Source organism: Gymnodraco acuticeps, unplaced genomic scaffold (genome assembly GCF_902827175.1).
Source record: "Gymnodraco acuticeps unplaced genomic scaffold, fGymAcu1.1, whole genome shotgun sequence".
Classification (NCBI taxonomy): Eukaryota; Metazoa; Chordata; class Actinopteri; order Perciformes; family Bathydraconidae; genus Gymnodraco; species Gymnodraco acuticeps.
The window spans coordinates 503435-565558 of NW_022990879.1; the positions used below are offsets into that span (position 1 = coordinate 503435).

Here is a 62124-nt window from a genome sequence, read left to right on the forward strand (position 1 = left end):
CTTTCTCTCTCAGGACAACAGGGCATGTTTGGTTTCTCTTTGAGGGAATAGTTTTGTTGAAGCTGTTGTTGGCCTGTGGGAAAATGTACTCATAAGAAATGACTCTGGAAAAGCTGCAGATAGAGCCATAAGAAATGAATGCAGCTGATTATTTAATGTTTAATGTTGTTTTTAAATAGGCAATAATTTAAGCTTTGTTAGTTCCATGTTTAATATGTGCAATAAGTTCATTTCAATAAGTTCTGCAATAAACATTGAACCAGTCCGGCCCTCCACTAGTACCCATTTTCTAATGTTGGCCCACTGTGTATTTGAGTTTGACCCCCCTGTCCTAACCCTTTGTTTCATAAACATGGACACTCCTCTCAAATCACATTGAGCTGGTTCTCTGCTTATCTTTGCCTTTTATATAATAATAATAAACAGGAAGTTGTTTCTGGATAACCAGATTCTAAAGCTCTCATTAAGTTTGATACCTTTTACGAGTTGGATTAGTTTCAAATGTATTTCCTTATACTTCTACACACAATAAGTCCTGTTTCGCAGTAGTAAACAATATAACGTGTGTAGTGTTTGATTTTACATTTCCTCCAATTATTACAGTAATGCAGTACATGTACATGTTTTACAGCATACTTGATTATATTTGATCATTACCTAACACCTTTATGTATACAGAATTTGACAAACACACATATTTTTCGACACTTTCAGCTTCAAAATCTCTAATATAGGTTTGCTTTGTAAATGTAATACATGATTACAGAGGCAAACAAACATAATACAGAATGTAAGCCTATGCATAGAATATTTGAAACTCATTTTATTGAACTAGAGGATGTTGAAAGTCAATAAAAAACACATCGATCGACACATTTTTTTATTTAACCCAATGTATGTCTTGTTTTTCATCTGTACCTTTAATTGCCTGTGCAAACAAATAACGCAAGATACAAAATAAATAATAATAGATGTCTAGTGAGCTGCTGTAGTGACTTTAACTATTTAGTGAAATACACTTCTAAAATGTCAATATTTATCGTTTCTTCTCAGATTTGACAGCTGTCACAGGATAGCATTAGCATTAGCTTACATTCTTGCTGACTGGCTGAATGCGAAACATTAAGTTAGCTAACATCCTTAACAGACTTTAGAAACACACACACATCATGAACAAGTTAGCGAGTATTTAATAAAGTTACTTACTCATTTCTTTGTGTCGTTTTGCCCCAAAACGGAGGACTATTTACACTCCTGCTATCTCTGCTGTTGTGCTAGGAGGCTAGCTGCATGTTAGCGAAGGTCATGTGACCAAATCAGCTGATTGTCGAACCCCGATTGGTCAAAGGTTGGCACGAGGTGGGCGTTTTCTTCTGCTCCTGCTGCTTTTAGGGACTGTCGGAAACACCGCGATCCAAACAGGAGGACACAAAACAAACGGTGTATAACATCTGAGTTGTATTTAATTTGACAAACAGATGTCGGTAGGAGTATAAAAAATGCACTGTATTTCGAAGAATATATTTTACATTTTATTTATTTGTTAAATGTTATAGAATTAGGTACAAATTGTAATGCCAAAATCACGGATATAAATTCCTTCATTCAAATCTTACTTAAGCAGAGATGGAAGTACATTTACTCAAGTACAGTACTTAAGTACCATTCTGATGTACTTGTACTTTACTTGAGTATTTCCATGTTAAGCTACTTTGTACTTCTACTCCACTACAGTTCAGAGGTAAACGGTGTATACATTTAGTTACTTTACAGATCTGGATGAATGATGTGAAATATAATCAAGTGTTAAATCAGACTTTAGTTCCACCTGGAGTAAATTCACAAGCTACCCTGCAGTATACAAACTCATTCAAACTAGCTGCACCTTTACCAGCTTTGAGAACACTTTCATGATCAATCTTTATAAAACACATCATATATATTATTCTGAAATGGACCAATCTGCACAATGACTACTTTTACTGTCGCTACTTTCACTATATTTTGATGATAATACTTTTCTACTTTTACTTGAGGAACATTTTGAATGCAGGACTTTGACTGTAACAGAGTATTCCTACACTCTGGTACTTCTACTTTTACTCAAGTACAAGATCTGAGTACTTCTACTTTTACTCAAGTACAAATATTTGAGTACTTCTACTTTTATTTAAGGAGGAGAAAAATACAGTAATCTACTGGCAGGGTCAAATTGTACTTTCTGAAGTAATATTAAGGTACCAGTTTACGAGGTTTACTGTGACCAGTGAAGGCAGCATCAGGTGAAGGTTACGGTGTACGATACAACATGTGAAGCACGCTCACTGCAGACTGAAAGCAGCAACGAAGTAGCATTAACATGCAGAAAAATGATGAACCCACTCATGCACATCAGTGTTTAAAATCATCTTTAGCCCACTTTCCATCCACATAATCATAATTGAATTGGCACATCATGCATTTGCAGCCTGTAATATATCCCCCTTCCTGTCTCCCCTCCATTATCAATGCCAATTTGGGAGCCAGTCTCTATGACAACGTGGAGCAGGCGGGGTCTATTATCCAGAGTCTCAGTTGGCATCACGGCTGCAAACCTCCACACTGCATCACGCCCTGAGTGGAATGGAAGAACAGGACAAGAAAGAAAATGTACGTATTTAGCTCAGTATCATGCGTGTTATAACATGTCTGCAAAAAGTATTTATTGAATGTAGGATATGTGACTTACTGGAGGAAATACAGGCAGTTTAGTGCAGCTGAGTCACTGTTAAAGATGTGCATCAATGGAGCTTTTGTTCCCATCGGTGGCTGTGCTTTATTCTGCAGATTAAAACACCAGCATGCTGCATGATGAAGCAACAGCATGCGATATTAAAAGTGATTTTGATCGGTGGGCCTCTCCCTGTGTGAGATGTCTTTCTAACATCTCTTTTGTTTGGCAGGGGGAGTACAGCGGAGAGATAAAGGGAGGCATGCGGCCTTCAATGAAGCTGGTCGTTATGGGAATTATTAACTGTAAACCCAAGAGGTGAGTGCACACACCTGTTTTCCTTTTTGCAACAAAAAAAACCGGATTCTGCATTATTGATATGGCCTACTGTTGCATGACGTGGCAGCAGATTCAAGTGGTGGAAAGTACATGTACTCAAGTTTTGTGATTAATTACGTATAATTACACTTGAGGTGTTTGAGTATTTCGATGTATTCCTGTTATAATACATGCATTTACTTGGTATGTCCCCTCTGGATTTATTACACAGTATTAAAAAAGTAATATAGAATTAGCTCCAAATTGACAAACATTAAAATGTTCTTACATGATGTACCTATGTATTTGACAATAACAGAATAGTATAATATTCAATAATAATGTAATAGCATTCTGTGAAAAGAGCCATTCTGCATACTGAGTACTTTTTTATTTAGTTGATAATACTTATGTACTTTTAAATAAATAACTTTGACTTGTAATGGAGATTTGTTGACTGCAGTATTTCATTTTTTACTTTCTTGAAAGGTGAAGTAAGTTACTGACTTTCTATTCAATCTGAATTGTACAGCGCTGTCAGCTGTGTTTTAGTTGCATGTGCCAACCACCAGATATATGTCCCGTTTGGAAAAGACTCTCTGTAGTGCCAGTGTGTTTCCTAATTATAGTTAAGTATGTGGATGTGGTGGGAAATCTGCAAAATCCCATGAAACCTAAAGAGTCACACTGGGATATATTTAGTTGATAACATCAGTCGGCTCATTACTCATTCAGTCATCAGTCAAAGAATCCAGTAAATGATGGCAGTGAGGCTGCACAAAATAAACAGTCCTAAAATGAACTCTGATGCAGAACTTTTTCTATGTCAAGACACTTATTTATAGCTGCAGAAACATCAGGAGGGTTTTAAGGACAAGTAGTCTTCAGGCCATTTCCCTGAACACTTTATTTAACATGACAAGCATTTCATCTGCATTGTATTTCTCTTTCTAATAAGAGATTATTTAATCATGTGTTGCAAAAAACTTGTGCTTTATCATCTTGGTACTCGGATCAAGTTCAAATCAGATGCATCTGACCAACAATTTACCCAGAATTACACGATCTTCTGCGAAAAAAAAGATTTAAAATGCTTTTTTATTAAACAGTCATTTTGTTATTTTGTCTTCTACTTTAAAGAGTCCTCTCCTGCTGATGTTCAGGTGTATATCAGTATGCAGTGTCTCTACTTTAAAGAGTCCTCTCCTGCTGATGTTCAGGTGTATATCAGTATGTAGTGTCTCTACTTTAAAGAGTCCTCTCCTGCTGATGTTCAGGTGTATATCAGTATGTAGTGTCTCTACTTTAAAGAGTCCTCTCCTGCTGATGTTCAGGTGTATATCAGTATGTAGTGTCTCTACTTTAAAGAGTCCTCTCCTGCTGATGTTCAGGTGTATATCAGTATGCAGTGTCTCTACTTTAAAGAGTGCTCTCCTGCTGATGTTCAGGTGTATATCAGCATGTAGTGTCTCTACTTTAAAGAGTCCTCTCCTGCTGATGTTCAGGTGTATATCAGTATGTTGTGTCTCTACTTTAAAGAGTCCTCTCCTGCTGATGTTCAGGTGTATATCAGTATGTAGTGTCTCTACTTTAAAGAGTCCTCTCCTGCTGATGTTCAGGTGTATATCAGTATGTAGTGTCTCTACTTTAAAGAGTCCTCTCCTGCTGATGTTCAGGTGTATATCAGTATGCATGTGTCTCTACTTTAAAGAGTGCTCTCCTGCTGATGTTCAGGTGTATATCAGTATGTAGTGTCTCTACTTTAAAGAGTCCTCTCCTGCTGATGTTCAGGTGTATATCAGTATGCAGTGTCTCTACTTTAAAGAGTGCTCTCCTGCTGATGTTCAGGTGTATATCAGTATGTAGTGTCTCTACTTTAAAGAGTCCTCTCCTGCTGATGTTCAGGTGTATATCAGTATGTAGTGTCTCTACTTTAAAGAGTCCTCTCCTGCTGATGTTCAGGTGTATATCCGTATGCAGTGTCTCTACTTTAAAGAGTGCTCTCCTGCTGATGTTCAGGTGTATATCAGTATGTAGTGTCTCTACTTTAAAGAGTCCTCTCCTGCTGATGTTCAGGTGTATATCAGTATGCAGTGTCTCTACTTTAAAGAGTGCTCTCCTGCTGATGTTCAGGTGTATATCAGTATGTAGTGTATCTACTTTAAAGAGTCCTCTCCTGCTGATGTTCAGGTGTATATCAGTATGTAGTGTCTCTACTTTAAAGAGTCCTCTCCTGCTGATGTTCAGGTGTATATCCGTATGCAGTGTCTCTACTTTAAAGAGTGCTCTCCTGCTGATGTTCAGGTGTATATCAGTATGTAGTGTCTCTACTTTAAAGAGTCCTCTCCTGCTGATGTTCAGGTGTATATCAGTATGTAGTGTCTCTACTTTAAAGAGTCCTCTCCTGCTGATGTTCAGGTGTATATCAGTATGCAGTGTCTCTACTTTAAAGAGTCCTCTCCTGCTGATGTTCAGGTGTATATCAGCATGTAGTGTCTCTACTTTAAAGAGTCCTCTCCTGCTGATGTTCAGGTGTATATCAGTATGTAGTGTCTCTACTTTAAAGAGTGCTCTCCTGCTGATGTTCAGGTGTATATCAGTATGCAGTGTCTCTACTTTAAAGAGTGCTCTCCTGCTGATGTTCAGGTGTATATCAGTGTGTAGTGTCTCTACTTTAAAGAGTCCTCTCCTGCTGATGTTCAGGTGTATATCAATATGTAGTGTCTCTACTTTAAAGAGTCCTCTCCTGCTGATGTTCAGGTGTATATCAGTGTGTAGTGTCTCTACTTTAAAGAGTCCTCTCCTGCTGATGTTCAGGTGTATATCAGTATGTAGTGTCTCTACTTTAAAGAGTCCTCTCCTGCTGATGTTCAGGTGTATATCAGTATGTAGTGTCTCTACTTTAAAGAGTCCTCTCCTGCTGATGTTCAGGTGTATATCAGTATGTAGTGTCTCTACTTTAAAGAGTGCTCTCCAGCTGATGTTCAGGTGTATATTAGTATGCAGTGTCTCTACTTTAAAGAGTGCTCTCCTGCTGATGTTCAGGTCAGTATGTAGTGTATCTACTTTAAAGAGTCCTCTCCTGCTGATGTTCAGGTGTATATCAGTATGTAGTGTCTCTACTTTAAAGAGTCCTCTCCTGCTGATGTTCAGGTGTATATCCGTATGCAGTGTCTCTACTTTAAAGAGTGCTCTCCTGCTGATGTTCAGGTGTATATCAGTATGTAGTGTCTCTACTTTAAAGAGTCCTCTCCTGCTGATGTTCAGGTGTATATCAGTATGCAGTGTCTCTACTTTAAAGAGTGCTCTCCTGCTGATGTTCAGGTGTATATCAGTATGTAGTGTCTCTACTTTAAAGAGTCCTCTCCTGCTGATGTTCAGGTGTATATCAGTATGTAGTGTCTCTACTTTAAAGAGTCCTCTCCTGCTGATGTTCAGGTGTATATCCGTATGCAGTGTCTCTACTTTAAAGAGTGCTCTCCTGCTGATGTTCAGGTGTATATCAGTATGTAGTGTCTCTACTTTAAAGAGTCCTCTCCTGCTGATGTTCAGGTGTATATCAGTATGTAGTGTCTCTACTTTAAAGAGTCCTCTCCTGCTGATGTTCAGGTGTATATCAGTATGCAGTGTCTCTACTTTAAAGAGTCCTCTCCTGCTGATGTTCAGGTGTATATCAGCATGTAGTGTCTCTACTTTAAAGAGTCCTCTCCTGCTGATGTTCAGGTGTATATCAGTATGCAGTGTCTCTACTTTAAAGAGTGCTCTCCTGCTGATGTTCAGGTGTATATCAGTATGCAGTGTCTCTACTTTAAAGAGTCCTCTCCTGCTGATGTTCAGGTGTATATCAGTGTGTAGTGTCTCTACTTTAAAGAGTCCTCTCCTGCTGATGTTCAGGTGTATATCAATATGTAGTGTCTCTACTTTAAAGAGTCCTCTCCTGCTGATGTTCAGGTGTATATCAGTGTGTAGTGTCTCTACTTTAAAGAGTCCTCTCCTGCTGATGTTCAGGTGTATATCAGTATGTAGTGTCTCTACTTTAAAGAGTCCTCTCCTGCTGATGTTCAGGTGTATATCAGTATGTAGTGTCTCTACTTTAAAGAGTCCTCTCCTGCTGATGTTCAGGTGTATATCAGTATGTAGTGTCTCTACTTTAAAGAGTCCTCTCCTGCTGATGTTCAGGTGTATATCCGTATGCAGTGTCTCTACTTTAAAGAGTGCTCTCCTGCTGATGTTCAGGTGTATATCAGTATGTAGTGTCTCTACTTTAAAGAGTCCTCTCCTGCTGATGTTCAGGTGTATATCAGTATGTAGTGTCTCTACTTTAAAGAGTCCTCTCCTGCTGATGTTCAGGTGTATATCAGTATGCAGTGTCTCTACTTTAAAGAGTCCTCTCCTGCTGATGTTCAGGTGTATATCAGCATGTAGTGTCTCTACTTTAAAGAGTCCTCTCCTGCTGATGTTCAGGTGTATATCAGTATGCAGTGTCTCTACTTTAAAGAGTGCTCTCCTGCTGATGTTCAGGTGTATATCAGTATGCAGTGTCTCTACTTTAAAGAGTGCTCTCCTGCTGATGTTCAGGTGTATATCAGTGTGTAGTGTCTCTACTTTAAAGAGTCCTCTCCTGCTGATGTTCAGGTGTATATCAATATGTAGTGTCTCTACTTTAAAGAGTCCTCTCCTGCTGATGTTCAGGTGTATATCAGTGTGTAGTGTCTCTACTTTAAAGAGTCCTCTCCTGCTGATGTTCAGGTGTATATCAGTATGTAGTGTCTCTACTTTAAAGAGTCCTCTCCTGCTGATGTTCAGGTGTATATCAGTATGTAGTGTCTCTACTTTAAAGAGTCCTCTCCTGCTGATGTTCAGGTGTATATCAGTATGTAGTGTCTCTACTTTAAAGAGTCCTCTCCTGCTGATGTTCAGGTGTATATCAGTATGCAGTGTCTCTACTTTAAAGAGTGCTCTCCTGCTGATGTTCAGGTGTATATCAGTATGTAGTGTCTCTACTTTAAAGAGTCCTCTCCTGCTGATGTTCAGGTGTATATCAGTATGTAGTGTCTCTACTTTAAAGAGTCCTCTCCTGCTGATGTTCAGGTGTATATCCGTATGCAGTGTCTCTACTTTAAAGAGTGCTCTCCTGCTGATGTTCAGGTGTATATCAGTATGTAGTGTCTCTACTTTAAAGAGTCCTCTCCTGCTGATGTTCAGGTGTATATCAGTATGCAGTGTCTCTACTTTAAAGAGTGCTCTCCTGCTGATGTTCAGGTGTATATCAGTATGTAGTGTCTCTACTTTAAAGAGTCCTCTCCTGCTGATGTTCAGGTGTATATCAGTATGTAGTGTCTCTACTTTAAAGAGTCCTCTCCTGCTGATGTTCAGGTGTATATCCGTATGCAGTGTCTCTACTTTAAAGAGTGCTCTCCTGCTGATGTTCAGGTGTATATCAGTATGTAGTGTCTCTACTTTAAAGAGTCCTCTCCTGCTGATGTTCAGGTGTATATCAGTATGTAGTGTCTCTACTTTAAAGAGTCCTCTCCTGCTGATGTTCAGGTGTATATCAGTATGCAGTGTCTCTACTTTAAAGAGTCCTCTCCTGCTGATGTTCAGGTGTATATCAGCATGTAGTGTCTCTACTTTAAAGAGTCCTCTCCTGCTGATGTTCAGGTGTATATCAGTATGCAGTGTCTCTACTTTAAAGAGTGCTCTCCTGCTGATGTTCAGGTGTATATCAGTATGCAGTGTCTCTACTTTAAAGAGTCCTCTCCTGCTGATGTTCAGGTGTATATCAGTGTGTAGTGTCTCTACTTTAAAGAGTCCTCTCCTGCTGATGTTCAGGTGTATATCAATATGTAGTGTCTCTACTTTAAAGAGTCCTCTCCTGCTGATGTTCAGGTGTATATCAGTGTGTAGTGTCTCTACTTTAAAGAGTCCTCTCCTGCTGATGTTCAGGTGTATATCAGTATGTAGTGTCTCTACTTTAAAGAGTCCTCTCCTGCTGATGTTCAGGTGTATATCAGTATGTAGTGTCTCTACTTTAAAGAGTCCTCTCCTGCTGATGTTCAGGTGTATATCAGTATGTAGTGTCTCTACTTTAAAGAGTCCTCTCCTGCTGATGTTCAGGTGTATATCAGTATGTAGTGTCTCTACTTTAAAGAGTCCTCTCCTGCTGATGTTCAGGTGTATATCAGTTTCAGGCAGTGGGTGTGTGGGAGAGAAACTCCCTATGGACGGAACACAGGGATTTTAGCCTCTACAGACCATTTACATGCACTAAAACCTTTAGAACACACTACAGGAGAGGGAAAACCCCCAAAAGCTGAATAGTGCCTCTTTCAAGTGAATGCCTTATTAATGTAAACAGCTGTGATTTACACCAGAAGATGTCACTGTTCTACAGAGAATCCACATTTTTCTTAAATGCAATGTTCTGTTTTCCTTCCCTGCAGCATGGAGGTGGTTCTGTCCTGCGCTCCTCAGGAGGAAGAGGAGGAGGCGGATGTGGGTCTCCAGCTGAAGGTGAGCTTCACGGAGAAGACCGTGCAGAGAAACGCTCGTGTGGCCGGGAAGTGGGGACGGCCTGAAACTACACTTTCATACTTTCCCTTTGCAGCCGGAGAATCCTTCAAGGTACGTTTATAACCTCTGATATTTGTACAAGCCTAAGTAATGGCAGGTGTAAAGTAACTAAGTACATATACCCAAGTACTGTACCTAAGTACAATGTTTAGGTACTTAAAGGTGGGGTAGGTAAGTTTGAGAAACCGGCTCGAGATACACTTTTTGTTATATTCCATGGAATGCTCTTAACATCCCGATCGCAATGAATATCTGAAGTGCTTTGACAAAAAATCCATAAAAAAATGTCATCTGTGGAAGCGCTGTAAAAAGCTCGACCAATCATCTGAGCCGGCCCGGCTAAAGTAACTGGATGGCCTACCTGCCTGTCAGCCTTCCATCTGTGCACTAACTTATCTCGTGCCCTCATTGGTCATGTGCGCGTTCGTGTGTGTTGGAGGAGGGGCTCTGTAAGGAAGTGGCAGATTTTTTCCGGTTGTGTATTTTCAAATTCTAGCGCACTCGAGCTGGTTTCAAAATGACCTACCCCACCTTTAAGTACAGTACTTGAGTATTTCCATATTATGCTACTTCATACTTCTCCTACAATTCAGAGGTAAAGGTTAATTACTCCACTACATGTATTTAATCCCTTTAGTTACTTTACAGATGTGGATGAATGATGTGAAATATAATCAAGTGTTGAATCAGACTTTAGTTCCACCTGGAGTAAATCCACCAGCTACCCTGCAGTATACAAAGTCATTCAAACAGCTGCACCTTCACCAGCTTTGAGAACACTTTCATGATCAATCATTATAAAACACATCATATATATTATTCTGAAATGGACCAATGTGCACAATGACTGCTTTTACTGTCGCTACTTTCACTATATTTTGATGAGAATACTTTTCTACTTTTACTTGAGGAACATTTTGAATGCAGGACTTTTACTGTAACAGAGTATTCCTACACTCTGGTACTTCTACTTTTACTCAAGTACAAGATCTGAGTTCTTCTCCCACCTCTGAACCAATGCACTTAAAGTATCAAAAGGTGAAGTACTCATTATGCAGAATGATCCCTGTCAGTGTTGCATTAATGCATTGAACAGAGGTTAAGATAATACCTACTTCAACAATGGAATATACAATAAATATGGCAAATAAAATATTGCAAAACAGCTTACAACTTCTTCCTCTAGCAATTCAATATACTTAAGCTATTATTGTAATGCCTTGTGTGTGTAAACCTGATCTGATCGTTTTTTTCCCAATTAAAACATTGTTAGTGAGGAATCAGCTCTGCCAACACTGACACAATCTGTCTACACTGCCTGTGTTTTAATATGTTCTTTTTGTTGTATTTGTTTTGTTTTGTTGTTCTGTTTTGTCTTTTTATCAACATTTCCAGTACTGTATGTTGCATGTTTTTATTTTATTGTATTTACTTTTTTTTTCTTTAGGGTGACTTAAAAAATCTGTCCAGGGACTACAGATGAAAAATAGCCTCTGTGCTAACTCTGGCACATTTACAGAAATGTTGATTAATGTTCAAATAAATAAATATTCTCCGCTCTTCCCTTTTCTTCAGATGGAGATTGTGTGTGAGCACCAGCAGTTTCGTATTTTAATAGACGGCCAGCCTCTGTGTGGTTTCACCCACCGTGCCCTCCCGCTCGCCTCCCTCACCGCCTTACACGTCTCCGGAGACCTGCAGCTCACCAAGGTGGCTTAGCACTAACGAAGAAGAATGAGGACAGTAAACATACATTTAGCGACTTTTTGGAGTGAAAAATTAGCCCTTTATGGGAAAAACAAAGTGACACCTGCCTCGTAATCACGTGTAAAAGTGCCTTCACTAGATTACCTGTCAGGGACTTAACGACTGAATGTCTTAAAACAGACTGAGGAATGTGATTCGTGCTCTAAACTGAAATATATTTCCCCCTTTCCTGATTAAAAATGATTAGGGACACGTGCATTTTTCAAAAGATATGACCAAAAGGGATTTTTTTTTTTTTTAGTTCAGAGATTACAGTCAAAATTCTGTTTTTAAAGTCAACTTTCTGAGTAAAAAAATCAACATTTTGAGAAAAAAAGTCAGAATTCTGAGATTAAAAACCCAATTCAATTCAGAGAAATTCAGAAATCTGAGATCAAATCCTGAATTCCGAGAAAATAATTGAATCTTGTGGAAAAAAAGTCTGAATACTGGGAACATTTCTTCACACTGAATCCTAGAAATCTGAAAAAAAAGTCAGAATTTGGGAGAAAATCTGAATTCTTCCAGGAATCCTAACTTTTTTTCACATAATTCCGACTTTGATCTCAAAATTCCACCAAAAATGCATTCACTTTTGGTCACATCTAAAAAAAATATTCACATGTGGTCATCATGCGTTTAACTTTAAATCCAAAAATGGATTTCTCTGGGGTTAAACTCTGAAAGCACTTACGTTTACGAGCGCCTGCATGACGATGAACGTTTCTGGACTGATTGTAACTCTGTGCCCAAACGAGTTCTGTAACAGGTGTCATAATAATATTGTAATTTAGCCTTAGTGCATGTTAGTGATACACACAGTTACAAAAAAGAAGCCCTGATAATTTCCTAAAACTGCTGTATGATTAATTTCCAAAAGTGCATTTGTTGTAGGTTTCCCATTTGATATATAACCGGCTCTGGATACTGTATACATTAGTACTTTTTATTATTGGATCATTATCACTTTTGCAAAGCTGTGTGTACTTTTCTTTAACCCTTAGCACTTTTTAAATGAATGTTTCATATTGACTTCACGCCAATAAATCACCTTTTGTTGATTTATTTTGTTGTTTTTCTGCTTTGTTGTTCACTCACTGTGCAGCGTCATAGATTTCTGAGGTGTCACTCATGATTTCAACTGGAATCATGCTGTAATCTGAGTCATGCAGATGCAGTCTGGGCTTGGTTGGAGAGTGGGAGTGCCTGTCTGTGATTGTGATAAATATCTCCTGAGGCTTTTCTTGTCTCTGCCTGCACCTTTTCCGCGTGTCAGGTCATTTGCTGACAGAAATGTACAACATCAAACTATAACAAATATTCCACTGAGGGTTCCTGCAGGGTTAGAGCTCCTATACAGCTTAAGGAAAGTTGGATTTAAGACTTTATTAATGCCATTTAGAAGGACATTTAAACTACATGTCCGTGCAATTTTGAAGCATTTCTTGAACTCCGTGACATTAATGCGTTTTGTAAGTATATTTTCATATTACATTACATTTATATAACATGTTGTTTTAGGTAAAACTGTTCATCTGGAAATTAATAAATACAGCTGTCATAAATAATATTTCAGTCAGACAACTCACGTGTTTCTTTAACATGTTTATTAGAAGCAGCATATAGTTGAGTTAGGCGTCTAGGCTCGGGCCTCATCGCTCCACAGATATACAAAGCACGATGAGTGATGATAAATAACTAACCCCCCGAGCCTACAGGTGGAAGCTGGGGTGGAAGCTGGGGTGGACGCTGGGGTGGAAGCTGGGGTGGACGCTGGGTTGGAAGCTGGGTGGACGCTGGGGTGGAAGCTGGGGTGGAAGCTGGGGTGGACGCTGGGGTGGAAGCTGGGGTGGACGCTGGGTTGGAAGCTGGGTGGACGCTGGGGTGGAAGCTGGGGTGGACGCTGGGGTGGACGCTGGGGTGGAAGCTGGGATGGAAGCTGGGGTGGACGCTGGGTTGGAAGCTGGGGTGGAAGCTGGGGTGGAAGCTGGGATGGAAGCTGGGGTGGAAGCTGGGGTGGACGCTGGGGTGGACGCTGGGGTGGACGCTGGGGTGGAAGCTGGGGTGGACGCTGGGGTGGAAGCTGGGATGGAAGCTGGGGTGGACGCTGGGGTGGAAGCTGGGATGGAAGCTGGGGTGGAAGCTGGGGTGGAAGCTGGGGTGGAAGCTGGGATGGAAGCTGGGATGGAAGCTGGGGTGGACGCTGGGGTGGTGGTGGGGCAGGCAAGCCGCAGCGACGTGGAAGTAGCTGCAGCAAAGCAGCAGCAAGCAATGCATGGAGAGAGATCTGGCAGGTTCAATAGAGCGGCATATTAAGGAGACTCTGTTTGGTTGGTTGTAGAGTGGCAAGGGGCGTTATGTATGAATGCAGCATAGGTGCTCGAGTTGACTGCCTGAACTAGCTCTCGCAGGCTTCGCCCCATTAGTGGAGCAAAAAACATTAAAAAAAGTAATCTCCTTTTCAACACTGGTTTCTGGAGTTATTTATTTGTTTAAATAGTGGAGAATAAATGTCAAATGATTTATGGTTTAATAATGTAAATACTGCATGTTGCAACACACGTTTATTTGTGTTAACACACTGAAATATTACAAGACAAATTACTACAAATAAAACATTCCTCCTTGCAAGCACTTAAAAATACATAATATTAAAACTGAAATGATTGACATTACATTACAGTACATGTTAGTTTTTAGACGCTTTTATCCAAAGCGACTTACATACTCAATACTGTGGACAATCACCACAGGAGCAATTTGGGGTGAAGAGTCTCAGGGACACAACGACATGCTGACTGCAGTGGGGTTTGAACCTGTAACTGATCCAGACACCAACGCACAACCCACTGCACCACAGCCCTCCCTTTTATTTATGGTCAAATAATGAAAAACATGTACATGGTGCAGACAGAGACACAGTTAAAGGAGATAAAAAGTAAGGAAACTCAAATATTATATATATATAGAAAATGATTTACATGAAATCTGGATAAAATAAAAAACTAGTTGCAAATCAAATATGTGCATTGTTGCTATGGAAGTGGATGAGAGGTGAAAAATACTGGACAATCAAACTGAAATGATTTATGGTTAAATAATGAAAAATGTGTAAAACACATGAAAACACTTTAATAGTACACTAAAGGTGAATTTCCTACGACTTATGTGCTTTTAAAATCCTCCTTTTACGATCTTTAGAATACTGAATAATCAAACTGAAATTATTTAAGGTTAAATAATAAACATTAACTTAACATTTTAACTCAAACTGAGATATTAAAGGCAAATTTCTTCCGACTTCTGTGCTTTTAGAGCAGGGGTGTCAAACTCAATTTCATCGCGGGCCACATTAGAATTATGGTTGCACTCAAAGGGCTGGTGGTAACTTTAAGACTATATAAATATACATAGATAAATATACATAATATATATATATATATAAAAGAATGTATTATTTTACAATATTTCCTCTGCATTGGATTATTATCGGATAGGGTAATAACTTAATAATTAACTACGCCTGAAAGCAGAAGTCGAGTAAGTAATTGCAGTGCGCATCTCACAAAATGAGATGCATTGTGGGACATGTCGTTTATGGGCAACGTGCTCCTGAAGCGGCACGTGACCTTATAATAAACGTATTATATTATTTGTAAGCTCTTGTGGGGCCACATCAAATGAAGTGGCAGGCCGGATTTGGCCCCCGGGCCTTGAGTTTGACACCCCTGTTTTAGAGCCTTTAAATCCTCATTTTAAAACTTGAAATACTGAATAATCAACTTGAAAGCACTTTGATTTTAGAGATGGAAAATCTGAAATGTTCTTAACCACTAACACTTTCCTTTTTAAATTGCATGGCCCTCGTCTCTCCTGCTACAGTTTACATTCATGGAATGTGTAAAGTCTTTCTTCTCTATAGCTGCATAATTAAAACAGTTTTGACCCGCTGCTCTATGTGTGCTGTCGGATGGCCTCGATCCAGTCCATCTTCTGCTGCTGAGTCGGAGCCTGGATGAAGTAATGAGTGTCCTCCTGAGTGATGATCTTGAACAGGTTGCCCTGAATGTTTCCTTTAACACCTGATTGGTAGAAAGAATCACAGTCAATCAAGAAGACAAGCATCAGGAAGACAGTGCAGTTACAACACAATGTGTCTTCTGAGATAGTGGATCCTGAGTCCTGGATCCTTGATCCTGAGTCCTGAGTTGTGGCTGAGCATCTGGACCACCTATGTTGTAAATGTATTATCTTTTCAATTTACACACAACATCTATTGTACGTCTGTCCGTCCTGACTCCTGGGAGAGGGATCCTCCTGTGTTGATCTCCTCGAGGTTTCTAACATGTTTCCCCCCGTTAATTGGGGGTTTTCTTCCGTTAATTGGGGGTTTTCTTCCGTTAATTGGGGGGTTTTCTTCCGTCAATTGGGGGGTTTCTCCCATTAACTGGGGGGGTTTCTTTTTAAGGGTTTCCTTGTCCCATGTGAGGGTCCACTCCAAGGACAGTCAAAGTCAAAGTTAACTTTATTGTCAATCTCCAAATATGTTTGTACACACAGAAAGATCGAAATACTGTTTCTCACAGTCCCGAGGTATAAAAAAACTCACACATTAAAATGCAAGAACACTTTAATTTACAAAAAAAACACAAAATAGCCGTTTACTTCAAGTAAGCAGGATATATATAAAAAAGATGATGTACATAGTCCTCTGTTTCAGAGGGGGTCGTATTCATATTCAAGTCCACTGAGACAAATGTAGGATATGTGGGATATTGGGCTTTATAAATACACTTTAATTGATTGATTGATTGATGGGTTGATTTTCCTCCCAGACATAAACAAACCCGAGTCGAAAAATCGACCACAAAGCCATTCGTTCTGATCACTCATCACATGAATGACTTGAATAAAATGCAGACGTTGACTCACCCGAGGGAACTCCGTTATCTCCGAGCGAGGAAACCAGACATGCTCTCAGAGAGAAGCCGCCCACGGGACTGATGTCATCCTGGAGAGAAAGTGACGTAATGTAAGACAGGAAGTGAAAAACACAGAATCATGAGTAATGAGGACTGCAGAGTCACAGCCGACCTGCTTTATTAAACATGTCAAATATAACAATAATACAACTAATGTGTGTTTTTAAGATTTTTTAAATTAATTTTTTATATAAATAGAAAATAATTAAGAAATACATTTAATTTTGTATTGTGCGTTTGAATACTGAGAAAAGCACTATATAATAATAATATAACATTTGTTTTTATTTAACCTTCAAACACATTTACAATAAAACAGAACCATTTCAAAAATGTGTTTCTTTATGTATTGCTTCGTCCTCACCTTGGTGGGGTCGTAGTAGTGGAGGTACGCCGGCTCTGAGCGAAGAACGAACAGACGGACCTTCCAGTTCTTCCTCCTGTGACCCTGAGGGCAGAGGTGGGAGAAGTACTCAGCTCTTATACTTCAGTAAAAGTAGAAGTACTCAGATCTTGTACTTGAGTAAAAGCAGAAGTACTCATATCTTCTATTTGAGTAAAAGTAGAAGTACTCAGATCTTATACTTCAGTAAAAGTAGAAGTACTCAGATCTTATACTTCAGTAAAAGTAGAAGTACTCAGATCTTATACTTCAGTAAAAGTAGAAGTACTCAGATCTTGTACTTGAGTAAAAGCAGAAGTACTCAGATCTTCTATTTGAGTAAAAGTAGAAGTACTCAGATCTTGTACTTGAGTAAAAGTAGAAGTACCAGAGTGTAGGAATACCCTTACAAGTTAAAAGTCAAAGTCCTGCATTCAAAATGTTACTCAGGTAAAAGTAGAAAAGTATTATCATCAAAATATAGTTAAAGTAGCGACAGTAAAGGTACTCGATTGTACTTGAGTAAAAGCACCCAGTGTGTCTCACTTCTTTCATCAGACGGGGACAAACGCAAAACACATTTTTCAAAACCTTCAATTCATCAAAACATTCTCCATTCCTCTGGGTTCTTCACTCACCGCGGAGGAACGAGAGAAAGACTATGTTTTATTCAAGAGTTCAAAGTTAAAATGGATAAGTGATCCACATACAAATAATAATTTTGTGGGTGAAGTTTTCCTTGATTTACTTTGTATTGCAATTGATTTATTAGCAGGCCTATAGTGTGTACCTGTTTGAGTAGATATCCTCTCTTGATCACTTTCCCACTGAGCTCCACTGCAGACATTGAGGTCTCGGCCTTCACGCTGCCTCTCTTCTTCAAGCTGTCAGACTGGGATTCAGGAGAAACATGGATTAGATATAATTAATCTCTCTATATATGTAGATATTCTTCCTGCAGAGACCCAGTGTTAGAAAAATATCACTGGTCCCCGGCTTGATCTTCAACCTCAGGATCCATGTATCTGTGATCCTCTCCAGAATGGAAGTAGTCTTCACATACAGAGCATCAACTAGTTCCTGAACAGTGTCCTTCACATGCTGATATCCAAGAGAGGGAGTTACACAGTCACAAGATGGAGGAATAGAAAGCAGTATTCAATGTTTACTTCAGATTAGCTCCACGTCAGAAATGAGCATGCTTGTCATATGTCTATCTCCATAGAGGCTGAATCATCATGTTAATCACATAGCTATCATATGCCTCAAACAGTCCGTATGCTCTTCTAGGTAATCACACATCCTGGCATGTACTCAGCTACAGTTGGGATACCTTTGTTATCATGTTACTCTGATATTGGAAGAGTACATTCAGTATTTTCCCAACACCAAGGTACTCACGAAGCTGTAGAGAGCGGTGGAGTCGTCCATGAAGTGCTCCGTGAGTCCGGCGGTTCTCAGCGCCTCCACGCTCTTCAGACCGACGGGCCACAGGAAGCTCTCCTCCTGCAGGGCGGAGGCCAGAGTCAGAGCCTCCACGCGGGTCAGAGCCAGCTGAGAGAACACCAGCCAGTCCACCACCACAGAGCCTGGGGGGGGGGGGGGGGGGGGGGGCATCAGCGTTACACAGATAGGGCAAAAGTACACACATCTTTTAATCAAGTAGAAGTATAGATACTCGTTTTTAAAAATACTCTGGTAAGAAGTACTGACTAAACTTCTTTACTCAAGTAAAAGTAAAGAGGCTTTGAAATGTACTTCAGTAAAAAGTACCCATAACTAGCAGCTGTTTTAAAGAGTACCTGACCTCCCTTTATATTAATAGAACAATAATGTCATTGTTAGCTAATGAATGTTTCCATGCTGAACAACGGCAACATGACAACGTTTCCATTGGTCCCTCTTCTTTAGAGAAGACCAGGAAATGATGGATACACGGATCGTGTTCAAATCAATAGGCACGCAATGACTCTAAAGAATAATGATCACGCATCAAACACACATTCAGACTAAAGGAACCAGCTGTTTGGGAAATGAGAGAAGTAGAAAGTACAGGTATTTGAGTTCAACATGTAAGAAGTAGAAAGTACAGGTATTTGGGTTCAACATGTAAGAAGTAGAAAGTACAGGTATTTGGGTTCAACATGTAAGAAGTAGAAAGTACAGGTATTTGGGTTCAACATGTAAGAAGTAGAAAGTACAGGTATTTGTGTTCAACATGTAAGAAGTAGAAAGTACAGGTATTTGTGTTCAACATGTAAGAAGTAGAAAGTACAGGTATTTGTGTTCAACATGTAAGAAGTAGAAAGTACAGGTATTTGGGTTAAAATGTAAGAAGTCAAAGTGAAAAGTCGTCAGAAAGATAAGTAGTGGAGTAAAGTACTGATACCAGAAACATGTACTTAAGTACAGTAACGAAGTATTTGTACTCCACTACTTCCCACCTCTGGCGTTACACACCGGGGTCAGGACTCAAGGTCACTGCAGTTTCTCTGTTAGGGCACCAGTTTTATCCCACAGGCCTCAAGACTTCTTCTTGTAGTCTAAGTAAGATATAGGTCATTTAAAAAGAGGATATTATAAAGGCGTACCTGAGAAACAGTTGCTGTACGAGCTGCCGTGATCCAAGTGGTTTCCCATCTTGATTCCACTGTGCACGTCATACATGGACTCCAGCACTTTGCTAAAAAACAGACAAATCATCAGAAATATGGCGTTGGTGAAAAGGTTAAACACAGTTTTCAAAAGCCTCACATCAGATTGATGTCGTGCAGCTGGGATCCTGTAGTAGTAGTTTGCAGATTTGGCCCTTTCACACCTTCGGGGCCCCGCAGTTTCTCCGTGGCGGCGCTGATATCTCCCGCCCAGTCATCCCTCTCCTCCCGGGAACAAGCCTCCAGGAAATGATCCACGCCATTCTTCGTCCGGAGCTTGATCACCAGCTGGAAACAGATACACAGAAAGGAGATTTATAGTTGGTGGATTCGGCCAAGAAGTGGAAGGCAAATCGTTCCTCAGAGTTCAGGTCCTGACAAAACCGTATCCTGAGGCGAAACAGGAGGAGAGTTGGTGAAGACGCACCTTACTGTGGTTTCTAACCATTAAAACATAAACAAAGGAAACATCTGATACAATATGCACCTATTTAGGAGGCTGTGGCTCAGTGGTTTGGTGCACTGATCTTGAGGGGGTTCAATCCCCACTGCAGACGGCATGCCGTTGTGTCCTTGGGCAAGACACTTCACCCTAAATTGCTCCTGTGAGTCGCTTTGGGTAATGTAATGTAATTTATGCATGTGTAATCTCATAATGTGAATTCAAATGTGCAAATATATATATATCTGCAAATAGATTATTTTAGTAAAGTTTTAAGAAATATTTTACCAATTTATTAAGGAATATTAATTCGTTTTTTATATATAATTGATTTCCTTTTATTTTATTTTTTTTGTCTTATTTAAAAAAAATGAAATAAGTAACAAACATATTTTTAATACATTAAATAAACGACGGGAAAGTTGTGATCATGGGATAAGCTGCACGGGACTTTTTTTCACATAAATAATAATAATAATTAAATATAATTAATTTCAATTCAAAAATATATATATATAGAATTAACAAAAAAATAAAATAATAATTGTAAAATAATCTATTTTTTTGTGTCTTTAAAAAAGGTTTGAGTCCTTAAATCTGGATGAACTCACCGGTCGGTTTTCATAGTCCAGGAAAGGAGAAGTGATCCCGCAGTCCTTCAGGAGGATCTTCCCTCGCTGGCACGAGTCTCTTTTTCCTCCGTCGTATTTAAAATACAGAAGCTTGTCCGGCATCAAAACGAACCAGCGCGGCTTCCAGTTGTGGACGAGATGACCCTGAGAGGAAATCATCAGAAGAAATCAAACCAGAGGAAGGAGAAGTACTCAGATCTGGTAGTAAAAGTAGAAGTACTCAGAACGTGTACTTGAGTAAAAGTAGAAGAAGTACTCAGATCTTGTACTAGAGTAAAAGTAGAAGTACTCAGATCCTGTACTAGAGTAAAAGTAGAAGTACTCAGATCTTGTACTTGAGTAAAAGTAGAAGTACTCAGATCTTGTACTAGAGTAAAAGTAGAAGTACTCAGATCTTGTACTTGAGTAAAAGTAGAAGTACTCAGAATGTGTACTTGAGTAAAAGTAGAAGTACTCAGATCTTGTACTTGTCTTGTACTTCAGTAGAAGTAGAAGTACTCAGATCTGGTACTTGAGTAAAAGTAGAAGTGCTCAGATCTTGTACTTGTCTTGTACTTCAGTAGAAGTAGAAGTACTCAGATCTGGTACTTGAGTAAAATTAGAAGTACTCAGATCTGGTACTTGAGTAAAAGTAGAAGTACTCAGGTCTGGTACTTGAGTAAAATTCGAAGTACTCAGATCTGGTACTTGAGTAAAAGTAGAAGTACTCAGATCTTGTACTTGAGTAAAAGTAGAAGTAATCAAGTCTTGTACTTGAGTAAAAGTAGAAGTACTCAGATCTTGTACTTGAGTAAAAATAGAAGTACTCAGTAGAAGTAACAGAGTGTAGGAATACTCTGTTACAGTAAAAGTCCTGCATTCAAAATGTTACTCAAGTAAAAGTAGAAAAGTACTATCATTGTACTTAAGTACAGTGAGTAAATGTACTTAGTTACACCTTTACAAAAAGACCCTGCGCTTACAAACAATACATCAGTGTGACATTAGACCATTTGGATTTCAGTGATTAAAGTAAACATCAGCCTAAGAAACAACAACAAAATATATATGGAAACTTTTACTCTCTACTTCATCCCTAATTAAATCTAGACTTGACAGCAGTTATAATATAATGTATTTTTAATGTCTTACCCGCTTCACGAGGAAGCCCTCTCTCAGCGTTGTGTTTTTCTTTGTTTCCATTCTGTTCAGAGTGATCTTGGAAGTGAGCCTGTTCCTGCCTGCTCACCTTTATGAGTGTTTTCTTGTTCAGTGCGTCACCCTGCTCACACCCTAACACACTCACAGCTTCCTGCTCACCGACAGGCTGAATAAATGCTGTAACTTCTGTAAGTTATCACCTGAGGGCGGCAGACTCCTTCAGAGGATCAGTTTGATGGGAGAGGATTGTTCGGTAAAGTCTGAAGTTGCAAGTCATTTATTTTTACTATGCAAGGAGAAGTTGTTCTATAAGACATTAAATTGTACAGAAGTTAATGTACTATTATGTATGTGTTTTTTATTTTCTTAAAGAATATCTTTAGAGACAGATTTTATTTAAATTGATTTTTTAAATTATTATTTTACATTTTTTAAACAAATTATGGGGATAAAATACATCTATTTTAGAAGTATTTTTTTCATAAAGTAATTTATTCTCATTTTTCTTCTTTTAATGTAATTGTTATTAAGTTTTGTTTAATTTTCTACACACAAATTCACTAAATGATATTTCTTGTTTGTGAAATACTACATACAGTAGCAATAAACAGGATTCTGGATCTATATAAATTGAAAATAAAATATACTTATGGTAGACACTAATTATTATAATAACAATTTACATAATACAGGGATGTAATACATGTTTAAACATAACAACCGATAGAACAGCTGTGCAAGACAGCTATCAAGGTTTTTGGCAGAAAGCCAAATTCATACCACCGCTGTACCATCCTTGAAAAACACGATTTCTTGAGTTTTGACAATTTTAAGTCTTTTAAAAGTATGTGTTTTTTTTAATAAATGTTTACATGGACTGTATTTATTTTTGCTATGTATATAAAGGTCATGTTCTTAAATGTTGTATGTGACGGACTACGGATGGATATGAGCTCAAAGCTAAAATCCAGCATATTTACACTTGAAGCATTATTTGTTTTAAGTGTTCATCAATGTGCATTGTCCCTTTTCAAATAAACGATTAAATGAAATGAATATATATGTTTCTACAGATGTAAAGAAGTTGTAAAACAGTAAGAACAAGTATTACCAAAAAAAAGTACATTTACCACACGGATGAGCAGCCTTGGCTCTACCGTAATTTACATGGTGTGTGTTTTGGTAAAAAAAATCTTTCTAAATCTCTAGGGGACTTTCCACCCCATCAGTCCCAGTATGTGAGTGATTCAGATCCAGGAAATGAAGCAGTAGGAAACATCCTCAATCTCTTTTTGATGAACAACCAGCAGCTGGTGGTCTAACCTCTCTGTTCTGTAGCAGCTGCAGCACCAGGAGGAAGAGGAGCAGGAGGAGGAAGAGGAGCAGGTAGAAGTCAGTTAATGAGAAACATGCGGGGGATGGTCCTGAGAGAGGGACTGCAGCCATATGAGGCCCTGCTGCTAATCATCCTCTGATACTTCAGTAGGAAGCTCAGAAATTATGTATTTATAATTCATTCTTTGACTGACATTGTTGGAAACGATTAAGTCATTTTGGATGCTTTGCTAACATAATTGGTACCCTCAAGTAACTATATTGTAACTCGTAAATAACAGATTTTCTTTGGGCCATCTGGGGGCAACAGAAAGAAGCTGCAAATATAGAAACGTACATGCAGCACCAGTGGCGGTTCTAGACCAATTTTACAGCGGGGGCACAATCAAAGCAGGTTAAAAAGACAAAGAAAGTAGGAAGTAATTGTGTAAAATAGACGTTTTGTTTTAGTAACTTTAAGTGACAATTTAATTAAAAAACATAAAAAGTATTTGCTTATATAAGGTAAGGAACAGTTTAATCTCCACTGTACATCCGGGTCTCTGATTTGATTTAGTTCCAATAAATCGTAATATTGTAACCTTTTTTTGGAGGGGGGTCCCTGGTCAGTGTTACGGGGGCACTGGCCCCTGTTGCCCCCCCCAGAACCGCCCCTGTGCAGCACAGCCTTTTAAAGGGGCCATGTTATCCTTTCAAAGGGTTGTCTCTTTCCTGTAGTGTGTCATATAGGTTTGTGTGCATGTTAAAGGTCTGCAAAGGCTAACATCCTTGTTCCCTCCATTTACAGTGAAAGGACATTCGTAGGAGCATGCAGGAACAATGAGGTTGCACAAAACATAATCAATAGCTATATTAAACATTGTATGAGAATACGTTGCACGCCTAAATAAATAAACAATTTTGAATCTCGAAAATACTTTTTCAGCTTTAACCCCTGTTGTCTTCGGGTCAAATCTGACCGATTTACTACTTTCATCGATCATAACTTTTTTGTTTTACATTCGATTGCATTAAGGCTTTATGATATCCTTCACAGTAGACATTTGAACATATGAAATCACCACTTTCATTGAATTTTGGATGATTTAGTCAACTTTGTAACACCCATGGTGTTCCCGGTCAAAAATTACCGGCATAAAGAAAAATAATTACTGTCCATCCGGATCAGATCGGATAACGCACGCACGCACGCACGCACGCACGCACGCACGCACGCACGCACGCACGCACGCACGCACGCACGCACGCACGCACGCACGCACGCACGCACACACACACACACACACACACACACACACACACACACACACACACACACACACACACACACACACACACACACACACACACACACACACACACACACACACACACACACACACACACATTACAGAGCAGCCAGCAGGTTGTCAGCATGTTTATATAAGCTTAGCGGGTCACATATAATTTAATAACCCTTTGTGTTGAATGAAAAGCAGAGGCAGTAGTTTCCTGTAAACGCTGCATTGTGTCTCCCAGGTGAAGGAGGAAAGCATGCCAATATAAGACCAAAGGAATGTGCAGCAGACTCAGCGTGGCAACCGACCAGCAGGGTGTCACGAGAGGAATCTGTTCAGCACGGAGAGGAAATACAAACCCAAATCCTGTTTGTGTGACTCTTAAGCAGCTCAAAGTCAAACACACTCCTCTGACTGCCGAGCGTGAAGTCAAGTCAGCGGCTTAAGGTGTGTCTGGAATTCCCTCTGTGTAACATTAACCATAAATCAAACATTAACTACGTGAAATAAAGAAGATGGTGTTTTGGCACACCAGGATGTGAAGGGCTGTGACGCAGGCCCGGTTGTCCTGATCACACACTTTGAGTGCAAACACTCTCCGGACTCTGTTTTCTTGGTCCACAGACTTATTGTTCACTGGGTGTGTGTTTGTGTGTCCACGTCTACAGCTGGATACATACAGCTCAGGCAGTCCCAGGCTTTACGAGACTCAAAGGGAGAGAGGATTGCTAAAAGTCCTAACGTTTTATTCCCAAATAAGTAAAAAAAACTGCACCGTTATATATTGAAAAAATACAATTCAAATTTTTAAAAATGTCACTTCTGTATGCAGCACTTTTGGCTTTCTTGATTATTATTATTATTATTTAACGCCAATGCACTATTCACACTAACAATAAGTTGGCTTATTAAAAACTAATTTTATTACACTATTTTTGGGTTTGTTTCTTTATGGTTTATTGCACTTTTTGCATTTATCTTTGTAAAGAAAGCGCAAGCTAAATGTAATAATGCAGTGTAAGCAGGGCCACCGCTTGCGGACAGGCAAGGCAGGCAACTGCTTGGGGCCCTGGACCAGAAGGGGGCCCCCAAAGAAGGTAGATTAAGAAGGTCCACAGCAACGACAACATGAAACACCCTTTAATTTACTGCAACGACATGTCGGGAAACGCCCTCAAGGCGGCCCCATGCGCCGTAAAAACGCAGTAAAAACGCCGTAAAATGCTGCTTCTTATCTTAAGTTTCGTTGCCTTGCTCCGCTCCGGGGGGCCCCCAGTGAATGTTAGCCTAGGCCTAGGGCACCTAGGCTGGAGCCCAGTGGCGGTTCTAGACCAATTTGACTGGGGGGGCCACTGGGGGGCCAGTTATTTTCTGAGGGGGGCACAATAAATGCAGGACGAAAAAGAGAACTAGACAGTATGAAGTAATTGCGCATAAGAAAACAATGCAATACAGTTATTGGTATTTGTTTCAGTACACTTATTTATTTCAGATAGATCTTATAGTTATTACTGTTAGCTTCAGCTTAAGTTATAGTGCAATGTTTGCACTAACACCATATTTATATACAAATAAAGGCAATGAACAGTTACATCTCTACTTTACATAATTGTGTCTGCACAATCTCACATTACAGCAACAAAATCCTGCGGTTTTTGGCAAACCGAGTACCAGAAAATATACATTTAAAAAATAAATAAATAACTTTTCATTGTTAGGGGGGCCACAGGGGGGTCAGAGGTCAGTGTTAGGGGGGCACTGCCCCCCCCCCCCCCCCCTAGAACCGCCCCTGCTGGAGCCACACGAGGACGATAACGCAAACGGACCGAAATCGATATCAAAAGTCTTCCATCCACACGCAATAGGCACCAGAAACGTGTCCGTTCACACGAGACCGCTCGAAAGCGCTGGAGACGCTGTAGTACATATGCCGGGCCTGTAAGTGGCGCTGTACTCCTGCCACAAAAGCAGCGAAGAAGACTTCCCGTGCATGGTTGCTTCTGTTTATTCTCCACTGCGGATACTCTGGCTCTTTTTCTCCCTCCCCGAGGCAAGCGTGTTCTCCTGCTGTAAATCTCTTCGGTAGTCCACCAGCAGATGAAAAACACCCACCTCTCCGCCTCTTCCAAGGGACGAGGGGACCGTGCGGCAGAGTTTCAGTTAGATTTTTTTTGTCCGTTAAAGTTTAAATTACATTACATTACATTACATTGCATTTAGCTGACGCTTTTATCCAAAGCGACTTACAATAAGTGTGTTCGTCCAACAAAATACAACTTGAAGAAAACAGAATCATATAAGTACATCAGGTTTCATAGAGCAAAAACATTTCAAGTGCTACTCAACTGGCTTTAGAAAAGCCAGTCCTTTATTAGTATAAAAGTGCTTCGTTAATAGTTCTATCGCTCGAAGTGGAGTCGAAAGAGATGAGTTTTCAGTTTGCGCCGGAAGGTGTGCAAGCTATCTGCCGTCCTGATGTCAATGGGGAGCTCATTCCACCATCCTGGAGCCAGGACAGCAAACCCACGTGTTTTCGCCGTTGGGAACTTGGGTCCCCCTCGCAGCGAGGGCGCAGCGAGTCGTTTGGCTGATGCAGAGCGTAGTGCACGCGCTGGGGTGTACGGTTTAACCATGTCCTGGATGTACGAAGGGCCAGATCCAGAGCAGAGCATGGTAAGCAAGTACCAGTGTCTTGAAGTGGATTCTAGCAGTTACCGGAAGCCAGTGAAGCGAGCGTAGGAGCGGAGTGGTAAATCTTCCTGACAAAATTTGAAAAGTGCCGGTCAAAGGTCTTCTTTGTTATTTATTGAGCTTTAAAACAAATTGATAACGACTCTATATAATAATAAAAAACGGAGCCTCTCAGCAGCTGATCTCTGAGCAGGAGAGGCGGGGCTATTGCTTCAACGTTATCAGGAAATGATCGTATAGGCGTAAACACAGAGCCGTTGGCCCCCCAGAGCGTTTCGGCCGCAGATCTACCCACCATCGTTTTCTGCGTTTCCATGTCGGCGTCGTGTGGCCGAACCGTCTATCTGATAGTGAACTGTTATCGTCCTCGTGTGGCCGGGGCCTGAGTGTAAGCACTTTCACATATAACTGTAATAACACTGTGCAGTATATATACTTTTATTTACAATTTAATACTTGTTATTACTGGCGGCTTCTTTACCACTTGTATTGTATTGTAGTTTGTATCTTCTTGGTCGAATGCACTTATTGTAAGTCGCTTTGGATAAAAGCGTCAGCTGAATGCAATGTAATGTAATGTAATGTATATGTTTCCTAGCTTTTATATTGCTGCTACTTGTATTTTTTTACCATGCATGTTATTTGAGATTTTTTTTGGGGTGGATGACATAGTCTACTTATTTTATTTTGCCTTTTATCTGCATTGTTCCCTTTGCTATTAAAATGCAAATTTCCCAACCGTGGGACGAATAAAGGATTTCTGATTTGTGATAATAAAGACCAGTATTAAATTGCAGGAAATAGCTTTCTACATGTAGGACACATTGTGTTGAAATTAATCATTTCAAATTGCTGCAGCTGATAGAAAATTGCTTGGATTGTTTTGCACAAATGGCCTTTCTGTTATATAGCTGCCCTCACACAGAAGAGATATTAAATTGCTTTTATTTTTAAGGTTGAAACTGAAAAACAGGATGTTCAGGATTCAGATTATCTCGCTGTTCGCTTGTAGATTTCTTCAATAAAGAAAGAGTGACGTGGTTTATGGTTGTTGGCCTATTTAAGCTGCAGACTGTGAGTAAAGGCACGCAACCTTGGCGTTATATTTGACCCCACCCTCTCCCTCGAGCCCCACATCCGTCAAGTTGTAAAAACCTCATTTTCACACCTCCGCAATATTGCCAAACTCCGTCCCTCTCTCACCCGCCCTGCAGCTGAGCGACTCATTCACGCCTTCATCTCCTCCCGCCTTGACTATTGCAACTCACTCCTCTACGGCATTAGCTCCACATCCCTCAATAGACTCCAGCGTGTCCAGAATGCAGCCGCCAGACTCCTCACCCACACCAAATCATGGCATCACATCACCCCGGTCCTCAAAGAACTCCACTGGCTCCCCGTTTCACACCGCATCCATTACAAACTCCTGGTCCTCACTTACAAAGCCCTCCACCATCTGGCCCCCCCCTACCTCACTGACCTCCTCATGCTCTACCATCCACCCCGGTCCCTCAGATCCACCTCAGCCGGTTTGCTTTCCATCCCCAAGGCCAAACTCCGGAGCTTCTGGGACAGAGCCTCCTCTGTGGCAGCCCCGAAGCTCTGGAACTCCCTCCCCCAATACCTCCGTGAGTCTGAGTCCCTCACCCTGTTCCAGTCCCGCGTCAAAACCCACCTCTTCAACTCTGTATCCATAAGCCCCCCCCCTCTCAATCAACTTCCTCCTGACTGCTTTTCTGTTTTGTTTCTTTTTGGCATTGTCTTTGTTTTGTTTGTCTACCCTCCCTCCCAAATGTAAAGCGTCTTTGGGTTCAAGAAAAGCGCTATAGAAATCAAATATATTATTATTATTATTAATGCACATGCTAAAGACCCTCTCCTGTGCCTCAAACGAAACACTTTCAATCATTCAAATGTCGCTGAAAATCACAGACATTTTAGCAAAAGTGCGAGCGATTTTTCCCAAAATGTCACCTCCAGAATAAACCACATACCTCTCTACTGTCAATAAACACACAAACTAACTTCGTATTTCCAAATAACACCAACTGTACTTTTATTCTCTACATTAATACATTAAATACATACAAACATTTTAATTGCTTTTATCAAAAGCATCGATTTGATACAGCTGTGTTTTACAGTCACATCCTTTTTAGTAAAATGAGGGGAAGGGAAAGTCTTTGAGCCCCTCTTCTAGGGAACTAAGGGAACATTTTAATTATATTCATACAGTAATTCTCGTATTTTGGCTTTAATTTGTTGTTACTTTCTCTTCTTGTAAACTTTCTATCAAACTAAAGACACCTCTAAAAAGGCCATTTAGAAAATACAGCATTATATCTACAGCTCGTTGCTAAGCATTTGGATTGATGTCATTAAGGCGAACGCTCTACTGTTTTTTAAAAGAAGAAAATAAGTACATTTTTCTAAATTTCCAGCAATTACACTTTGTTCAAAGCCCTTATTTCCATCCGGCCTCAGAGCACGTTCGGTATTTACAGTTTGCTCATCTTCAGGTCAGCATCACGTGTTTGTGAAGCTGATGTTGGAGGAGATGTTAGGAGGAAATGTTGGAGGAGATGTTGGAGGAGATGTTAGGAGGAGATGATGGGGGAGATGTTGGAGGAGATGATGGGAGGAGATGATGGGAGGAGATGTTGGAGGAGATGTTAGGAGGAGATGTTAGGAGGAGATGTTGGAGGAGATGTTGGAGGAGATGTTGGAGGAGATGTTAGGAGGAGATGATGGAGGAGATGTTGGAGGAGATGTTGGAGGAGATGTTAGGAGGAGATGTTAGGAGGAGATGTTAGGAGGAGATGTTGGACGAGATGTTGGAGGAGATGTTGGAGGAGATGTTAGGAGGAGATGATGGGGGAGATGTTGGAGGAGATGTTGGAGGAGATGTTGGAGGAGATGTTAGGAGGAGATGTTGGAGGAGATGTTGGAGGAGATGTTAGGAGGAGATGATGGGGGAGATGTTGGAGGAGATGATGGGAGGAGATGATGGGAGGAGATGTTGGAGGAGATGTTAGGAGGAGATGATGGGGGAGATGTTGGAGGAGATGATGGGAGGAGATGATGGGAGGAGATGTTGGAGGAGATGTTAGGAGGAGATGTTAGGAGGAGATGTTAGGAGGAGATGTTAGGAGGAGATGTTGGAGGAGATGTTGGAGGAGATGTTGGAGGAGATGTTGGAGGAGATGTTAGGAGGAGATGTTAGGAGGAGATGTTGGAGGAGATGTTGGAGGAGATGTTAGGAGGAGATGATGGGGGAGATGTTGGAGGAGATGTTGGAGGAGATGTTGGAGGAGATGTTAGGAGGAGATGTTGGAGGAGATGTTGGAGGAGATGTTAGGAGGAGATGATGGGGGAGATGATGGAGGAGATGATGGAGGAGATGTTAGGAGGAGATGATGGAGGAGATGATGGGGGAGATGTTGGGGGAGATGTTGGAGGAGATGTTAGGAGGAGATGTTAGGAGGAGATGTTGGAGGAGATGTTGGAGGAGATGTTAGGAGGAGATGATGGGGGAGATGTTGGAGGAGATGTTAGGAGGAGATGTTGGAGGAGATGATGGGGGAGATGTTAGGAGGAGATGTTGGAGGAGATGATGGGGGAGATGTTGGAGGAGATGTTGGAGGAGATGTTAGGAGGAGATGATGGAGGAGATGATGGAGGAGATGTTGGAGGAGATGATGGGGGAGATGTTGGAGGAGATGTTGGAGGAGATGTTGGAGGAGATGTTGGAGGAGATGTTAGGAGGAGATGTTGGAGGAGATGTTGGAGGAGATTATGGGGGAGATGTTAGGAGGAGATGATGGGGAGATGTTGGAGGAGATGTTGGAGGAGATGTTAGGAGGAGATGATGGGGAGATGTTGGAGGAGATGTTGGGGGAGATATTGGAGGAGATGTTTAGGCAGCGCTCAGTGTGTGCCATGCAGACACCACTTTCTCTGGGTTAGCCATCGTATCTTTCCACTGCTCCACCGCCTCGGGGACAGGACTGTCAAACCCAGCCTGAACCTGCAGGGAACATTGGGAAAGGATATCATATTTCCTTAGCTTGATGCATTTAATCATAAATCATAGGTGTTTTCTCTAGCTTAACTTGTTGTGGAATGACCATTATCTCAAACCTCTTTTTTGACCACAAAACATTTCCTCAGGAACAAGAATGTTGCATTTCTAAAGCAGAGTCCAGGGTCTAAATGAAGGTCCGGGGGACACTATTTATCCCCACAAAGACTTGTACTGGGAAGTAGCCAAGCCCTCAGGAAGCACATTTTTCGTAGCGGTCAAACGGTGGAAATACATGTCATTCACGATAAGCCATGGGGACAGAAAACACATTTTCCTATTGACTGAAAGAATCGTCTGTAAATCAGCGAGGTAAACCAACTACCCAGGACATGCGCTTATTCAAAGTTCCTAAAAGTGATAACATGTGCTAATAGCCAAACTTATAGTTGCTTTTCCTCCTCCATTCATTTTACCGAGCTCCTGGGAAAATACAAGTCTGCATCCTCCATAGTCCTCATGGATGTGCCTGAAGATTGCCTAAAGATTGCTTGATGTCATACCAAGTGTACCAGTGTGCTTAATCCAGGTTCACTGATGATTTGCCTTATTAAAAAATAATTTCATTACACTATTTTGAGTTTGTTTCTTTTTGTTTTATAGCATTCTTTGCAAGTCTCTTTGTATAAACACACTTGCTAAATTAAATGCAATGTAGTGTAAGCACTTTGTACTTATAACTGTAAAACACTGTGCAGTATACACTTTATTTGACAATGTAATACTTGTTATGACGTACTGCTTCTTTACCCCTTGTATGTGTTTCCTAGCTTTTATAATGCTGCTACTTATATTTGTTACCATGCATGTTATTTGACTTTTTTATTCTTAAAGGGGAACTATTATGGGTTCATATTTGTCGTAGCATTAGCCAATAAAAGCGCGAGTGTTCAATAGTGATGTCACTATGTCCCGGAAGTAAACAAATGGAGGCGTTTAAGGCATGGATGTATAATAACAACTGGATACAGCATGGGAGGCGGGGTCTCGTTCTTTCCTATGAGAGCTGCTCATTGGCGCCATGGATGTATAATAAGAACTGGATACAGCGTGGGAGGCGGGGTCTCGTTCTTTCCTATGAGAGCTGCTCATTGGCGCATGAAGACAAAATGGCCCAACTTTTGAGAGAGCGAAACGTCACAGATTACCCAGCATGCCTGGCTGTCAGAGCAGAAGAACCTGTATGTGCGCTCACAGAGCATATGCCCCTTAAGCCCCGCCCCCCGAGCTCCCACTCTCGGCTCACTAGAATGAACGGAGAGAGAAAATAAATCTAGATTCGGCTTTTAATGCACGTTACAACTTTAAGGACCTAATGATTCTAATAAGGGCTATAAAATAGTTCATCCTGGGTAGTTTATTTAGTTTAAAAAAAATTATCCACCGATTTACAGACGTCTCTTTCCCAATGTTAGTCAATGGGGAAAAGTCTTTCTGGGCCGGGTGACGTCACGGACTGATACGGAAATTGCAGTACCACCGTTTGGACACTACGAATATTTTCCTCAGAGTCCGGAGCACTTCCTGGGGGCTTGGTTTGAGGCTGTCTTCTTTGCTGTTATAATGTAAATCTCCCCACTATGGGACCAGTAAAGTGTTCCTGATTTGTGTAAATGTTGTGTTTCTTTCAAAGGAGTCTTTATTCTCACCTGTCCGAGACACTGTTTCCTCCGCACCGAGCTCCGGCTGTACAGTTTGACCGTCAGAGAACAGGCCTGGTCCAACGCCGCCAACAGGAAGTGAAACGTCTCCTTCCACTGACACTGCCCCCCCGACGCCTTCAGGACGCGAGTCTTCTTCTTCATGACCACCCGACCCAACTGGTGCATCTCCACTTTGACGAAGAACACTTCAGACGTAGAAACAACAATATGGTTACTCAAAACAGCTGCTAGTTATGGGTACTTTTTACTGAAGTACATTTCAAAGCCCTCTTTACTTTTACTTGAGTAAAGAAGTTTAGTCAGTACTTCTACTTTTCCCAGAGTATTTTTAAACACGAGTATCTGTACTTCTACTTGAGTAAAGGATGTGTGTACTTTTGCCATCACTGGTCACAGGAGCCACTGTTTTTTATTTCCTTGTAGGTAAACATGAAACTCAAGAAATTACAATACCTTGGGTTAGAGGAGAGGAGGATGCTGGGAGATTTTGCGCGGCGAGGACTTGGAGTTGGATGCGTCCGTTGACGGGCTGAAAGCAGGTGGTGAGATGCAGCTCAGAGTGGCACACCTGAAAGAGAAATAATGAGTTCAATCTTAATAATTAGGCTTTTAAAAAAAGTGCATTTTGGATGGAAATTGACATAACATTTTCCTATTCTCTCATAATTGAAAAAAAAGGCCAAATAATTTGCAAAACATTATGATTTGTGTGGAAACATTTTCATTATTAAGATTTATTTTTATTTGAACCTCCTTTCCTTTCTCTTTCTTGATCCTCCTTAAACGGTCATTACAGTCCTTGACAGAGGTCTGTTCTACTGGATTAACAACGTGTCACATGTTCTGAATCGTCCAATCAGAACTTTATTTAGCCTCCGTATTGTTCATGGTTGAATGTGGGCCGCAAACATGTTTTTGATTCCTAAGTGGGCCCAGAATTGAAAAAGGTTGGGAACCGCTGCCTTAAGGGGTTCTTTGTTGTAAAACATTTTGTAATGAATGCTTGTTACTTATACAATAAGTCTAATAAAAAATGTTTTAGACCCCAAGCATCAACAAGAAAACTCTAAAAAATATATAAACATGTATTTACCGTTGGCACATCGGTAGTGATAGCATGTATTTCTTCATGTTGACTCACTAAATAAATTGCTAGCAGCTAGCATCTACAGGCCTTCAGGACAGCTGTGTCAGTTGTAGAGTTTATGGCTTTAAAGCTACAACATTGACCTTTAATTATGGGCCAACAAAAACAGACGAATGTACAGGAAGCATGAACCATTTTTGAGGTGTTTACATCAAACCAGCAGTCAGTTGAGGTGCTTAATTTGTAACCTTTGAATTCAGCGCTCCAACCGGATTGTATGTATTTCTCAACATCAGAACAAAGAATTGGGTTCCTTCAACTTTGATATTTACCTATTCCTATTCTGACGGTAATTTGGAGAATTTGTGGCTTTTGTGTCCAGCAGATCACTCACTGAATTGAATGATGATACACTGTCTGACAGCTTAGAGCAGAAACAGTTCATATTTGACTTTCACTGGCCAGACATGCATCCATTTATCAACCAAACAAAACCTGGCTGTTAAAATGGTTTGGCCTACTTTCAATTTCCCCCCAAATGTCCTCGATAATAAATCCCATTTATTTTCCTGTAATTATGAAACAACGTAAGGTCTTCCTGGTACAGAACATATTTTGTTACAATGCATGGGGACCGTTTTATAAGCCACACATGGTGCTCTGCTCTTATTTACTGTGCACATACAAAGGAGCGATAAAAGACAGCAGCCCACAGAGGAAATGGTGGAGAATAAATAATAAAAGTTCAGGATATTCCCAGACTTCAGGTTTTTTCCTGTTGCGAACAACACCTGGACAGCCGGTTAGATTATAATCAGCGGACTCTTTAAGCTGACTCAATTTGGTCAATATCTCAACATAAAAACCATAATTGGGCCTCTTTAAAGAAAAACACATGGAAAGGATATAAAAAAAGACAGCAACGTTTTTCGTCCTCCGTACTTTAACTATCTCCTCCCAGGGACTTTATCCGAACGACTCCAAATTCGTCGGGTAGCGTCTCGAGACACGGGCGAACAAATTATATCACGGAACTTTTTTTCTTTCGCACAGCGTAGGTGAAAGGTTGATAATATTTTTTGTATCATTAAACCCCACTAATGATTACACTGATGTAATCTTCAGAGTGTTGCTTCTGTGTTGATAATATTCATGTAGTTCCTGGCAAATGTTCTCAAACTGTGTTACTATATGCAAAGTTAAACCAATGGTGGAAAAAGAGCAAAAATCGACATTAGTGCCACACATTTATACAGAATATATTAATAACACATGGGACTCACAGAGGATTTGGACTTGAGGTTGAGCTCCAGCCAGTGCTCGGTCTCCTGTGAGTTGAGCTGCCTCAGGGAGAGGACACACTCGGCCACCGTACGTTTCTTTGGGTTGTGTGTCTGCAGCCGCAAAACTAAAGCACTGCAGCGCAACTGCTGGAGACGCAGCGCAAACACAAAGGTCTCCATGAAGGAAACATCCTGCAGAGCGAAAGAGAGGAAGAATTAAGTAAAAACTGTAAATTACACGGGAACAATCTGCAAAAAATGCACCAAGAATAACATCGCAGCTGGGCTTCCACTCCATTCGTATATAATAATCTCAACTTTACCTGTTGATACTCCTTGATGGAGCTCTTGAACTGTATTGGTTTGGGGATGGTGATGATGCCTTTAAATCCAATCTTTGGTTGTTCCCCTCCATCTTGAAGAGTGCAGAGGTCTGAACTCTGATAAGGAAAGAGAGAAAAAGGAAGTTTTAATCGAGGCAGGTCAAATCTATTTATCGTTTACACTGCTCTTAAGCAAACTCCATAGTAACAAGGACATGTACTGTATATAAACAAAAAAAATGGTTTGATATATCAATCCTGTCTTGTGTGTTTCTTATATTTCTCAAGTTAATAGGCTGTTTAGTGTTTGAAGTACTCTTGGAAAACCTTTATTTAGGTATAATATACTTCAGTTATGCTCCCGTAAAGACTACATTATTAACATAATGTCATATAAAAAAAGCATTTGTGCGAACCCATTGCCCTGTCATTGTCGATTAAAATGTCTCAATAGATTGTTCAAGTAATGATGTGACCTTAGGATAAAATGAACCACAACCGAAACCCGAATCTTGGGTGGGAAAGAGGTGCCCCATTTTTATTATGTTGCCCCTGTCCAATGAAGAATTAGTGCACGCCACTGCATTAAGACACTACAGGTGAATAGGGTGGACATTTAACTAATAGATATCACCATGAAACTTCCCCACTTTATCACTGACATTAACACAATATTTTTTACATCACAAGTTTTCTGATATGTTATGTTTAAATATGCAAATGAGGCATTATGTTTTGCTTACTTTTGGTGAATTTAGGAGAAATCTACAGACAGAAACCGACAAAGTTAGTAAAATAATGGACGTTTTCTTTACACTAGTCTGGAAGAAAACGTGTCATGGAAGCAAAATAGCCAACAAAATTGAACATGTTTTTGCCTGCTGTGTCACTTTTTGCGTGCATGCACAGATACACTGATCATGTGTTGCAGCATCAATGAGGACAGTTCTGCATCTCAAATCAAATCCACTTGCGAGTGTCCGAGCCGAAGTTAATAGAGCACTGAGAGGAGCAAACAGAGCCCTGTGTTGTGGACATACAGAGGGTCCATTGAGAAAAATCAGCAGAGGAGCACAAAGGAGCTTTTTGTTGCTCTCATGCTCCCCTCTCCTCCTTGCAGGTAACCTTACCTGAACCAGAGTGATCCACACCTGCTCCAGAGCCTCCTGGTAGCTCAGCCGGACGCACACCTTCCCCAACTCACGCTCATCTCCAGACAGCATGATGGAGTCTGTAACACCAGCAGCACCACAGCAACATCAGTAACAAATGATTCATCTCCTATTAAACACTTCCTGGAATAACCCACTCTTTATGTAAGAAGGCTTATCTCTGAGGCTCAAAGCTGCACCTGAGTGAAATCGTTTGCCAGTGATTACCGTGTCGGCCTTTTCATGACTGCACAATGCAGCGCGATTATAATCAGACTTAATAGAGAGTATGAAAGGCAAAGTGTTGAAGACGGAGACAAATCTGTATTTAAGTTACCTAGGCTGCTTTCAATTGAGCCAATCGTGGAAGAGGTGCTGCTGAGTCGGCTGGAGAACAAGTCGAAGGGCTGAGGGGGAAAAAACACAGAGATAGTCAGGATTCACTTAACACTTGAATCAAAAAAACAATTTAACAAGACTCTACAGCCAGGCTAGCATCTTAGTGAAGCTTTACAGTACATGCAGCTAAATGCTAATGAGGTTTAGCATCGTTACTGTCTGCTATCTTAGTTTAGCATGCTTTTTGCTTAAAATACAAAATGTAAAAGCAAGTCCTATCTTTTCCAGCAATGCAGTCTTCAACCTAAGTAATTTACAAGTTAATTGGAGATGGATAAAATGGCACAGCATCAAATGTTCGCTCTTTGTCGCGTTTTCTATCAGCAAAAGTTGTGGAGAGTACCCTGTACGTTTTAGGTACACTCTCAATCCAGGTTTAAAGCAAGTACAAACTCTCCAGAACAATTTATGTTTAGAAAAGTCAGCAGGTAACCAAAGTCAATAGGATTTATCCTCTGGGGAGCACAAATGCCTCTCCTATCCTTTATCCTTGTTTGTTTAATTCATACATAAATTACTATAGTGTGAGTTGTCATATTTTACGATGTTGTACGTGTGAAAGCAAAGCAAATATTTAAACAACAATATCATATACTTCCCTGTGTGTTGACATGCATAACTGCTGACATGATGAAAAAAGGATAACAGTATTTTCACAGCTCACACTATTTGTCCAGTTTTATTTCCTGTAGTTGCTGCTAATAAATAATTGGTTTATCCGTTTAGCGGAATAATGTAGTATTACTTATAATTTATATCTGCTGCTATGCATATTTCTAATTATAGCAACATTGCTGATACACTGCAACTGCCCTTTCAATTTCACAACATATAAACACATTTAATATAAAAAAAAGCCTAATTTTCATGACAATCCAACCAACAGATGTCCATACGTTTCCCTTATAACCACAAATGTTAACCTCATTGTGGCGCTAGAGGAGAAAGCCAGGCTATTAACGTCTTCAGGATCAATTCCTCTGGGGACCACGAATGTCTGTACCAATTATAATGCCAATCCAACCAAGATCAGTCGAGACATTTGACTGATAAACAGATATGTCAACCTTCTTGTTGCGCTAGTCGACATCCCAATGTTTATATGATTTATCCTCTGGGGACCATGAATGTCTGTACCAAAAGTTACGCTAATCCAACAAAAGGGGGTATAGACTGATACTGCGATGTCAAAAATCCTTTAAATTCTATTGTTTCCTCACTAAATCTCTAAAGTAAATCCTCAAATTGGTTATTGTTTCTTTACCTGTACTATTTATTTCCCATTTTCATTCTCTAAGCCCGGCTTTATTTATTTACTGTTGGGTCTATTACCAAGGTGATGTGATCATAACTTACGAATGTTTGTTTGCTCATAATGTTGCCAAGCTAAACAGTCACCTGCACGTTGCTTTGAGTAATAAGAGAGTGACAGGTGTCCATGATGCATTAACGCTGCTATGATTATTTAAGTGTTTATCAAGCAAGGCGTTAAATTGATTGAAAAAGCCGTCGTTAGTAATAAGAGACTGTTGACAAGTCAGGCGTAAAACACCACAACAGAACAAAGAAATACGCCCTGGAAAATAGTTTTCTTACTGTATTACTGATTAAACTGCACTTTGACCGAGACATTGAATCATACATCGCAAAACAGAGATGCATTCAGGGACAGCCGCTAAACGGGATGAACAAGTGCTGATTTAATCTCCAGTTTCCTTATCATCTATTCCACATAAGGATTAATTTCAGAATTTCAGTTTAACTCCATTATTCATAACTGTAATCAAAAAAGATTGGGTTGCAATGTTGAAGGCAGTATTCAGATCCTTTATTTAAGTAGTAATACTTATATCACAGTGGAAAATTACAAGTAAAATTACTGTATTGAAAATGCAATTTAAAGTGGACCTATCATGCTATTTGTAGGCAATAGCAGGTCTCATAAAAAACACATGTCTATGAAGTGTTTTGCTCAAAATACCAAACAGATCACCCATTCTAGCCATGCCTCATATCCCTCTATTTCACTTCCTGTTTCAAAAGTGCTGATTTGGGGTATAAAGCTTTTAAAAAATAAAAAATTGATAAAATAAAAAAGGAGGGGTCTGAGCTCATGCGGGACCCGGCAGCTACTGTCTAAACTAAATGCTGCCGTGATGAAACGCCATATCATGGATTATCAAGGATCTGAAACAGTATGGAGCTCAAAGGCTTTCTCTCTTGCCGGTTATACCACAAGGTGAGTTCCTTTTTACTTCCTGCTTCTTCACACACATGCTCTCCAGTACAGGTTAGCTCTGAGTGTTAGCGATGCTAATGTAAACACCGACCATATTACGTCCAAAACAGTCGGGCATTGTTTCTGATAGCAACGTTTCTGATTGGGCCGTGGGTCCACATTTCAGATATTACGTCATATCGGATGCAAATCTGGATCAGCTCCGTTTTTAGAGATTTGGGTACGGAGGAAAAGAGAGAGGGTTTTATTTTCTGACGCTGCGTGAGTTCCCCGACACACCGGGGACACATGTTTATGTATAAAAGACATCAAAAAGTGCATTTAGCATGATAGGTCCCCTTCAAGTAAAAGTGAAGTAAGTTTACTCTGCAAAACTATCCAAAGCATCAAATAGAAAACACTTAAAATATACTAAAATTCAATTTTTTAATGCAAAAATCTTTGTTATTAAACTAACTATAGTTGTCAGATAAATTAAGTGAAGTAAAAAGTACAATATACCCATTTGAATTTAGTGCAGAAGATGTAAAAAATAAAATACTCAAGTTTCCACTAAATATAAATAATTAATTTGTTAGAATGTTACCAGTGCAAATGGGATATAATTGATTAATTAAATACACAGTTTAATAGGTATACCTTCTTATCTCGGTGAGGCATTTCTCCTGGTAAAATAAAGTTATTTATAGTGAAATTGAGTCTTAAAGTCGTATCAATTAATTAAACTTTACCCTTAACCTCTGAGCAGTTATTTCAAATCTAAATGTGTATTTATTTTTGCTTATCTGATTATATGTAAAGGTTTTGGGAAATGTGCTTCCTTCTTGTCAAGAGGACAAGGTCACTCTCATATCAGTCAAGTCAATATTGGGCTAAGGCCAATAGCATGTTAGCTTAGCTTAGCATAAAGACTGGAAACAGGTGGAAACATCTAAAGGTAGCAACTTCCTTGTACCATCACTTTAAAAACTCAGCCATTAACAGGATATATCCTTGTTTGTTTAATGCGTACAAAAAAATAATGTATACCATTATCAAATCAGTCAAGTCAACATTGGGCTACAGCCAATAGCATGTTAGCTTAGTTTAGCAGAAAGACTGGAAACGGATGGCAACAGCTAGCCTAGCTTAGGGTGACCAGACGTCCCCGTTTGTATTGGCCTGTCCCCGGTTGAAACTGTCCCCGGAAATGTCCCCGTTTTTTAATATACGTTAAAAACACATAGCAAGGTGAAATAAAACGTTTCACGTCAGGAAACACTGGGTAAACGGAGTCAAGCCAGCCCCCACTTCGGAAAACACAGTCAAGCCAGCCCGCACGTTGTATTGCGGTGCGCGAATATCCTATGCATTACGGTAGAGGCCTGTAAAAACTGCCTTCAAAATAAAAGCGTTTACTCGGTCAATAACAAATATACCTAAAAAACACACCAAACATATTCATATATACTGGAGCTTAAATTAAGAAATATGTACTATATAATGTGATCAATAATAATGTAAAACAAACTACGTATAACTACCACATTATAACTGAGTGAATGTAAAATGTAAGTAACAGTTATGAAGACATATCTGACATTTCCACTGGGTGACTAATTTCAATTGATGTTGACACCATCTCACAACACTCCTAAAACAACATTACTTTCTGAAGCACAATTTAAAATGTATGCTGTTTCAAATCTCAAATTAGATCTATTGTCCATCTATATTTTGATTATTATTTAATGGAAAGCGTCCATAATCAAAGAGTTACTCGAAGTCAATCAAATACTTATTTCACTTCAGGGTGATAGCAGGAGACCCCATCTAATCACTCTGGACAATCTGATGTAGAATTTCAAAATAAAAGACCTTTGAAGTCTCATATATGAGCTATCATCCCTCTGTTTGTATCCAACAGTTCAAATGTTCGCAGAATTGTCCCCCTTTTTCCTTTAACAGTGAAGAAAATTGGATATGTTAATGAGATATTGACCGAAAAACTCAAAATGTCCCCGGTTTTAATTTTGAAAATCTGGTCACCTTAGCCTAGCTACATGTAAAGGTAACAAGTTCCTCCTACTATCACCTTAAAAACTCTGTCATTAACATGTTGAATCTTTGTTTTTTATATAGGCTATATGCAATAAAAGATCGATTACCACTTTCATATCAGTCAAGTCAATATTGGGCTAGCATGTTAGCTTAGCTTAACATAAAGACTGGAAACAGGTGGAAACAGCTAGCCGAGCTACATCTAAAAAGGTACCTACCAGCACCTTTACAGCTCATTAATAACAGGTTTTATCCTTGTTTGTTTGACTCATACATAAATCACTATGTGTGATGTTTTACGATGTCGTACATGTGAAAGCAAAGCAAATATTTAAACAACAATATCATATACTTCCCTGTGTGCGTGCATAACTGCTGACATGATGAAAGGATAACATTAAGAGTATTTTCACAGCTCACACTATTTGTTCAGTTTTATTTCCTGTAGTTGCTGCTAATAAATAATTGGTTTATCCGTTTTAAATAATTTATATCTGCTGCTATGCATATTTCTAATTATAGCAACATTGCTGATACACTGCAACTGCCCTTTCAATTTCACAACATATAAACACATTTAATATAAAAAAGCCTCAGCAGATATACGATTATTTTTCAACCCCTGACGATAAAATGACCCCCAAACGTTCCCACCTTAAATCAAAATACCAGCTGTCCAGGCTTGTTTGCACTGTTGCACTTTCTGCAAAGTACAGTGGAAAGTATTTAACTATTTTGAGTGTTGGTTGACAGAGGGTGAGAAACTGTGTGAGTGCAGATTAGATAACGTCTCACCTGCATGTGAGGGCTAGACAGGTCGAACATGGAGCTGCTGAGTCGCTGCTCACCGGACGGTTTCAGAGACCAGCCTGGAGGGTCAAAATATCAGAAAACATTAACATCGTTTCATTCGATTTCTCTGTTATTTATTCAGGGGTAATGCAATTTCTTAACCATATACTGCACGTTTCTCTCTATAACTGCAGACAAACTGTACATCAGGACTAACTGTGTTATTGGTGTATATTCTAAGTTTATCTACAATGATAAAAAAATGCATGTCGAAATCAGTTTCACGATTAATTGTATTTTTCTATTTAAATAAAAAAAAAAATTATTTCTTGTTTTTATGTTGTCTTTTTCCTGTCTTTTATACATAAACATGTGATTCCCTCTCTTCTTGTCCTGATCCATTTATATAAAAACCTGATCAGATGTTGGCCACTTTATGATGTCATAAAGATGTTTTGGCTTGTGTAACCATTAGCCAATCAGCAACCAAGGTATGGACTGCTGTGGTTGTTACCTGGACTCTGGGGGCCGGACTCTTTGTCCTTCAGGGTGTCTCGGCGGTTCGACCCGGGGGTGAAGTACGTGGCCATCTGGCCCTGGTGGAAGCTGGCCTCCGGGCTGTAGGTGAACTGAGAGGACCCCAGCAGCTCAGCCTTCCTCTCTGCATACGTGCACCGAGCTGAACCTGCAGACACACAGCAGCCGGGGGTCAACACACCTCCATTTGATGAATGATTCTTTAAAAAAGGTCACCTATTATGCAAAATCCACTTTCTCATGTCTTTTTTTTTGTCATTCAAATTTTTATTAGGAATACAGGTCATAGACACTATACATCAGAACATACTTTCAACTCTCCATATGCAAAAGGAGAATAATAATAAATAATCAGTTAAATTAATACAATTATCATTCTGCAACAAAATTAAAATAGACTCAAGTTAAAGACAGGGAATAATAACAACAACAAATGAATACAAATAATGAATACAATAATAATACATAAATAGACGATATACAAATAATTAAAAACAATAAATAAGAAAAACACAGATTTGTACATATATTCCTAAACAAGAGAATCAAGTAATGTTTACAACCGAGTAGCTCAACTTAGAACATGGGGGGTCAGGTGTTTATACAGTGTCTAATAACAATTCAAGTAAAATCCGATCTGACTGTAGATATGCCCTCAACCAATGAAGCCCAACAATTCTCAAACTTGTCCCTTTCAAGTCTCACAACACAAGTCAGTCCTCAACCTTAGGTGCCTCCGTTGTCAACCATTTCCTAGTCAGGGCTTTTTTTACTTGCTATTAATAGGATATTGAACATATATTTGCTTGCATATCCCTTGACGGTGTCTGGTCTCAAGCCCAGGTATAGTGTCTCAAAGTTAAATGGGATCCCGACCCCAAGTATCTTTTCCATAAAGGACTTGATTTGTTTCAGTAGTTCAGGAGCACAGGGCACTTCCAGAACACATGATAACGATTTGCCTTTTTCTCACCACATGACCTCCAACATGAAGTGTTTCTATCTATGAAAACTTGTTGTGCAGGTGTTTTAGTTAAGCCCCGAGCCTGTTTTCCAGGTCTCAGGCTTGAAAATGACATTCCCAGAACAAATGACTATAACTTCACTTAAAAAAGGGGTAAATTAATAATCTTTTTTCTCAAAGCAATGATAAACCTGTGAGTTGGATGTAGAAGTGTCAGAATCAATATAGATGTTTTTTATTTTAAAGTAAATTCAGATTGAACATAGTAAAAAAATGTAAATGATAGTGTCCGTCCCAAAAAAAAACATTACTTATACTGAAAACCACCCTTGCATGATGGGATAGTAGACTAAAAGCTTTAGGAATCCAAACTATAACATATAATAAGTACCCTGTATCAAGATTGATGCAAAACAAGTGACATTTGACCTTTTTAGAAAGGTTTAGCAAAAGAAAAACATAATTTGGGTGCATTTTCCATATCTCTGGCCCCCCTTGGTCGATTTTGATGATTGACATCTCTTTTTAACCGTCAGAGCCAATAGAATCGAGGGGAAGTTCCTAAATCCACCTACACGTTACCAAATAAGGAGTGAGAGTGATGCGTAGCCAGAATACCCAAAACAGGAAGCTGTCATACTCTGGTAGCTATCATGGCAGCCAATATGAAAACTCAGTTTTTGACATAAAAATGGAATGATGGATTATCAGTAATCATTTCAAAGTGACACAGACACATTGGATTAACCTATGGATTAACCTTCAACTGCGTTTTTATCGTTTTAATGCCATTGAACACGACTTTTGATCAGAAACAGCAGAAGATAAGACATTTCTCCCGTTTTTGCTCCATAAAGCTCTGTGTTGTGATGTCTGTGTTCGCTACCCATATCGCGAGTTCTGACCGCTCAGTGATGATACTAATACCTCTAGAATCTGTGGAATCTCAACTTGCTTGCTAATATCTTGTTTGTGCAGATCCGATAAGTAATAAAGTATTTATAACTAGAGTTCTGTGCTAAGTGCGGTAGAATTTTTTCGCTCAGGGCTAATTTAGACGCTTCTTGTGAGACTTGTGTTTTGTTTCGGTCAAAATGGTTCGTATCGTCAGTTAGCTGAGTTTCTTCCCGTTAAGTGAGTATGACACATTCATAGTTTATTAAATGTTAAGAAGCTGAGACACAGTTTCGTGAAATAAACCTCATTACGTTTTTCCACCCAAATTCCCTCCAGGTCAGGACGGAAGAAGATCTCCATTGTTGCTTAATCAGCTTTTCCCATATTTCCCAGTCTAGAATAAGATTTCCTTCCATTTCCCATTTTTCCTTTACATATGTTGTGTCTTGTGCAATTAACTCATTTAGTCCATTATATAACTTTGAGATGTTTTTGACACCTTGATCTGAGTTTTAACCCTTAAAAAAGAAATCTGAATACCCGAGTTTGTTTTTTCTAAGTCTCCCCTTCATATACATTCCCCTATGTAGCGTCTAAGCTGCAAATACCTATAGAAGTCTTGTTTGGTAAGGTCATATTGAACTTTTAAATCCTGAAAGTTTTTGAGTACTCCACCAACACCAATTTTATCAGCCCCTTTTCTGCCAATTTTTTCCTGCGTCTGTCCTATTGGGTATAAAATCCGAATCATAAGCTATCCATCTCAACATATGAAAAGGTTCCTTATTCTCATGTTCTCTTACCACCTGTGACCATATTTTGAGTGATGACGCCACCCACAGATTTCACTCCGAGGCTTTTTTCTCTGCCAGATCAATCTAGAAATGGCCCTGTCCAGATTTAGAAAATGTCCGTTCGGCAGTTCAGCTGAATACAAATATAAGAGTCTTGGGAGAATGTTCATCTTTATAGCTTCCACCCTCTGTGCTAAACTGAGGAATGGTATTACATTCCATCGCGACAGATCAGACCTAATCGTGGTAATTAGGGGGTCATAATTCAGTGATATTATTTCGTCAATATTTTTGGGGATATTCACTCCCAGATACCTCATAGTTTCAGCCTTCCATTTAACTTTTAACACATCTCTGATGGGTTGACTAGGGGTGTAGTTAAACGTCAGTATTTGAGATTTGTGGGTATTTACTCGATAACCAAATAAACATCCATATTCTGTTAAGGTTGTTAATAAACATGGGAGGGAAGAACTGGGGCACCCAAGGTATATTAAAATATCGATCGCGAACAAGGCTATGTTTTGTTCACCTCCAGCCATTGTAATTCCCCTGTATTTCCTCACTCGGTTTTACCCACTGGCTTAATGGCTCTATGAAAATGGCAAAGAGAAGTGGGGACATGGGACACCCCTGCCTTGTTCTTGTCTTCTATACATCACCATGTGTCCCCTCTTCTTCATGTCTCTTCTACATCAACGTGTGTCCCCTCTTCTTCATGTCTCTTCTACATCAACATGTGTCCCCTCTTCTTCATGTCTCTTCTACATCAACATGTGTCCCCTCTTCTTCATGTCTCCTCTACATCAACATGTGTCCCCTCTTCTTCATGTCTCTTCTACATCAACATGTGTCCCCTCTTCTTCATGTCTCTTCTTCATCAACATGTGTCCCCTTTTCTCCATGTCTCTTCTACATCAACATGTGTCCCCTCTTCTTCATGTCTCTTCTTCATCAACATGTGTCCCCTCTTCTTCATGTCTCTTCAAAGTTTCAGGAACAAAGATTCTCTCTCTTTTTGATCCATTTCTATAAAAACCTGTCTGAAAATGAGCTGATCAGATTTTGGCCACTTTATGATGTCATAACGATGTTTTGTCTTGTGTAACCATTAGCCAATCAGCAACCAAGGTAACCCCCCCCCCCACCTTATCACCTGAATCTCCTCCTAGAGCACCATTGTGTTCTTTGTAACCAAATCTCTCTCAGAGGGGCGTGGGGAGGGGCTCCTTATTTTCATCTAAAGTAACAGACAGAGAATCAGCACTTTGGAAACAGGGCTGAAACAGAGGGGATTATGGGTAATGCTGCAATGATCTGGTTGGTGTTTCAGCCAATCAGAGATAGGTTCTGTATATATCTGAGACCTGTGATATATGGATGAAAAACAGTATATTAGGGGACCTTTACAATACCATGATATTCATTTAGAAACAGGACATCCTGGTAGTGAGCAAACATCAGGTCATACTTCAGTAAGCTGAGCTGGTTTTAATGAGGCTAAATCTTTTATCTAACCCAGGGGTGGGTACACTTTCATTCTCACACTTGCCACATCTATAGCAACAAGGTTCCTCACATAATCAGGACATTGTTACATATGAGAGCACTGAACAAGAAGGCTGCCATTCCTAATTAAACCTCCACATCTGACCCTATAACAACAATAATCATAATCATAATTAATTGTACATACATAAAGTCTTTTTATGGTTCTTAAAGACACTTCAAGTATACAGGATATCCACTTTTATCTGACCCTTTGTTTAGGAAGGACTACATGTGTTATAAAGTATTGTGTTACCTGTTGTGTGTTTAATGTGGTTACAGACTCTATGAGCTTCTATTATTTACCTATCCAACCTTTAATGAAACAAAAACATCTGAGGATTCTATGGTATTTCCCATCAGTGCATTTGTGTTGACGATATTGCGTTAATCCCTTAAGTACTTACTAGTGTTCTGCCAGAAAGAGTCTCTCAATTGAAACGAAAAGTGGCGTTGTGAAGAAGCGTGGGATCATGGGAGTTGTAGTCTTCAGCTTTACCTGGTATAGCACTTTTAAGTAAAAGTTTAAGAAGTATTATAACCAAATTCACTTAACCCTTGTGTTGTGTTCGAAAGCTGTTACCGTTCATGGTGTTCGCGGGTCAATTTTGACTCGTGATTTATCTCAGTCCAAAACACACAAAAAAAAATGACTATCATCCAATATTGTTTTAACTACATCATAACTACTTATTATTATGCATTCATAACCGTACAATCCTGTTGTAATTTAATGTCAAGGCCCAAAACACATTACACCACACGTGCGTTCAGGTTCAAGTGTTAGTGTACATATTCTTTGAGAAAGGTGGAGTTCCCGTGGGGGGAGGGGGGCAGAGGGAGGGGAGACCAGGTGCATGTTGCGAACAATTATAGTTATGGTGGATGAAGGGGGGGAGGGGTGTCTAAAGTCAAAGATGAATCTTGATTGCGCCAAATTTGACCTCCAGTCACCCAAAACAATTCTGCTGGGTCTCAAATTATACACTTATTTTTAGAGAGACCTTCAGACTTGGCAAAATGTTTCACAATCAGTTTTGTAGTGTTTATATATCTGCTGTGGAGGATATCATGAAGCCTTGTTCCGATAAAAAACTAGAGCATAGTTATTATATCATTTTAACTTGAAACAGGTCACGGGAGACCCGAACACAACATCAGGGTTAAAGAATCCAAAGTAAAAGAAGCTGCTTTGCATAATAAGGGCAACTGATGATGACTGATATAATAGTATATATGACTTTATTTGATTGTTAATAATTAATTGAAATGTGTAATTAGTGCTTTTAAGTACTTTATGAAGTAAGTGTCCATTGCAATAACACATTTCTCTTGGAAACATCTGGGATAAGTTCACAACTGTACAGCATATAGTCATTTGTAGGCCTTTAAAAGTGCTACACCTTTGAGATGAACATATCTATGAATGCAATCAAAGTAAAAGTTATTTTTCTCAGTGGGTAACGTCGTGAAGAAGCGTGGGATCATGGGAGTTGTAGTCTTCAGTTTCTCCTGGTATAATATGTTATACTTTTAAGAAAAAACTAATTCACTAAAAGACTAAGCTGTTTTGCATAATAATGGCAACTAGGACTGATATAATGGTTTATATGACTTGTAGAAATGTGTCTTTTAAATACTTTATGAAGTAAGGGTTAATTGAAATAACACATTTCTCTTGCAAACATCTAGGATAAGGTCACAACTCTGTAAAACAGTCATTTTGAGACATTAATTTGCATAAAATACCTTGACGAAGAACATGTACTTTAATGCAACAAAGCTAATGTTATTTTTCTCAGTGAGTAACGTTGTGAAGAAGTAGTCCTCAGTTTCTCCTAATATAATATATTATACTTTTAAGTAAAAGGACTGATATAATAGTATATATGACTTGTAGAAATGTGTCTTTTAAATACTTTATGAAGTAAGAATGAATTGAAATAACACATTTCTCTTGCAAACAGGGTCACAACTCATTTTAAAGTGGAAAACTTGCATAAAATACCTTGAAGATGAACATATACTTTAATGCAACAAAGCTAATGTTATTTTTCTCAGTGAGTACTTACTCTGGGGTCCTGACTGTAGGTTGGGGTACCGGGAGCCTCGGGGTTGGATGTAAGAGGCCTTGAAGGTGGGGAGGACGAACGGCACCACTCTGCCGTTGGGGGGCAGTTTGGACATGAGGTAATCCTCCGAGACGCCTCTTTTCCCCTCGTCCACATCCAATCCTGAAGCCTTCAGAGGCATCTTTGGAGTGATCACTTAAAAGCAGAGGAAATCACACAATTACAAACAAAAACGTTGTCAAATCTGTCTGATATGCAGCTGTGCAGGATGCAGACATCAGCTGAAAACACACTTTTTCCATTTACCTATTATAAACAATAAACCTTTAATTTTAAACTTGTATTTTGTACTCTACCGTTGTTAGGCTAACTTTTAGATCACATGTGTCAAACTCAAGGCCCGGGGGCCAAATCAGGCCCTTGGTGGATTTAATTTCAGCCCGCAGGATAATTTCTAATTACTATTAGATCTGGCCCGCCGGTATATTGCACGCACACCTTCACTCCATCCTGAGGGTCTCCTCCGCTCAGAGGCTGAGCCCAAACATTGATGACCTTGCACCCAAGATGAGATGCCAAGTATCTGAGCTAGCATCACAGAGCAGCACACTGAGTTTACATGGATGCTTCCTTCTGCACTTTCTCTCTCAGGACAACAGGGCATGTTTGTTTTGTTCTTTGAGGGGAATTGTTTTGTTGAAGCTGTCGTTGGCCTGTGGAAAAATGTACTCATAAGAAATGACTCTGGAAAAGCTGCAGATAGAGCCATAAGAAATGAATGCAACTGATTATTTAATGTTTAATGTTGTTTTTATAGGCAATAATTTAAGCTTTGTTAGTTCCAGGTTTAATATGTGCAATAAGTTCATTTCAATACGTTCTGCAATAAACATTGAACCAGTCCGGCCCTCGACTAGTACCCATTTTAATTTTTTTTGGCCCACTGTGTATTTGAGTTTGACCCCCCTGATCTAGATCCTTTTCACCTTACCTTCTGTACATTGTATGTATGCCCCGAGATCCCCTAAATAATGGATTAAAAACGTTTTGGTTATAATCCCCAAAAATGTTTTATTGTGCGACCAATTCCATAAATAATAAAGATTGGGTTTCCCAAAAATTCAAAACCATGATAAAAAATCCCTAAATGTGCTATAGTGCTCTGACGTTGCTACAATTGGTATGGTTTGTTAAAAAAATACGTTTTATTGTTTAATTGAAAAAAGAATATATATATTTTTGTATTATTGTTTGCTTATTTATTTATTTTTGGAATTTTTTGAGTGGCTTATCTGTTGTTTCCTTTGGGATAATTGTATTGTATTTATTATATTTCATTGAAATCATGTACACATATGTTTCTTTAAAGGTGGGGTAGCAACCCTGTCTCCTAAAAATTACGTTCCCACAGAACTAAACTGCATTCTCAATTACGTTTAGCCAGAAACGTATTTTCTCCCACGTTATGTTTCTTATGAACGTATCTCAAATACGTTTATTTTCTACATATCTTTGCCATTTATTGTCTTGCTTATAATAATGATAATAGTCATTTATAAATATCATTTTAGAGCACACATTTGAAATCAGTAGGCGAGGCTGTAATTTCGCCAGCTGTTACTCTCATGAGCGAGGCAGAAAATAATAGTTTTAACATGCCAAAAAGCTGCTGTGTCGTTTATTGCACCTCAAACATTAAAACAAACCCAGTTACGTGTTTCTGTACTTCCTCTAAGAAGAAAGGACAGTAACAGAAGATCTCTGTGACGCCAGATGTGGTGTTGTTAATGCGATATGATATCCGAAAAAAAATTCAGTTTAGGATGGCCGAAGACACTACACTACCCATAATCCCCAGCTATCGTTTGGGACTACAGTCCCGTTGACAAACCCCGTGATTAATCTTCAAACTCTGGGATTGGATGTTGGAGTGGTAGTGCGCCAAGGTTACGCCGAGCGTCAAGCTCTTTGAAATGGAACGAAACCACGGCAGACTATTCAAAACTGGATTTGAACGCCCCCCGAGAACTACACATGCTGGCTATTGTGTTTCGCAACATGTTCTCTATGGCACGTCTCTACTGGGAATTGTAGTTTTAAAAGACGTTTTCGTTTTTCCCAAAATTAGAAGTTAACAGTATTAAACTGTGTACAGCCCTGGAGGTTTAGGCGATAGGAAACACATTGGTGTGTACACATTTAAAACATGTAATTACTAAATGGGTGAAAATCGCTTGTGTCCATAATGCGCAGCATTAATATATACCCACATGACAGCTCATTGTTACTTTGTAATTCTACTCCACTACAATTCAGAGGTTAACCTGGTATTTTTACTCCACTACATTTATTTTAGTTACTTTGCAGATTCTGATTAATGATGTGAAATATAAACAACCCTTAAAGCAGACTTTAGTTACACCTGAGTAAAATTCAGGGAAAGGTGATTGTCAAGTGCCAACAATCAGGAGAGATATTTGATAGTTGGTGCTTGAGAAGACTAACATGTATCTGCAGATCCTTATAAAGTATATTCATTACTAGTTATTCTCTACTAATAGCTAATTAAAAACTGTATATAATTGCTATGTTTGCACATCCCTTTCAAGATTTCAAGATTTTCTAAGGTTTATTGACATAATCATATACACAACTAGTGTAGTTATGCAATGAATGAAAAACTTGGGTCACAGGTTCCTCAACAGCGCATTACAAGACATCTATCAATATGTGTGTATACCTTCACCATTAAACTGTCGAATTCTGCACATTTCTTATACTATCTACATACATAAGAGTATAATTCATGTGTATAATATCAGTTAAAATAAGTGCTTCAACATAGTTAACATTGCAGGAAAGCAATATATTAGACGTTAAGTACTTTGTCAGGCTTAATATTTATCTGTAGATAGATACCCCCAAAGCTTTTTTCTTATTTGAAAGAAGACCGTAACCTAAAGTACTCTTTAATGTGTTAATAAAGGTTAATTTGTTTGTCTGTTTTGTACCTCCTCATATTAATATCTTTGTACATCGTGCACTAAACTGTTTTATTGTAGAGATCACTTACAGTATCTTCTTGATTTTTTATATTCTATATTTCTATCATTGACCTTCTACTTTCCCCCTATGAAAGTATGTACTCTTAATATTTTTTTCATCAAATAACATTATTCAACAAAAATAACATTATTCAACAAAAATAATTCAATAACGTGCTTTAACCACTAGGCGGTGCACACAAGGTACACAGCATACTAATAATAACTTTGTATTATTAGTGTAGGACACTTATGCATGTATAACATCTGAAGATGTGTAGTTTTATTCATGTTTTTACAGATATTGCGATACTATTTCTCATGTTTTACTTCTACACATTAATATCTGATTTGTAAAACATCACAGACAGAAAGGCATATCCGTCATTTAATGGTAAGCTATTGAAATTGTGATTCCATAGATGTGTCTCCCATCACCCAAATCCCCTGACTATTCTCTCAACTCAGTATTTACATTCTTTAATTCAAAGAAAATCAGTAATATCTTTAAAAACGACAAGTCCTTTTCTATCAGCTGTGCACCGTTATGGTGTAAATATAACCTATCTACCAATTGGATTAAATATAAAAGTCAGCCGAATTACTATTGATACTGCAAGGAGACGTATTTTGAGAAAAGAAATGCAAGATGCAGTTCTTCAAGTTTGTCCAGAAGTCTTCTCATCAGGGCTCTATAAATAAAGAACTACGGCAGATGTATAATATTTAATGCAGCCGAACCGTGTATTACAATGCCGTTATGTGATGACTTCCAAAGAGAAAAGCAAGAACACTCGGAATCAAGTATTATTATATATTTTTTAAATGTTTTCGGATATCATATCGCATTAACATCATATCCCAACATGCATTGCGGCTAAAACATCCGATCTTGGGTAATCTGTTCAGTGGGTTTGTGGTGTGTATCGCTCGAAATGTCCCTTATAGGCCTACGTCTGTTTCCGGTGACTTTATTTACGGCTAAAAAGCATGCTAAAAAGCCTAAGATTATAGAATTAAACAAATAAAAACAAGGATAATTGTGTGTTATTGTTGAGTAAATAACAGTGTGTTATTTAGAAAATAATAACAAATTAGAAGGAAAAAAAGATTTAAAAAAATACAGATTTCAGTATTTTGAGGCTCTGAGCCCCATTTATTTTCCTCACAGACGGAACAAAAAGTCCGACATTATACGATTTAAAATAAAAACAATTAAATAAAAAGATAAAACACTGGCATGTAATTTACGTTAAAATAAATAGAATGGTTTTGAATAATAGATGAGAGTAAAATCTACGTCACTCTACAGCCCCGCCCACTTTTGGGGAAACCAACGCTGTCATTTGAACGGCGATCAAGCCCGAAGCCACAGAGCTCTTCTGTTACCGTCCTTTCTTCTTAGAGGAAGTTCAGAAACACGTAACTTTGGATTTGTTTTAATGTTTGAGGAGCAATAAACGACACAGCAGCTTTTTGGCATGTTAAAACTATTATGTTCTGCCTCGCTCATGAGAGTAACAGCTGGCGAAATTACAGCCTCGCCTACTGATTTCAAATGTGTGCTCTGAAATTATATTATAAATGACTATTATCATTATTATAAGCAAGACAATAAATGACAAAGATATGTAGAAAATAAACGTATTTAAGATACGTTCATAATAAACGTAAAAAATCTGCCCCTTCCTTCAGACTTCCTCACAGAGCCCCTCCTCCAACACACACGAACGCGCACATGACCAATGAGGGCACGAGATAAGTTTGTGCCCAGATGGAAGGCTGACAGGCAGGTAGGCCATCCAGTTACTTTAGCCGGGCCGGCTCAGATGATTGGTCGTGCTTTTTACAACGCCACGGCTTCCACAGATGATTTTTAAAAAAAATGTATTTATTGTCAAAGCACTTAATGTATTCATTGCTATCGGGATGTTAAGAGCATTCCATGGAATATAACAAAAAGTGTTTCTGTAGTGAATTACCTTAACCTCTGACTTAAATAAAAATGTCTTATTTCCTGTTTGTCTTTGAGCTGCATCATGTGTATGAAAATATTATTATGATCACCTTGGGTCTCCTGCTCCTTCCCCTTGTTCTTCATGAAGGTCTTGCAGCAGTCTTTGAGGCACTCCATGGCTGCAACTGGAAACAGATTACACCGTGAACAGAGATACCAGAACGCATGGAAAAACACTTCTAGGGATCTAATCAGCAGCTGATAACACTCCAAAGGTGTATTAACCAGTCTATGGTATTAACCCATACATTTAACAACTTGTTATAAACTCAAACCTTGTTATAGTGTCCATACAATGTCTTCAATCATGTCGCCTAAATAACCAAAATATGACAAACACTTTTAATCCCCATCTTGTTGTGTAAAACTATCGTCCTTTGTGGCGCAGTCCTATAAACAATGTGGTTCCAAAATGTAATCTAGTTCAAATAAAAGCATTTTGTACTGCGCCTAAAATATCTGTAATTGATATAGAATAACATTAAGTCGTTATTATTGCCACCAAAGGTTTACCCCACCCTGTTTGCTGATTTGTTGGTATACTCCACTCAAACGTTATTGTGAACACCAAGTCTCCAAAGTTGGTGCATTGTGCCCAAAATTGTGTTATTTATAATGGTCCCAAAAAAGGCACAAAAAACCCCCCGTTGTATTGGTATGATCCAAAAATCTTTAAGCATTCCAAAATATCCACTAAATTCGGTAAATGCCCAACAAATGTTGTTCTTTGGTCCATAATTACTGTTCCATATTGCCAAACTTTGGTATGGTGACCTCATATTGTGCTGAGGTTTTCCCCAAATGTGTTCTACTAATCGAACATTTGAGAGAAAACCTTCTAAATTAAATGATACTTAAAATTGATTTTCATTGAGCACACAAAATCATACATTTTTTTAATCCAATGCCACGTTGTAGTGCCACGATACCAGCGATCTTGGTTTGCTACCCAAATAATATAATGTTGTGAAATGTAAAATATGTCATTGATTACACCCCCATGACTGGTGATTTGAAATACCTCCATATCTTACAAATCTGGTGTAGTGACCAAACTTCTAATTCGTATTGTTACAGTCCCTTACAATTACAAAAGCAGAGCTGCAACTCAAGCATTTGACAAAATCTTTTGAAATCCCTCATTTCAATTCTAATTTGTAAAATATTTTAGGGCTAAACCAACGATTTTACTCATTAAAAAAGCCAAAATTAATGATGTCAAAACAAGTTGCACATTTCATTCTGTTCTAGGACAACATGAAAGTCTGCCAAACACTCGGCGGTAAACAATAAGTGAAGAGAGTTAAACATTACATTTCCCCAAATCAAGTGTCAACAAACCGTGCTTTGTGCCGCCAGCCTCTGAAGGAATGTGTGCCTTTGACTTCTCTACGTATATAAAATAGCAATTTATCAACTCACACTTTGAATTAAAAAAGTCAACTTACCCATGCAATGTTTTGTCTGAAAGAGGGGAGAGTCTGTACATCCAGTGGAGCAGCGACCGGAGAGAAATGCTGGTGAGCTCAGGTTTATGTTCTTCAGTTACAGGTCCCTTTCTCCCTCCCTCCTCCTCCCTTTCTCCCTCCTCCTGCTCCCTTCCTTTCTCCCTCCTCCTCCCTTTCTCCCTCCCTCTCTCCTTCCCGGACTGCGTCTCTGTTTGCACTTCCTTCCCCGAACAGCCATGAGAGCAGCGCTTTCTGTTTTGATTTTCTCTTTGTTTACCACACTTTACTGTGAGCTCTGTATTCATTCATTTCCCTCTTCCCCCTTCAATCGATATCCCACACTGACTACATCATCATTATTTATTTATTTAGCACCCTGACTAAACTCAGTTACGGTTATTGGCTTGTTTCTAAGCATACTGGAGTGGCCCAAAAATATTTTTACAACATCTTTAAAATGTCATTGATATCATCCCAAAGCAAAGCCAACATGTGCTTCAAAATCAGAGGAGAATATCAATGTGTTAACCCATTAAATTCCCTTACTTAAAAGGTCCCCTATTGTACTGTTTTTCATCAATATATCACAGGTCTCAGATATATACAGAACATGTCTCTGATTGGCTGAAACACCAACTAGATCATTGCAGCATTACCCATAATCCCCTCTGTTTCAGCCCTGTTTCCAAAGTGCTGATTCTCGGTCTGTTACTTCAGATGAAAATAAGGAGCCCCTCCCCACGCCCCTCTGAGAGAGATTTGGTTACAAAGAACTCAATGGTGCTCTAGGAGGAGATTCAGGTGATAAGGGGGGGGGGTTACCTTGGCTGCTGATTGGCTAATGGTTACACAAGACAAACATCGTTTGACATCATAAAGTGGCCAAAATCTGATCAGCTCATTTTCAGACAGGTTTTTATAGAAATGGATCAAAAGAGAGAGAATCTTTGTTCCTGAAACTTTCAGAGTCTCTTTCACAGAGGGACATGTTGATGTAGAAGAGACATGAAGAAGAGGGGACACATGTTGATGTAGAAGAGACATGAAGAAGAGGGGACACATGTTGATGTAGAAGAGACATGAAGAAGAGGGACACATGTTGATGTAGAAGAGACATGAAGAAGAGGGACACATGTTGATGTAATGAAGAGGGGACACATGTTGATGTAGAAGAGACATGAGAAGGGGACACATGTTGATGTAGAAGAGACATGAAGAAGAGGGGACACATGTTGATGTAGAAGAGACATGAAGAAGAGGGACACATGTTGATGTAGAAGAGACATGAAGAAGAGGGGACACATGTTGATGTAGAAGAGACATGGAGAAGAGGGGACACATGTTGATGTAGAAGAGACATGAAGAAGAGGGGACACATGTTGATGTAGAAGAGACATGAAAAGAGGGGACACATGTTGATGTAGAAGAGACATGAGAAGAGGGGACACATGTTGATGTAGAAAGACATGAAGAAGAGGGACACATGTTGATGTAGAAGAGAGATGAAAAGGTGGATTTTGCAGAATAGGTGACCTTTAAGTCTTCAAGCAGGAATGTGGTTCTTGAAATCTTAATATGTTTGTTTTAAACACCAAAATCCCCCAAATTTGACATACTTCGCAAAAGGATTGTTATATGTTATGGTCACAAATATATTTTTCTAAGTTAGCTATAGCACCATAAATTGTTCTACTGAAACCCTAGCATTGGTTACACAGCTCACAAATACTCCAAATATGGTATAGTCCTCCAAAAAGGTTGGTCGAAAACCCCTAAATTGGCTAAAACCAAGCCCCTCCCCCACATTTTCTTAGAAATTGTAAAAACACGATTGTTTTTTTTCAATGCAAAAGGAAAACAATAGTGCTCCAAAATGTGCATTTAATATGTGTTACTGTGTGCCCAGACAACCCAAATTGGATTTTGACTCATTGTATATACATTTTACACCATAATCCCACATTTTCGCTAGTTTCAAAATGTCTGCAAACCTATGCATTAGACATACTTTTGTAATGCAAATGTAAATATTGGTTGTTATTATGCACCCAAATCAAACACATTTTGTGTAGCACCCTTCGAATATGCTAATTCATAAAATGCCACATTTAGTTTTGTGTCCCTCCAAAAACTTTAGTTTATGGAGCAAAAACAACATTTGCTGATATCATTCAAATGTGTTTCCATTCATCCTCATCCAATATAATCCCCAATATATGTTTCCCCTACATTTTGTGATAAAACAGGACATTATAATCCCAAAATAAGGTCACGAGTTCAGTGGGCTGATGCCAGCGACAATTGTGTGGTGAAGACATTTATTGTTCTAAAAAAAACTGTGATCAATAATTCAATTAATGCCTGGCTGTAACATCATTTCAAACATTGCCACTGCAAAATGCACAATTACACTTCAGCTCAGATATCAAAATCTCATACAAAAAACAATGTTATGATTCTCAGGATGCAACGACAGCTCTTCAATTTAAGCAGAAAAAAAGCAATTCACAGCTAATCTGAAGAGATGAAAATTCACAGACAACTGGGGGGGGGGGTGCAAGTACTAGTGAGGGTAACTTCCATCATTTTTGGGTCATTTTCTAAATATAATATGTCAGAAATTGTACACCATAAACATCCCTCTGTTCTGAAGTCCATATGGCAGCAATACAAGCTCAGAGTCCATTAAACCAGAGAGGCTTTCCTCAGCTGATCTTGGCTGAGACTTTATCGGACAACGATGACATATGATTTTTTTAAAAAAGTGATGCTGTCTCAAACAACCATTACAGCAGCTGATTCTCAGAGGGAGTTCATTTGAGACGCTCAGACTTGTGCTCCGCGACAAATATCGTCACGCGAATGATGGAGCTGCCTCTGAAGTTTGATGACGTTGTTCACCGTGACCATCTCCAGGTCCAGAACCACCTCCCGAGGACCCGAGATGGGCCGGGACAGAACCAGCGTGGCGCTCACGTTACTGGTTTGCTGCGGAATAAAGAAAAGAAAGGAGAAGAATGTGAGGAATGGAGCACAGGAAGCCGATGTGACAGCTGCAGGAGGCGTCGGGGACTTTTCTTATCATGTACAGTATACGACGAACAAACACAAGCACAAAGTCAGGGAAAGTTAATATGTTTTCCATGAAGAGCAAAAGGTCAGGAGAAGGTTTGTTTAAAGAGGCCCCTTTATGCAAATATTCAGGTGTATATCAGTATGCAGTGTCTCTACTTTAAAGAGTCCTCTCCTGCTGATGTTCAGGTGTATATCAGTATGTAGTGTCTCTACTTTAAAGAGTCCTCTCCTGCTGATGTTCAGGTGTATATCAGTATGTAGTGTCTCTACTTTAAATGTCCTCTCCTGCTGATGTTCAGGTGTATATCAGTATGCTGTCTCTACTTTAAAGAGTCCTCTCCTGCTGATGTTCAGGTGTATATCAGTATGTGTCTCTACTTTAAAAGTTCTCTCCTGTGATGTTCAGGTGTATATCAGTATGTAGTGTCTCTACTTTAAAGAGTCTTCTCCTGCTGATGTTCAGGTATATATCAGTAGCAGTTGTCTCTACTTTAAAGAGTCCTCTCCTGCTGATGTTAGGGTGTAGATCAGTATGTAGTGTCTCTACTTTAAAGAGTCTTCTCCTGCTGATGTTCAGGTATATATCAGTATGCATGTCTCTACTTCTCTACTTTAAGAGTCTTCTCCTGCTGATGTTCAGGTGTATATCAGTATGTAGTGTCTCTACTTTAAAGAGTCCTCTCCGCTGATGTTCAGGTGTATATCAGTATGTAGTGTCTCTACTTTAAAGAGTCCTCTCCTGCTGATGTTCAGGTGTATATCAGTATGTAGTGTCTCTACTTTAAAGAGTCCTCTCCGGCTGATGTTCAGGTGTATATCAGTATGTAGTGTCTCTACTTTAAAGAGTCCTCTCCTGCTGATGTTCAGGTGTATATCAGTATGTAGTGTATCTACTTTAAAGAGTCCTCTCCTGCTGATGTTCAGGTGTATATCAGGATGTAGTGTCTCTACTTTAAAGAGTCCTCTCCTGCTGATGTTCAGGTGTATATCGTAGTGGTCTCTACTTTAAAGAGTCCTCTCCTACTGATGTTCAGGTGTTATCAGTATGTATGGCTCCAAAGATTGATGTGTGTAATGGTTCCCTCCAGAATATCCCAGACAGTTGAAATGTACAATAAAGAGAAAATAAGTACACATTTATATAAAAGCGGTCATAAAGAAAAGTGAAAAATGTGCAATAAAGGGTCATTTCCTATAAACTCAATGCGACAGAGTCTTATTACTTCAAAACCCACCTGAAAGTATCTTTAAGTGTTTATTAAGAAAATCTGTACCTCCCTAATATATAACACTTATTGCTCCATCTACTGGCAGCACAATGCACTGAAGAGTCAGGTGATTCATATTTTACGCTTTCTTTGCACTCATTTCCCCAACAGATTATGTAATAACCTGATTTATAAGCCCTTATAAAAAGCAGGGATGTTGTTGATTTGCATAAAAGGAGAAAGTACAGGTGATTAACGTTCAAATGTCTCAGTCATTTAGACATCATATTTGGGGTTTTTCACACCTATGCTTTTCTTACATGTCAATATGCGTACTATAGAAAAAGGCGTGATGTTACAGATAAATATTTACTGTTTCTATTACATTTTTTCAGACGTATAACAAAGTGCTCAAAACTGAATTTAGGGAGAAAAAAAAAATGTGTCGCAAATTTACAATAGGAAACTTAAATGAAAACCTGCATGTTTTTTCATTAATAAACGTCAGAGATGGATCAGACCTTTAACTTCAAACACATTGATGCATCAATAATGATCCAATTACAGAATATAATTCTGATAAAGCCTGCATTTTGATTACTTTCAATGTACTACTTTCTGATACTTCTGAATACAGGATTTGTACTTATAACAGAGTATTTCTACACTGTGGTGTTACTATTTTAGTAAGTACAACATCAGATTACTTTTCCTACACTGCATGTAAGTTCCTTTAATGTACATGACAGATTTAACTGTACAGTATATGTACGTAACATGTTTTACTCTATAGGACGTGAAGTCTGTTTTTATTCCTTTATAAATCCTAGGGGTGGGGAAATAATCGATACAGCATAGTATCGTGACTGCGTGGTGATATTGTATCAAAAACACGGACGCCAAGATATGTTATTATAAACTAATCATATTGCAAATCGAAATGAAAGGTTTTGGTAACAATTGCTTTTTTCAATCCACTAGAACACATGTGTCAAACTCAAGGCCCGGGGGCCAAATCAGGCCCTTGGTGGATTTAATTTCGGCCCGCAGGATAATTTCTAATGACTATTAGATCTGGCCCGCCGGTATATTGCACGCACACCTTCACTCCATCCTGAGGGTCTCCTCAGCTCAGAGCCTGAGACAAACATTGATGACCTTGCACCCAAGATGAGACGCCAAGTATCTGAGCTAGCATCACAGAGCAGCACTGAGTTTAATGGATGCTTCCTTCTGCACTTTCTCTCTCATGACAACAGGGCATGTTTGGGTTTCTCTTTGAGGGGAATAGTTTTGTTGAAGCTGTTGTTGGCCTGTGGAAAAATTTACTCACAAGAAATGACTCTGGAAAAGCTGCAGATAGAGCCATAAGAAATGAATGCAACTGATTATTTAATGTTTAATGTTGTTTTTATAGGCAATAATTTAAGCTTTGTTAGTTCCAGGTTTAATATGTGCAATAAGTTCATTTCAATAAGTTCTGCAATAAACATTGAACCTCGACTCGTACCCATTTTTTTTATTTTGGCCCACTTTGTATTTGAGTTTGACGCCCCTGCACTAGATGGTGCTGAGCTTTTTGTTGTGGTCATGGGTAAAGTCAGTGAGAATGGCAGGAAGTTAAAGTCACAAAGAGTCAGCGGAGAAAGAAATCAGAAATGCGCCGGTCGCGTTTAAATCAAAGATATCAATCAATATATCGTATCGCAATACTTAGCATATCGTAGAATCGCAATGCTATCGTATCGCGGCTTAAAGCTCACCTATTATGCAAAATCCACTTCTTCATGTCTCTTCTACATCAACATGTGTCCGCTCTTCTTCATGTCTCTTCTACATCAACATGTGTCCCCTCTTCTTCATGTCTCTTCTACATCAACATGTGTCCCCTCTTCTTCATGTCTCTTCTACATCAACATGTGTCCCCTCTTCTTGTGTCCCCTTCTCTTCTTCAACATGTCTCTTCTTCATGTCTCTTCTACATCAACATGTGTCCCCTCTTCTTCATGTCTCTTCTACATCAACATGTGTCCCCTCTTCTTCATGTCTCTTCTACATCAACATGTGTCCCCTCTTCTTCATGTCTCTTCTACATCAACATGTGTCCCCTCTTCTTCATGTCTCTTACATCAACATGTTCCCTCTTCTTCATGTCTCTTCTACATCATGTGTCCCTCTTCTTCATGTCTCTTCTACATCAACATGTGTCCCCTCTTCTTCATGTCTCTTCTACATCAACATGTGTCCCCTCTTCTTCATGCTCTTCTACATCAACATGTGTCCCCTCTTCTCATGTCTCTTACATCAACATGTGTCCCCTCTTCTTCATGTCTCTTCTACATCACCGTGTCCCTCTTCTCCCTGTCTCTTCTACATCAACATGTGTCCCCTCTTCTTCATTTCTCTTCTACATCAACATGTGTCCCCTCTTCTTCATGTCTCTTCTACATCAACATGTGTCCCCTCTTCTTCATGTCTCTTACATCAACATGTGTCCCCTCTCTTCATGTCTCTTCTACTCAACATGTGTCCCCTCTTCTTCATGTCTCTTCTACATCAACATGTGTCCCCTCTTCTTC

The 62124-nt window shown here is 39.3% G+C and overlaps 4 protein-coding genes across 4 annotated transcripts in view; 1 reads left to right on the plus strand and 3 right to left on the minus strand.

The window, feature by feature from the left end:
* Positions 1-1325, minus strand: part of zfyve26 (zinc finger, FYVE domain containing 26) — a 67167-nt gene extending 65842 nt beyond the window's left edge. Inside the window, 1 exon segment of the mRNA XM_034233403.1 lies at positions 1207-1325. The gene's annotated coding sequence lies outside the window, so the exon portion shown is untranslated.
* Positions 1326-2541: 1216 nt separating this feature from the next.
* On the plus strand, positions 2542-12413 carry si:ch211-10a23.2 (uncharacterized protein LOC567812 homolog). The gene is made up of 4 exons (XM_034233410.1): positions 2542-2649; positions 2943-3028; positions 9472-9652; positions 11177-12413. The coding sequence occupies exons 1-4, from the start codon at positions 2623-2625 to the stop codon at positions 11318-11320; spliced, it is 438 nt and encodes a 145-aa protein (XP_034089301.1). The 5' UTR covers positions 2542-2622; the 3' UTR covers positions 11321-12413.
* A 1705-nt stretch (positions 12414-14118) lies between these two features.
* plek2 (pleckstrin 2) lies at positions 14119-21654 on the minus strand. Its single transcript, XM_034233439.1, has 9 exons — positions 21571-21654; positions 20419-20583; positions 19466-19653; positions 19303-19394; positions 18113-18300; positions 17502-17603; positions 16694-16777; positions 16280-16358; positions 14119-15429 (listed from the first exon to the last, which is right to left on the minus strand). The coding sequence occupies exons 1-9, from the start codon at positions 21619-21621 to the stop codon at positions 15302-15304; spliced, it is 1077 nt and encodes a 358-aa protein (XP_034089330.1). The 5' UTR covers positions 21622-21654; the 3' UTR covers positions 14119-15301.
* Positions 21655-30688: 9034 nt separating this feature from the next.
* On the minus strand, positions 30689-55376 carry LOC117557537 (tandem C2 domains nuclear protein). The gene is made up of 12 exons (XM_034233411.1): positions 55263-55376; positions 53865-53939; positions 48754-48948; positions 42456-42626; positions 41945-42018; positions 36809-36878; positions 36451-36551; positions 35321-35437; positions 34998-35189; positions 33081-33195; positions 32613-32812; positions 30689-30909 (listed from the first exon to the last, which is right to left on the minus strand). Exons 1-12 carry the CDS (start codon positions 55264-55266, stop codon positions 30799-30801), a joined length of 1425 nt encoding a protein of 474 aa, XP_034089302.1. The 5' UTR covers positions 55267-55376; the 3' UTR covers positions 30689-30798.
* Positions 55377-62124: the final 6748 nt, after the last annotated feature.

Excerpts from the sequence above, each read along its gene's own strand:
- si:ch211-10a23.2 (XM_034233410.1), top strand. The coding sequence starts at position 2,623 with ATGGAAGAACAGGACAAGAAAGAAAAT. Across the intron at positions 2,650-2,942 it reads AACAGGACAAGAAAGAAAAT|GGGGAGTACAGCGGAGAGAT; the intron begins GTACGTATTTAG and ends TTTGTTTGGCAG. Across the intron at positions 3,029-9,471 it reads ATTAACTGTAAACCCAAGAG|CATGGAGGTGGTTCTGTCCT; the intron begins GTGAGTGCACAC and ends CCTTCCCTGCAG.
- plek2 (XM_034233439.1), bottom strand. The coding sequence starts at position 21,621 with ATGGAAACAAAGAAAAACACAACGCTGAGAGAGGGCTTCCTCGTGAAG. Across the intron at positions 19,654-20,418 it reads TGGACTATGAAAACCGACCG|CTGGTGATCAAGCTCCGGAC; the intron begins GTGAGTTCATCC and ends ATCTGTTTCCAG. Across the intron at positions 19,395-19,465 it reads CTGCACGACATCAATCTGAT|CAAAGTGCTGGAGTCCATGT; the intron begins GTGAGGCTTTTG and ends TCTGTTTTTTAG.
- LOC117557537 (XM_034233411.1), bottom strand. Across the intron at positions 48,949-53,864 it reads GAAGGAGCAGGAGACCCAAG|TGATCACTCCAAAGATGCCT; the intron begins GTGATCATAATA and ends TCTGCTTTTAAG. Across the intron at positions 32,813-33,080 it reads CTCCTCTCCTCTAACCCAAG|TGTTCTTCGTCAAAGTGGAG; the intron begins GTATTGTAATTT and ends CTACGTCTGAAG.